General features: G+C 44.4%; 2 protein-coding genes across 2 annotated transcripts; both read left to right on the top strand.

The window, feature by feature from the left end:
- Nucleotides 1-11725: 11725 nt before the first annotated feature.
- Nucleotides 11726-32056, top strand: LOC147897520 (uncharacterized). The gene is made up of 3 exons (XM_087380650.1): nt 11726-11817; nt 13071-13379; nt 31148-32056. Exons 2-3 carry the CDS (start codon nt 13083-13085, stop codon nt 31904-31906), a joined length of 1056 nt encoding a protein of 351 aa, XP_087236776.1. The 5' UTR covers nt 11726-11817; nt 13071-13082; the 3' UTR covers nt 31907-32056.
- A 32457-nt stretch (nt 32057-64513) lies between these two features.
- LOC147897521 (cytochrome P450 72A14-like) lies at nt 64514-66970 on the top strand. Its single transcript, XM_087380624.1, has 5 exons — nt 64514-64999; nt 65114-65340; nt 65446-65699; nt 65801-66191; nt 66413-66970. The coding sequence occupies exons 1-5, from the start codon at nt 64678-64680 to the stop codon at nt 66848-66850; spliced, it is 1632 nt and encodes a 543-aa protein (XP_087236750.1). The 5' UTR covers nt 64514-64677; the 3' UTR covers nt 66851-66970.
- Nucleotides 66971-72089: the final 5119 nt, after the last annotated feature.

Below are 72089 nucleotides of genomic sequence, written 5' to 3' on the forward strand. Positions count from 1 at the left end.
TGTATGTTTACTCTTTACTTGAGACGCTAGTCTCCCTGACAGTGGTGCCAAATGTTGGCTCTTTCCCACGACTTCTATAGGAAGAGCAGGGTTTTCTCAGTATGTAGGGTTTCGAGGCTTTTTGTCACCTACAAATATATCAAGGTTGTAGTTTGTAGTATGCATGTAGCTTAGGACCTCGAGTCATATTCTGGTGAGAGACGTAGGTTTAAGTGTGGTAAGCAAACATAGCACATGCATGTGTAAAAGGAACGTGTATCATCATGGTTGAGGTAATGAAGGCTTTTGCTTTCATTGGGGGTTGCAGGGTTTAGGAGGAGTTTGAGGGTTAGAAGGAGGTTCCAGAGTTTAGAAGGCAGTTTCAAGGGTTAGAAGGAGATTCCAAGGTTTAGAGAGAGGTTCCAGAGTTAAGAAGAGGTTCCTGAGTTAGAAGGAGGTTCCAAGGTTTAGAAGAAGGTTCAAGGTTTAGAGAGAGGTTCCAGAGTTTAGAAGGAGGTTCCAAAGTTTAGAAGAGGCTCAAGGTTTAGAAGGAGGTTCCAGAGTTTAGAAGAGATTCCAAGGTTCAGGGTAGAGTACATGGTGGAGAACTCGTCTCTCTCGTAGATCATGGAGGTTAAGGGTTGAGGAACTAAGGGTTTAGGGGGAGCATAGGAGTGGGAGAGGAAGAAGGTGTAAGAGCATGGGGGAAAGAAGAGAAAGGCGGGAGGAGGAGGGAGGAGGAGAAGGGAGGAGGAGGGAGGAGGCAAAGGGAGGAGAAGGGAGGAGGAGGAGGGAGGAGGAGAAGGGAGGAAGGAGGAGGAGGACGAAGGAGGAGAGGGAGAGGTTGGGTTGCAAGGTTGGAGGAGAGGGGAGGAGGAGTTGCAAGGTTAGGACATGCTTTTGGATGTGGAGTGCAAGGAAGCATGGACACTTGAGAGAATTGCTTAGAATACCAAAGTAGAACTCAACACAATGCCCCAAAGAGTCTAGGCTTCATTCCATTATGGGGTATTTATACAAGTTGGAGAGCTTCTCTCTCTGCATGTAGGAATTGTAAGGCATTCTCTCTCTACATGTAGGACTTGCATATACAAGTTGCATGTAGGAGTTGCATGTAGAACTTGTATGTAGAACATGCATGTAGGAATCACATGTAGGACTTGCATGTAGGAGTTGCAAGTAGAACTCGCATGTAGGAGTTGCATGTAGGAGTTGCAAGTAGAAGTCGCATGTAGGAGTTGCATGTAGAACTCGCATGTAGGAGTTGCATGTAGAACTCGCATGTAGAACCTGCATGTTGGATTTCTAAGAGGGATTATTTCTAGCCTTATGCAAGTACAAGTGGAGCTTTGCTGCTACTCTACATACACATTTTGTTCTACCTAAGTCCATGTTGACACAGAGACAATAGCTCATCATGCAGTGCTTTCGATTGTAACTATGTTATTGATGATGCTGTGAAGATGATGGTTTGTATGTTTGTGGACAATGATACCAAAAAACCTCCTATTGGTATGCAATCTGCAACAACAACTGCTGGCAAGGATCTATCTGGTAAGAAGCATGGTGTAAGGTTGAACATCTCAAGTTTGTTAATAGACCTCTAATTCAACATACCTGTGTTTTGAGTACATCTGTGATATTATCTCACTTGTGTGTTAGCATATTTGTGAAAATATCTATTAGCATGTCAGTTAGTGAAAGTGTATTGTTAGTAGGTGTGCTATTAGCACACCTACCATTATAGCATTTTGTGCTATAATTAGCACATCTGTCTGTTAGCATACATTGAACCATATCCTTTAGCACATATTGTTAGCATACGTGGTACCGTATACATTAGCACATCAGTTTGTTAGCATACGCGGAACTAGATTGCTATTAGCACAACTTATGTTAGCACATTTGTCTGTTAGCATACGTGGAACCATATCTATTAGCACATATTGTTAGCATATGTGGTACCATATGTTGAGAGTTCACGCTCAACATCATGTGATCATGTGTGCATAGCACCATCACGTGATCATATGTGCATAGCACTAACCTTATAGAGTGCTATAGTTTGTATATATTCTATTTTTTCAACTAATTCTAGTGTACAGTTAGTCATTTGTGGTGTGCTCTCTAGCTGTGCCCTCTCTCCTCATCTCCACTCTTCTCCTCTCCCCTCTTCATATTTTGTCATGGTATCAGAGCTCCCTTGTCTTCCGTTGAGACATTGCGATTCTTGAGAGTGTGAGAGAGATTGTGAGATTGAGAGTTCTCTTGAGTGATTGTGAGATCCTTCCCTTCACTTCCGTTGAGAGAAAATTCCGTCCATTTGGTGAGATATTTCCGTTCATCTCCTTCAAGAGTTTGTGAGAGATTTGATTCTTCTTCTTAAGAGAAATAGAGAGAAAGTTTCCATCTACTATTCTTGAGGTGTGAGAAAGAGATAGATTTCTGTTTGAGAGAGAACGAGAGAGATTTATTTCCTTGAGAGTCTTTGAGAGAGAGATTTGTGAGAGTCTCTCGACTTGCGTCTACTCTAGCGCTTCCTCTCCAACAAGAGTGCTTCCTCTCCTTCGAATGTTGCTTCACGGGATGCTCTAGTCAACACGGCTCATCTTCTAAGGCACCTACGCGACCTACAGCAGCTCTTAGTTTTCGGTGTATCGTGGCTCCTTCAACCCATAGCTCCAACTCCAACCTTCGCTTCTCCAGCGTAGTCAACAACAAGGACAGCAGCGACCTCCTTCAGTGAATCTACTACTCATAGGCGACTCCGTGACCACAGTGCAACATCTACAGCCAGCTTCCCCAAAAGCTCTGCACTGTACCAACACAATGCTTCACCAACTAGCCCACGGGCTGCTCTACCAGCCAACGTCAATTATCCTCAACGAGTCGCAAGAACTTCTCTTGCGTTGGTAACTCCCTGCACCAGCGAGCAGTCGATGGACATCTCCAAGCTTCTAAACCTTCTCCAAACGGGCTCCCGGCTCCTGCCAGTCCACTGAAAACCGCCCGCCTAGCTTTAGCTCCAAATCGCAACTCGATCACCGGGCTTTACTTTGGTGACTCCCTCGCCTACCTCCTCGACAACGCCAGCCCCGTCAGTGCCCATTGTAGCAGGATTTCGATGGTGGACAAAATGGGATCTCTGAATCAATAAGAAATCTAAAGGTTGAATGGGACGCGCAGTGAGCTTGACGACAACACGGCCGGGAGTGGCGCTGGGCGGCGCAGCAACTCTAGCATCTCTATGGGTTCCGCTCCTCCAAATTGAGTCTGGCAAACCGCTCGATTCTCCATAATATCGTTGTGGGCAGCTTCGATTCAAGTCACGAAAGACTTCACCCAGTGACACTCTAGAAATCTTCGACTTCAACACGCCACCTCCAAACGGCATCGACGGAAATCCGCAGGGAGACGGAATCTCGAAGATTCCGTCAGAATCTTTCAAAGATTCCGGTGCCCAACAGTCAGACACGTGGCAGATAGAATAGAACCAGGGTCTGGTTGCGATGACCTTGGGTTAACTGGCTGACCCACAGTTGGACACGTGGCAACCTTATCCTACCCACGTGCCACGTCACCACATTATCTTGACACGTGGCAATCCTTGTCTAACACGTCAGCAGTCCCGTGAGACTGCCACATCATCAGGCCACGTCATCAAGCCACGTCATCAGGCCATGTCATCTGTGCCACGTCATCAATGCCACATCATCAGTGCCACGTCACCCTGCTGACATCATCTGTGCCACCTCAGCACTGCCACCTCAGCAGTCCAATCAGCACTGACCCCTGCAGGCACAGTCCCTTGCCAGGCACACTGTGCACACACTGCATGTGCACACTCCTGCCACCTCAGCACAGAGCTTCACTGGTACACCTCTTGCTAAGCACAGTGCCACATCATCACAGCATGTGACTCACAGTGACACATCATCATTGAGCACCATTTGCACTCCTTTTGCCCCTCCACCTAGATCAAGTCATATCTCTTGATCTAGGAAGAATTTGAGGGTGCTCCAAAAAGGAAAGTCGCTCGATTTTTTGTGCTCTACGTGCTCGTTACATCACGCGCACATTTTGGTGCAAGTTACACTCACATTTGAGCCTCGCCGACAAAACCACTTCCTTCACGCACATTTGCCTCTACATCGACGCATCTGACCCAGCACTTAAAAAGAACAAAGGAAAAGGAATTATTTGCTGCTCTTTCATCGATCGACGGTTGGTTTAGATCTAGATCAGAGTAGACTAGATCACCATAGAGGGGACGCTTTGAATTCCCCAAGTTGCCAATCTAAGCCATGCCCGAAATTCCCGACTAGTACCTACTCGGAGTCAGTCCATACGCTCACATCCGATTTCACATCATTACATTACCTGAAACCTTACGTTCATTAGTTCAGTGAGCAGACTTCAGAGTTCAGAGGCATTGCAGATTGATTCAGTGGGCAGATAGCACTTGATTTCACACACACATGCCACCATTGTAAAGCCTATTTGGCTATCTCATGGCATCGTGCACATCATTTTTCAGCCTTGTAAAGCCTCTTGGCTATTCCCGGCATCATTGCCACAAGCCTTGTAACACAGATCAGATCTTATATACTGCAGTTCTATCTTCACCGACGGTACAGAGATTTCACTTGGCATCTTCAGTGTATTTGCAGTTGATTCATACAGAGTTTTTCAGGACACTTTTGAGTACACTGTTTGCACCATGTCGACTAGCAACCTCAATCTGGAGGCATCTGCTAAGTTAGACAACTCCAATTACGGTACATGGAAATACCGAATGGAGACCATTCTTATGCTTCAGGACAAATGGGAGTATGTCGATGGATCCATACCTAGACCATTGGCCGATACAGCCACCAGTAGCTCTACTCCATCTGTTGTCACAGCACCAGCAACGGGATCTACATCGGGATCTACATCTACACAAACAGTTTCCGCACCAGTAGCAGATCCTGCCATTGCCCGAGCTCAAGCAGAATGGGATAAGAAAGACAAGTATGCCTATCACCTGATCAAGCAGAATGTGCAAGATGTCATGCTAGGACAGCTCAACACAGTCAAGACATCAAAAGAAGCATGGGATATGTTCGCAGCTCTCTACGAGTCCAAGAACACATCCAGGATTCTCACCCTGAGAAACCAGATCAACCAGAGTTTCCGCAACAGCAGTGAAACCGGTCATGCTTATGTACTCCGCATCAAAGACTACAACAATCAACTTGCAGCAGCAGGAGAGACTATGAATCCCGCAGAAATGGTTCAAGTAATCCTGAATGGACTAGGAGAAGGATATGAGAATCTAGTCCAGAGTATTGCCATCCAACGGCAAATTCCAACACTAGAAGAACTTCAATCAGTTCTACTTGGTGAAGAACTTAGGACTCAGGCCATTCAAGCACGTAAAGGTCATTCTAATGATCAGGCATTCACAGCTTCAGACAGAAGCAGAGGCAAAGGCAGAAACAGAGGTAGATCATATCAGAAAAGTGGTCATCATCAACAAAATCAAAGTCAGAATCAGCATCAGCATCAGCAGCATCCTCAGCAACATCAAAATCAACAAAGAGGAAATCATTCCAACCGAGGAAGATTCCAAGGACGAGGGAATGCATCCACCAATGTGTCAAACATTCAATGCAACTATTGTCACAAGTTTGGACACTATGAAAGAGATTGCCGCAAGAAGCAGTATGACCAAGGCGGTCAATCCAGCAGTAATCGAGGGAATTCCCGAGGAAGAGGAAATCATCGTGGTGGACATTCTAGTCACAGTCATTTTGCAAATGAACATGGCAATATGTTTCTTGCAAGTGAGGAATTGCATCAGATTGATACAATGCACCTAGACACTGATTTCAATCCCAAAGAGGATTTCAGTTATCAAGTCGACCAAGTGGAACAGGATCCTTGGTACATCGACAGCGGTGCATCATCTCATATGACAAATCATCAAGAATGGTTCACAGAAATGAAGCCATCAGAAGGACAAAAGAATGTCATCTACACAGCAGACAATACACCGAATCCGGTTCAAGGGACAGGTGTTATCCCTATGAACAATTTCACTGGTACAAAAGGATTAGTCAAAGATGTGCTCTATGTTCCGAAGCTCAGCAAGAACCTTTTGTTAGTAGGTCAAATGATGGAACACAACTACAAAGTCATCTTCGACGGTGATGAATGCACTATCAGAGACAAATCCAAAAGAGGTCAGCTAGTAGCAAAAGGTGTCAAGGAAGGACGCTTATACAGGATGCTAGCTACAGTACCAGATAAGCATGCCATGTCAGCTCAAATGCAACAGATGCCACTATCTGCAAAATGGCACAAGAGATATGGTCATGTCAACTTCAAGTACTTGTTAGATCTCAGGAATCAAAATATGGCAATTGGGATTCCGAAGCTACAATTTCTTGGAAAAGTTTGTGAAGCATGCTGCTTCGGCAAACAAAAGCGAACCAACTTTGTCAGAAGTACCTCTCGTGCACGAGGTATCCTTGATTTGATTCATACAGATGTATGGGGTTATGCCCAGACCCGCAACATCAATGGTTCACTTTATTACTTGACCTTCATCGACGACTACAGCAGATATTGTTGGGTCTACTTTCTGAAAGAGAAATCTAAAGTGTTTGCCAGATTTCAAGAATTCAAAGCCATGGTAGAAAACCAAACAGGCAGAAAGATCAAGGTCATGAGATCAGACAGAGGAGGTGAATACATGTCTTCAGCATTCATGAACTTTTGCAAAACTCACGGTATTCGAAGACAATTCACATGTGCAGATGCTCCTCAGCAAAATGCAAGAGCTGAAAGGAAGAATGGGACTTTAGCAGACAGTGCTAGAGCAATGCTTAGTGAAAAGCATCTTCCGAATCAGTATTGGGCAGAAGCAATAGCTACAGCTAACTACTTGCTTAATCGGCTTCCTACCGAACCGATACAAGGTATGACTCCTTATGAAGCATTCACTGGACACAAGCCACGCATTGGGCATCTCCGCATATTTGGTTGCATAGCATATGCCCACATACACGATGATCATCGCAGGAAATTGGATGCGAAGTCACGCAAATGCATCATGGTTGGCTACAGTGAAGAAAGCAAAGCATACAAATTGTATGATCCCATCAACCGCAAAGTCATTATCTCCAGAGATGTAATCTTCGATGAGGAATCAGAATGGAAAACCTCACCTACACAGGAGATAGAAGCATCGACTTCACAGTCATCTACAGAACAGGTTGATGAAGAAGAGCAAGAATTGCCAGCAACACCCCAAGCAGTGCCACAGCAGCTCAGACGGTCTACTAGGGAAAGCAGACCACCAGCCAGATTGACATATGCTCAAAAAGGCAAAGCAATTCAGGTAGAAACCACCAACTATGCTCTTATGACTACCATCATGGCTACAGAAGAGCCTGTGTACTTCGAAGACGCAGTAGACAAGCCAGAATGGCAAACTGCTATGAATGAAGAAATGGATGCTTTGTATAAAAATAACACTTGGGAATTATGTGACCTTCCACCAGGAAAGAAGGCCATAGCCAACAAATGGGTATACAAAGTGAAGTACAATCCAGATGGCAGTATTCAGAGATACAAAGCCAGATTAGTTGCAAAAGGATTTGCACAACAATATGGCCAAGATTATGATGAGACTTATGCTCCAGTAGCAAAGATGGATTCCATACGGTTCTTGATATCACTAGCGACACTCAGTAAATGGAATGTGTATCAGCTCGATGTCAAGAATGCATTTCTCAATGGTTATCTAGACGAAGAAGTCTACATGCAACAACCAGCCGGTTATGTTGAACCAGGAAAGGAGAACAAGGTTTGCCATCTCAAGAAAAGTCTCTATGGCTTAAAGCAAGCACCCAGAAGTTGGTACAGCAGAATTGACAAGTATTTTGCTAATCTGGGATACATGAAGTCCAATGCAGATCATACTCTCTACTACAAAGTTCAAGGGGAAGATATTACTATTGCACTTTTGTACGTAGATGATCTGATTGTGACAGGAAGCAAGGGTAGCTTCATCAGACAACTAAAACAAGACTTATCTGTAGAGTTCGACATGAAAGATCTTGGACTTATGCACTATTGTCTTGGAATTGAGTTCTGGAGAGATTCAGATAGCACATTCATGAGTCAGCTCAAATATGTTGACAGTCTCCTGAAGAAGTTTCATATGGCAGATTGCAAGATTGCAGCCACTCCCATGGAACAGAGTTTGAAACTTACTAAAGATTCAGAAAAGCCTACAGTCAATGACAGATACTACAGGCAACTCATTGGATCTCTTATATATCTGACAATTACACGGCCAGATATTTGTTATGCAGTAAGCTCACTAGCACAGTTTATGGCAAATCCAAAACAGTCTCACTGGAATGCAGCCAAAAGAGTCTTGAGATACATCAGAGGTACAAGACAGTTTGGGATAGTTGGCATTTAGAAATGGTCCAATTTGGAATTTAGTGGATCAAATATTTACCTTGTGCTAGGACATTAAAGAATTGAAAGGTCAAACGAAGGCTGTCTAGCGAGATGACCCAAATGTGTCCTACAAAGGGAAAGAGAAGAAGGTTGATGTATCTCTGAAGTCGGTTCTAGATGATATGAAAATCACTCATTGGAAGTCAATGCAAGGGATTGGTGATGAGAAGGTGATTACTTTTGTTTTATCCCGTGTTATTGGCAAGGAGCTGTCACTTGATGAAATGGTGAATGAGTTTGACGAGTGAGTATTTTCTAAAGTTTACATGAAATTTTGTTGTTGAAGTATTTCTCTAAGATATTGATTTATTAATGATGTTAACACATGTGTCTTGGCAAATACAGGCACAAAACTTATATGAAAATGTAGGAACAGATGATGTTCCGCTTAAATTGTTCGTCATGGGAGGAGGTTAGGTAGAATTACCCGACCTCAAGCAGTCATGGCTCGTTGAAGCAATTCTTCATTTCCTTCAAGAATATTGTGAGTTTAATTGAATGTCTTGTACTTTCATTGTTGATAGTTATAGATCTTCCTTCCCCATGTACCTTACTCTAGCTTCTGGTTGCTACTACATAGTAATACGAGTGTAAACGTTTAATCTTGGTTTATTCATGTTTTTTTGCTTAAAAAACAAGGGCTAGAGCAAATACAGCAGAGTTTCCATGTCTTGCCAATTTTATTTCCCATATTGAATATGTAAAGTTTGAAAAGGAGAGTAGAGCCTGCCAATAACTATTTTTGCCAACTTTCGACATGAAAACAATTACTCTACCAGGGCATCCTCTTGAGCCTCTCCAGTATGGCATCTTTAATATTGATGTTGTGGACATGATTGACAAGATCCCAAAGCTGAATTATGCATTCTATATAGCTGACATTCCATTCGGTTATAAACTAAAGGGATCAACCTTTGACCAAAGCGGGCCTTTAACTATGAGCGATTGACACAAATGCTCCAAAAATTTAAACAAGTAACAACAACGAGCCCACTTTGGATTCCATTCTATGAAACAATCATCTACAGCCGCAAAGGTCCTCAAGCAAGAAACACATGCACTTGAATCAATGTGATGGTAAGCATCCTTATCCCTATGATAGTTTTCTATGATGTTTTCTAAAATTCAGCATTTATTATATATGTGTTGCAAAAGATTTATCTTTATGGCTGGTTTCTATAGGTATAAAACAAATCTCACCCATGTACCAGGAGAAAGGATGGTGAGCTGTTTTGAGATGATGACAATTGGGTATTTCTCTGCCTCTGAGAAGAGAAAGGTTGGGATGCATTGTAGAAAAAAGAATGTTCAAAATGTATTTAAGCATCCTGTGGTGCCAAGAAAGTTGTGTTTCTTAGATGCATCCCATCATATGGTGAATCCATGTGTCATTTTTTGCTTGGGTGTAGCCATTTTTGGTGAGGTTCAAGGACTTTTCTGTGTATGGGTATCTTGCATGACCCATAACTTATGCATTGCTCAACCGAATTTAGGAACTTTGTCTTCAAGTTATAGTACACATTCCAAACTTGAACATGAGAGCAAAAAATTATGGAATAAGGATTTGGAACGAGACCCTTAAAGCATTACAAGTGCTATGTTGCATGTGAAGCATGCATCCTGAAGACTATAGGATATAGCAATTTATTCCAAAACATCAAAATTTTGTTCTATACATACATGCAACCAAGTAATCATTCTAAAGTACACTATGTGAGAGCTTCTCCTCAACCTAAGGACACACCTAAATGAGATCATTATGCATGGGTTAATGGGCCTCCAATGTTGTGTTAAAGTGATGCATACCCATTTGAGGGCATGCTCCATAACTTTTTTTTAATTTGTTAAAAACCAAAATGGATTGAAAATTTGGAATCCAAAGTATTGGGACTAGTGCATGGTGGTCTTAAAACATTGATAGTTGTTGGTATTGGTATCTAGCTTCACCCTAAAATGGAAGAAGTTGGAAAAGTGCAATTTGTGCATGTGCAAAGATATTTTAATAAATCCAACACTATTTACAATTTTAAATTGTTTCTTTTTCCATGCACTTTGCTATATGGCTCATAAGCATGCCAAAGGTCATTGCATTTAATAATACACAGCATCAAACCCGATAGCGTGCCCTTTGGCCTATTTGTGTTTTAAAGCATGTTAAGCCACATTGCACTTGTTTGGGATATCCAAGTTTGTTGACGTGTATCGCTAAAGGGGAAAAAACTGATGGCTAAAATTTTGCTACTCCCACGAATTTTAAATTTTCACACCTCCCACCCATCAAATCTTGGAAGATTAAGAAAAGCTTCATTTGGGGAAGATGATGACATGGCACTCAAAGAGGGCTCAAGGAGGGTGGACGTGGCTTTGATACCACATGATGGAACAGCAGCAAGGGATCAACAAATGAAGTAAAGGGAGTAGTTTATTCAAGAGAGGAGAGGCCCTTATAAGGGCAACTAATACAATGCATGTGCCCCAAAGGAGAGCATCTCCAGATCCACAAATCACTCCAGTGATCTCTCAATCAAGCCCATGAATCTCTCAATCACACCTAATAGAACCTTCTACCACCTAACTTGGTCACACTAACCACCATGTGGTGACACACAAACTCACACAAACCTTGTACCCCTTGGTACACCCCATTACATCAATTTGTCCTTCAATTAGTTGGTGCAATGAGGACCAAGCTCGATAATAAAATACTAGGTGCACTGCTGCATGATTGTACTGGATGGCAAGTGGGGTTCTCGGCAAGTGGTGAAGGATGTTCAAAATGAAGAAATAGTCTTAGATTATAGGATACATGGTAGAAGTGAATATCATTGCTGGCGTGTTAGCCTAGACGTCAAGGCAAGACTCTTGAATCTAATGAAAGTGGTACTAAGTTCAATTCTTGAAGGCATGTGTGGCAATTCAAATTTTGGTCGACGGCGTGTAGCCATGTATGATGTGGGTAAGCACACACGAACCCCTTCTGTGCTTGGGTACATGTGGCGATTCGAATGTTGGCGGGCAACGCACAGCCTCGTGGTCGGTGCACACGATCACCCTTCTCTGCTCTCTTGTGCATGTGCAAAGGTAAATAGCCACATGGCAGCCACGCATTCTCCGCCCACTAACGAAGCAACTTGCAATTTCTTGTGAACGTGACACGTAGAAAGCGTTGGGAGATCAGAGAAGATGACACGCAGTCCGCCACGCGTACTCTCGTCGTGGAAGTGAACTCGACACTGCGAATATTTACCTTAAGTAGCGCAGCTGTTGACAAAGATATTCATCAAGGAACGTCTGCCGGAACGCTCGTCTATCGAGCAGGTACGTAAGATAGCTCCGTCTATATCTATCTATACTAATCTAATTAAGGCTGTTCTCAAGCAGGTACGTAAGATAGCTCCGTCTATACTTCTATACTTCTATACTTTATCTAATTGGGGTAGTTCTCACAAGCTCTTGCACGTGTCACGTTCAGAAAATGAGCTAGTGGAAGAGAAAGGAATGATTTTGGGAGAGAGAGACAGAAATAGAGAGAGAGAGAGAGAGAGAGAGAATTGTCTTGGGTGGCTCCCGGCTCTTTCAACCCATTAACAGCGATACCCTTGAATTCGGCATCTTAGCTAGGAAGAACGTCTTCCCACGGTGAGTTTCTTTTTTGCAAAGCATTAAGTTCAGATACAATGCCGCCTCGTGAGAGTGTCAGGCTGCTTTGCAATAGACCCAACCGGCCCTATAATTAGCAATACGGCTGGGAATCTCTGTCGATTGGGTTCAACTTTGCAGCTTGGGAAGGACAGCAACCTTGCCTTTTACTATCGGCTCATATGAATATAAGTTGACATGTTTGTAAAATTGTGTAGCTATACATGTCAAGGTTTAATGTTTGAACGCTTGTCATTGGTATGACTTGCGAAGCTGTTCTGCGTTGAGTAGATTCTCCTGACTTGCAGCCCGCTCTAAAGAAATGGCTTGAAGAAAATTTACCCACGTTTGGGGCGACTAGTGTACATACATACACATATACGCCTCCATCTATCTATTTCTCAGTGTGTGTGTGTGTGTCCGCACGTACATACACGTGCACTATGATTATCGCCATGTTTTTCAATATACTAACTAGATCTATGATCCTTAAGAAGGGTGCACAGTTTATATAAACTCTTGCCCGCTCTACATAGATGGATGAATGCTTGCTTGGTCCACCCACTCCTGTTCCAGTAAGTGAAGGTTCTAGTGTTCCGTTTATGATCATAAAGTAACCCTACTGCTCTTAGCCAAGGATGATAGAAGATGATTATTTAAGTGTAGTTCCTGCGTGTGAAGCAGAGACCTACAAAGGCCTTGATGTTAGCATTCTCCTAAGACTAAGCTACAGCTTGCAAGTAATAGAAAGTTGGATAGACATAGAGTACAGAATATTTAGGTGTAAAATATGTATCTAGACATAGATTGTTATAAAAGTTATGTTGTTGTCTCACCATAGTAGGCTCATTACCTTTTGTCTGTGTCATCAAATTTTTTAATGTTTTGATGTTTCAGAAGTAGGTTGATGGTCATTTCCCTGATCGTTGCAGGGTGGAAGATACATGGCCTCAAGTTTTGATCATGCAGGAGGACCAGAAGCTGCGGAGAAGGATGCTTCATCATGTATGGGAAGCATCTATAGAAAAAATGATTTAGAGGCTGTCGAAAATGCTTTGGTCTGCATCCTTCAAGAGGAGAATCCACTGTCTCCTTCTCAACATGAATGCAGAAAAGCAGAGCTGTTGAAAAGGTTACAAAATGGTGTCCAGATGGAGTGCTCTAAAGCTTCCAGGATGAGCTCTGCTGAAGGTGGATTAGACAGCGAAGACATAAGCCTCCTGTCAAGATTGCTGAATCAGGTAATTTTGCTCACATATATTTTTGAGCGAGGTAAACTTTCATGGCTGATCTCTGTGGCCTGCTGACTGAAACTTAGTATGAAGACTGGATGCTCATGTGTGTGTGTGTGTGGGTGTGCGGATATGTATGGGAGAGTTTGTTTACAATTTGGTCTACACCTATTGTCAGGCGCTGATGATGCTGGTGGGGATGTCATAGTAGGTAGTCCCTGCTATATATGGTGGAGTTTATAGTTATCAACCTTGTGGGTGATGATCACGACATGAAAACAGCACGATTTGTTTTGTATGTAGAAGAGTTTGGGATATTCATATATTTATCTAGATACAGGCATATCTTCAAGGTTTAGCCCATATTTGAGCTCAGGAAGTTAAGCCTTGGATCGATAACCTATGTATTTCCCCCTGTGCAATCTTAAAATTCAGATCCAGTTGAGTGATACATCATCAACCTGACAAAAGCAGTTCAGTTGCAGGCTTCGTGGATGAATCCATGCCATCTCTTATATGGTTCATATGTCAAGCTTTGAAAATCTTTCAATATTGGAAGATCCTGCATACCTCACCACATGCATAGGAGATGACCTGCTGAGAATAAGAAGCATTTTCTGTTCAGTGGTTGCCTATCTCCATAGCAGCGCCCCCCCTTTTGGAGGCCTAGTGGTGGTCATCTTATTTGGATTCTCACTCTCCCATGTGTTCCTCGATCTACCATAGTAGAAGATTCTTTTTTACCAACATAGTTACAACAATTTATATATGTACAGCCACCATTAAAATCTGATATTCTCATCGTAGAAGGTTTTTTAGGGGTACTCTAACTTCGTTAGCATCCTGCATCAGTAAAGTTCTAGTTTGTAGTCTCCCTTTGTCCCGAAGAGAAACACCATCTCAAATCAGCTTGGAGCTAAGAGGGATCTGTATCTAGCTTGGTTCTTCCTCTGGGTCTTCTTCAACAAGACAAGCTCACCATTAGTGTCAGCATGAGTTATTTTTTCATTTAGAAGAGGTTACCATTTTCAAATAAAAAAATATCTTTATTCTCATGCCAAATGTAAGGAAGGGAAATGGGTAGGCTTAGATAAGGGAAGAGGATATAGGAATATGGGAGATGGAAGGTGCAAGGAGAAATAGGAAAGAGAGAAGGGCGAAGAGATGTGTAAACAGGAAACCCCTCCACTATTGTCTTTTAGCCCTCTCTAGGCCCAAATAACCACAGCCAAATTAGTCCTAACCAGCACTAACTTGCCCCAATTTTGGCCTTTATTATAACCTTTCCCACTCTATATAAGCGTCCCCTCCAAATTGGAATTGATGGTTTGGAGACCAGGGCTCCTCTACTACGAAGGAGCAGACTCCATGGTGTCATATAATTCTTTGCCTTTCTTGGGTCATGTAAGTGCTGATCCATCCTGGTGCAGCTCTGGCAAAGCACTATCAATGTCCCAATGGCCTCCTACACATCTGTGCACGCATACGTGGGGCATATGACCTTCTAGACCTCCTTCCACATGAGCTCATTTAGGCTCTACTTGAGTTGTTTTAAAGTCTGCTCAGTGCATCCTATCTGGCTGAATCAAAGACTTGATGGTTCAATAGAGACCTTGCAAGGGTTTTATGAAGCACGCTGCCAATTCATATTCTCTATGTCAAAAACCACTCTTACGTCTACTTGCTCTACATCATATTGCAAGTGTTTTAGAAAGCACTCTGATTCATATTCTCTATGTCAGCAGAAGCCGCTTTTGCCTCTACTTGAGAGGGAGCTGGAGTGTCAGAGGAAAGGCTCTCACAACAGCATCCATACTGAGGTGGGATGTTCTAAATTGCTGTCCTGATGGATGACCTGTGTACCATGCATGTGACCCAAGGGTCTCCTGTGGGTAGTATCTTGATGGAATTCTCTGGCTGAAGGTGCCTAGGAACAAGCTCATAGAGGGTTGCTCACTGACAAGTTTTCCAAATATGGAAGGCTCTGGCTGGTTTTGAAGCGAGTTTCCTGCATGCTAACTATGGCATATCTTGTGTGCATCTGCAATCATAAACCCATACAGGCATGTAAACACTCTATGCCCTACCAGCATGGGTGCAGCCCTTTTGGAGAACTAGCTGCTTGCCTTTTCCCTTCATGAGCCTCAACCATCTTGAGTCCTTTGTTGCATGCTTGCCACATCACCATCTGTGTTTTTATCTCAGCGTCCTACAGTGACCTTCAATGTGCATCTATTCCTTCATTATGCTTTTTTTTCTTTTGCTGTGCATAAATGTACCCATGGATACACTAACTCTTGATACCAAATGCCTGTGCAAGGGGCATAATATAAAAGTCTTCGTTGTCCACGAAAGACTGAATATGCAAGCGCAGCTTCCTTATGATAGGCGTGACAGGAGTGGTGAACTTCGGGTTAGCCATACCGGCTTCACAGCTCGGTCCCATCTCCTCCGCTCGAATGTCCAATCTCATTACCATCTCAGGAGAAATAAAGTTGGCCTTTGCACCTAGATCAAAGAAAATAAGGGCTGTTTGATCCCGAACCTTTTCCCAAGCTCTGCATAGCTCAATTTCCTCACCTTGGGGCTGTTCTCACTGATCACATCAGGCATCGAACCAGCCATGGTCTTCTGTTTCTTCCCCTTCTGATCACCTTTGCCTACATCAGCCTTCTCCTCATTCCACTTTGGGCAATCCTGAGACACATGACTTGGTTCTTTGCATTTAAAGCATTTCTTTTCCTCATAGAGAGTTTTCCGCTCCTCTGGACTCAAATACGCAGCTGGTATTGTCGCCTCCCTGCAACAAATGCAGCCTTCTAACAATTAGCCTTCTTCTCTATTTTGGAAAATCGGAACCAAGATCTCTTGTCTATGTCATCCTTCTTAGATTCCTGCTTTTGTCCACCTTTGAATCCATAAGTCTTCCCCTGCATCAAAGCATATGCCGTGCTAGCATTCTCGATAAGCTGAGACATATTGGAGACTTTAGTCTTCGTGTAGGAGTCTCTCAACTCCTTAGGCAGCCCGTAGCAATATTTCTCAACCTGCTCAACAAAAGGAACAATCCGATAGGAGCTAACAGGCAACAAGGTCACCCAAAACTTGTTGTTATACTCCTCTAAATTACGGCAATTATTGGAATTCAGCTCATGCCAAGCAGTCATGATATCCACCTCAAAAGTCGTGGTAAGCCACGCAGCTGAAAACACATGTTTTAAACCTATCCACATGTTTGGTGCGGTGTTTTGCATGAGCATAGTGGTCCACCATTGAAGTGCATTCCCCTTTAGGAAACTTGCAGCCCGGCGTATTTTGGATGACTCTGTGAAATTCCCTCCTGTGTAGGCTCCATCAAACTGCTGCAAAAAGGTCAATGCCTTAAGTATATCCGGCACCCCACTAAATGTCTCAAATTTTACTACTTCACCAGCCTCTTTAAAGTCCATCTTTCCTTGAGGTGCCAAATTATCGTATACAGGTGCCTAGGCAAAAGCAACAGCAGCACTCACTCTATCTCCCACGCTACTGGCATTGGGAAGAGCTGTATTGTTCATACCAGCACCCATATCTTACATATTTTCCATACCGAGGTTACCTACTGCTGCATTAGGCATACCTATTTGCATCCCTGGGGCTGCTCCAACATTTGCATACATCATATTCTGTCCCATGGGCTGTAAACTAGGCTGAAACCCAACTGTTTGACTAGTAGATATACCCGAAGATTGGGCTTGTGGGCTGACTGTCATGTGCACGGATTGGTATCTGACGTGTACTAGGTACACAGAACTAGCTCAGGTTAGCCTGGGGAGGCTTAGAGCTAGGCAGGCTTGATTCTCGGGTTGAGTGGCAAGGGTACGAACTATTTATAGGTCTTCGCTATTTTTGGCGCCGGGGCCCGAGTCTATAAAAGAGGCCCAGGGGGTTCAGTTCTCAGTGTGCAGTTGGGAGCAAGTCTCGTTCCCAGGTGCTAGGTCTGATCCTGGATTGTGTCGCGGACGCGCGCCTGCATCTTAGCGTAGCCCAAGGCCCAGTGGCAGATCCAGGGCTTCACAGCGCCACCTGGTGGTATGGGACACCAGGCTGGTTGGGATCTGATTGGGAGTTCGTGCCAGTAGCTCAGCTCCTGGCTCGGGGGGACATCTTCTGATTCGGGATCACATCCCGTAGATGTCACAGTTGGGTGGTGAGCAGCCTGCTCAGTTCTGATGTTGTGTGTGGTTATTTTGCAGATCAGGGGTTTCAGGAGTGCTGGGATGTGTCAGTTGGTATCAGAGCCAACTCCAGAGGTAGGAACTTCTGATGCGAGAAATTTGACGGATTTCTCTTCCAGGTATGCCCTAAAATTCGAGATTTCCTGCTGCGTTTTTTGCTGTCTACCTGGGGTAGAAGGGGTGAAGAAATATCTGGAAAAGGAAGAAGAAGAGGAGTGAAATAGAATCTTCTGAAGGCTACGGAGAGAAGTTTTGAGGGAGGAGAAGGAGAGCAGAAAAGAAGGAGAGAAGTGCAGGAAATAGACAGCAAGAGAGTAGGGGATGCGGAGCTTAGGAAGGGGCGCTGTAGGCGAGGCAGTGTGGCGGGACAGCCTGTGTAAAAGGCTGTCCACAGCCAGCGCAGCGGGCTGTCCACAGCCTGCGCAACAGGCTGCGAACAGCCTGCGCCTAGGGCTGCGAGCAGCCTGCGCTGAAACAGGGTGCTTTTTTCGAAAAAGCACCCCTCCAAAGTTGGAGGGGCTCAGGTGCTTTTTCCGAAAAAAGCACCCCTCCAAAGCTAGAGGGGCTTAGCCTTCTTTGGAAGCCTAGCTTCCAAATCAGGCAGCCCTGCACCCTATATAGGTGGGGGGCTGGGTGCTAGACAACCCACCAGCAGCCCAAGATTCGAGACGTTACCTCGAGATCTGTGCCAGCCAGCCTCGCCCTTTAGCAGCGCCCTGTTCGAACAGTTTCCCTGCATCCGCCCTGCTTGCGATAGTCCTGCGCAACTCCCAAAGCTTCCGTACCAGTCCGTACAGTTACAGCGACAGCCGTACAGCCTGTACGGACTGTTTCGCCTGCTCCTGTACCTGCTGCTGCCCCGTACAGCGACTGCGCCAGCTTCTGCAGCCACCGTACGGACTGCGTCAGCAGCCGTACAGGCCACGTCAGCAGTCCGTACAGCCTCTATTGTCGACTGCGCATCCGGTTGCAGATTCGGGGAGGCACCAGGGCTCGTGGTCTTCCAGATTCCAGCATCTTTTACTGTCAGATTTATCTGGGACGGTTTTCTTCTACTCCATCTCCCTCCGTGCTCCGTTTCAGTTATTTATCTCTCTCCGTTTGTAATCGAATCAGATTTCAGCCATGTCTGATGCTCCAAATCCCGAGTTCACTATGGGGGAGCAGGAATTAGACTACACTCCAGTGGGAGAGGATGATCAGGGTCTCTATGACGACCTGATCACTAAGAAAGCCTTCAGTGAGTTCAGGACTGCTCTGGATGGTAAATTTGAGCAGGTCAACGCTAATCAATCGGGGTTGACACAGCAACTCCAAGGGATACAAGCTACTTTGACTCTTCTGGCTAGCACGGTTCAGGCACTCACGCATGTGGATGCCATGGCCTCCGTGCTAGGCCGGAATATCACTCCGGATCCCTTTCCAGGTGACCAGAAATCAAGAACAAAGGAGGTGGTTGACACTTGGTTGCACAAGTGGCAAGTACACTTCCAATTTCACCCCTATCCAGATGAGAAAAAGATTCAGCTAGCAGCAGGGTTTATGTCAGGTAAAGCCTTGCTTTGGTGGAAAGAACTTCAGCCTAAGCCTGATACTTGGACAGAATTTGAGGGTATCTTCAGGAAGGAGTTCCTGAAGAAGGAAGATGACTACGATATCGTCGGCAAGCTCAAAGCCCTCGATATGTCAAAATTGAATTTAACTTTTGAAGTTTATCTTCAAAGATTTAGGGATCTGCAAACCAGGGCCACTAAAATGGATCCTGTAACCTTGTTAGGTTTTTTCGTGGATGGTTTGCCAGACTCCTATAAGTTACAGATTAAGAATAACAAGTGCACAACATTGCAGGAGGCCATGACATATGCGCGCATATATGATGATACCATGGCCGGTACCAAGGCAACCACAGTTACCGAGACCAGCGGAAAGAACAAACGCAAGTTCTTTCAGCATGCAACCGGTATTGGGGAGACGAAGTCTACGGACAACGCCTCCAGGAAAAGCTTAACTCCTACGAAGAATGGTAAGGCCCGTTTCCTTCGCACTCTCAGGCTCAAGAAAGAAGGCCGATGTTTTTATTGCGAGGAGCGGGGCCACACGAAGAATGAGTGTCCTAAGCGGAAGAACCAGAAATTGGTGCTAGGACCCAAGCTCCAGGCAGGTCCACGTACCGCAGCCAAGGGAGCCAACCAGGTTACGATGACATGTATTTCAGTAAATGTCATTACCTGCCCCCTTTCTTGTAATTGTACCTTTAATACTTCGTTGTTTGGTTCCCATGATCTTTTCCGAGTTTATGGAGAAGTTAGGGACCAGCAAGTTCACATTCTCTTTGATCCGGGCAGCTCTCACAATTTTGTTAATTACAAATTTGTGCAGAAGATGGGGCTGTCCACAGTACCTAGCGACCACACCTACGAGGTGCAGCTTCCAGCCGGGAAGCAGTTTTGGGATCGCAAGGTTGAAGCGCTTCTCATCCGGATTCAAGCCTACACAGGAGCTCTCACATGTTATGTTATGCATCTAGAGCATGTAGACTTGCTGATCGGGATAGAGTGGTTTAAAACCCACAATATCCAGATCGGATGGACGGAGCATACGCTTTCTTTTGTAGACAAAGGCACCCAATTTTGTATTCAGTGTGATAAGATTACCCCTTCTCAGGGGCCTATTGTATCTGCGATGCAGCTTCGGAATATATTGAACACTTCTCATTATGATGTCTATCAGTGTGTTTTGATTCCACTATCTTCATTTATTGTTTCGGTAATTAATAAAAATGAATTAAGTGTGTTTGAACACCGAGAATTGAGAATGTTGTTAGATAATTTTAAGGACGTATTCCCAGCTCAACTGCCGGAAGGTTTACCTCCAGAAAGGGCAGTAGATCATCGCATAGACTTAGTCCCAGGGGCTCAACCTATCAGTGTACCACCGTATAGGATGAGCCAGGTAGAGGAGGATGAGTTAGCTACCCAGCTTCAGGATTACCTGAATATGGGCTATATCCGCCCAAGTAAATCTCCTTGGGGTGCACCTGTCCTCTTAAGAAAGAAGAAGGATTCTTCCTGGAGGATGTGTATAGATTATAAACGATTAAATAAAGTTACAATTAAGAATCGCTATCCTTTACCTCGTTCTGATGATTTGATAGACCGTTTGGCCGGAGCGAAGTATTTCACTAAGATTGATTTGCGTACGGGTTATCACCAAATCCGTATCTATACTAAACACATAGATAGGACCGCATTCCGGACTAGGTATGGTCATTACGAGTTTCTCGTATTACCTTTTGGTTTGACCAATGCTCCTGCTACTTTTCAGCAGATGATGAACGATTTGTTCAGAGATTATCTGGGCAAATTTGTTGTAGTGTTCTTAGATGATATCTTGGTATATAGTAAAACGCTTGAGGATCATATAGGACACCTCCGGGTTGTCTTACTTGTTCTAAGACAGCATAAGCTTTATGCCAAGATGAGTAAATGTGACTTCTTTATGAAGGAGATCATTTACTTAGGACACAAGATTTCTTCTGAAGGTATTAGCATTGATCTGGATCGTATCCAGAAGGTTTTAGATTGGCCTATACCTCAGACTGTGAAACAACTTCGCTCTTTCCTAGGATTTACGGTATTTCTTCGGAAGTCAGTCCGTGATTATTCACAAATCATGGTACCCTTGACCAACATATTGAAAGGTCGTGGACGCAGGTCTACTCAGCCGATCCCTTGGAATGATGCAATGAACAAGGCTTTTGAAACCTTGAAGTTATCTATCAAGGAAGCACCCGTTCTTGCATTACCCGATCCTACCCGGCCTTATGTTTTAGAGGCTGATGCGAGTGATTATGCGATTGGGGCAGCTTTATTCCAAGAGGGCAGACCTGTAGCTTTTGAGAGTAAGAAGCTAGACGACACCCAGTATCGTTGGCCCACACTTGAGAAGGAACTTTATGCTGTAGTGTATGCTCTCAAGGTTTGGAGACACTACTTGTATGGTTCAAAGTTCCTTGTATTGACTGATCACCAGTCAATTAAGTATGTGTGTGATGGATCAGACTTGAGAGGAAGGAAAGCTAGATGGGCAGAGTTAATGCAGGATTTTGATTTCGAAATACGTTATCGTAAGGGTTCGTTGAATAGTGTGGCGGATGCCTTAAGTCGAGTTAAGTTTGTAAATGCTTTGTCATTTACGGAAATATCCTCAGACCTATTTCAATCCTTGAGAGGGCTATACGCAACTGATAGTCATTTCAGTTCTTATTGGCAGAGAGTCCAGGATGGGAATTCCATGGTTGACCAGGACTCAGGGATTGTGCCACCTAGGATACAGGCGGCGGGAGGTCAGTGGATGATTAGGAACGGCTTGCTGTTCCGGAATGAAAAGATTTGTGTGCCTGATGTTCTGGACCTAAAATCCAAGATTCTCTGGGAGTGTCATGATGCTCCTAGTGCGGGACATCCAGGTATACATAGGACTCTGTCTCTTGTGAAGCATACCTTTTATTGGCCTAAGATGCGTGCATTTGTAGAGAACTATGTGGTAGGTTGCCGAGTTTGTCAGGTTACTAAGGCTGAACGCCTTAGGAGCGCGGGCTTATTACAACCATTACAGATTCCAGGTAATAAATGGGAAAGTATTTCCATGGATTTTATTACTGGTTTACCTCGAACGCGCAAGGGTCATGACTCTATTTGGGTCATAGTTGACCGTTTGACAAAAATGGCTAGATTCTTACCTACAAGAACAACTATTTCAGCTGTTCAGTTGGCTCACGAGTTTGTGGACCACTTGTTCAAGCTGTATGGTTTGCCATCTGACATAGTCAGTGACAGGGACTCAAAGTTTACAAGTAACTTCTGGACACTTGTATTTGAGAAGTTGGAAACTACTCTAAGTATGAGTTCCTCAGATCATGCACAATCTGATGGCAGTACAGAAAAGGTCAACCAGTTGGTTGAAGACATGCTTCGGGCATATGTATCTAAGAGACAGTCTTCATGGGAAGATTATCTACCCATGATTGAATTTGCTTACAACAGTGCAAAGCATTCTAGTACAGGTTACAGTCCTTTTATGCTTATGTACGGGTTTCAACCTAAGTCACCAGTTATGGTTGGATTAAAAGGGATTCAAAATGATGCTGCTAAGAACTTCTTGCAAGCCATGCAGGAAATGTTGCAGTTTGCCAAGGAATCTATTAGAAGTGCCCAAGATAGGGACAGATTTTATGCTAATAGACATCGTTCACCTAGAGAATTCTCTGAAGGAACGATGGTATATTTGAGAATTCCTAAGGAATCCAAGAGCCTAAGTACTGGTTTGGTTCCGAAATTATCCCCCAGATACTGTGGCCCATTCAAGGTCATTAAAAGAATTGGACCAGTTGCATATCGACTAGAATTGCCTCCTGATGTTAAAGTACATCCAGTCTTTCATGTCAGTAGACTGAAAGAAGTATTGGGTGCAGATGATCAACTTGTTTCTCCTCATGAGATTATAGAAGTTACAGATTTGACTTTTATTCCTCACGAACCTGAATCTATTCTTGAATTTCGTGAAAGACAGATTCGAAATCATACTATCACGGAATACAAGATTAAGTGGAAGGATCGTGTTGAGGAGGATGCAACATGGGAGACATTACAAAACCTCCAAAGAACATTTCCCGATTTCTTAGCGAACTCAAGAGTGAGTTCTTAGAGGAGGGGGAGTATGTCATGTGCACGGATTGGTATCTGACGTGCACTAGGTACACAGAACTAGCTCAGGTTAGCCTGGGGAGGCTTAGAGCTAGGCAGGCTTGATTCTCGGGTTGAGTGGCAAGGGTACGAACTATTTATAGGTCTTCGCTATTTTTGGCGCCGGGGCCCGAGTCTATAAAAGAGGCCCAGGGGGTTCAGTTCTCAGTGTGCAGTTGGGAGCAAGTCTCGTTCCCAGGTGCTAGGTCTGATCCTGGATTGTGTCGCGGACGCGCGCCTGCATCTTAGCGTAGCCCAAGGCCCAGTGGCAGATCCAGGGCTTCACAGCGCCACCTGGTGGTATGGGACACCAGGCTGGTTGGGATCTGATTGGGAGTTCGTGCCAGTAGCTCAGCTCGTGGCTCGAGGGGACATCTTCTGATTCGGGATCACATCCCGTAGATGTCACGGTTGGGTGGTGAGCAGCCTGCTCAGTTCTGATGTTGTGTGTGGTTATTTTGCAGATCAGGGGTTTCAGGAGTGCTGGGATGTGTCACTGACCATGGCCTGAAACACTGAACCACCACCAAAATAACCTGGTTGCACCGGGTGTGCCATAACTCCTTCCTTTCCGGAAACCATGTCTGAAAATTATTACCTTGAGTTGGCCCCGGAATAGCATTAGGTTGTTGCAAACCATAGAGGTTTTGAGAGGGCTGATTCTGAAAGCTGACATGTGGTCTCTTGTTAGCTTCAACATCCCTATCCCCATCGTCAGGCTTTCTTTTCTTTGGCTGCACATGAGAATTCATCATCTTCTGGAAGTGGGGATCCTGTGTGAACTGCGTGAAAGCACTCATAAAACTTTGCATCTATGCCTTGAATAAATCCACATCCTCCTCATCAGTCCGATCAGTCGATGCTCATCAACATGCTGGGACTCCTCTCTTGCACCCTGATCATCATCATGAGACTGAGACATCCACTCTTCCTCTTCCTCTTCGTCTTCCTCTCTAGTAAGACTCAGAGATCTCTCCCTGTGAGACATATTTATTGAATAGTATGCTGTCTTCTTCGCCTAGTTTGATGGACTTGCACCAAGCCAACTATAGGCTCCCCTCTTGAAGAAGTTAGGTGGATCCCGACAATGGAACCATTGAAACCAGCCTCAACAACGTAAATGGTGGTAGGATCCACTTAATTACAACATACACAGTAATTTGACAAATAATTATGCACCATAGATTAAATCACAAGGGAGCTAGAGCGCTCCTACTTACCTGATGCACAGGGGGGGAGTTACTAGGCAATTAATTCCCAGGGCCAAAGTGTGCAACAAGGGGGCCAAAAGAGTGGTGTACTTAAAAATTGCTAATTTTAGCATAGGACTCCAAAAAGAGCACAGAGCCCTGTTTTTGGGAGCAGAAGGCCAAAATCAGTTCTAGAGAAGTCAGATCATCAGTTGCGAGCTGCCAGAGTTTGCCAAGTGCTACCAGAGCCAAATTGCCATCTACCAGGAGGATCCAGAGCATGCCACGGAAAATTGCCATCATCCAAGGCTAGTTCCACTGCATCTAGGGCCTACCGGAAGAAATCGCACCTGATCCAGGAGCCTGTTGCAGATTGCGATTTCTATCAGGGTGTCTTCTTCAGATTGAGATTTGATCTCTAGGTCTTCCAGGCTGTGCCAGATGGCTGCGACCTGTTCCAGGGCTGTTCCAGGTGATTCTAGGCTGTCCAGGCTGTTGTAGAAGATTGCGATTTGCTTTTTTAGGCTTTCCAAGCTCTGCAAGAGATTTCGACCTGATTTCTGGAGCTTCTTGGGTATTGTTGCTGATTTTGGTAACTTTCCAGGCATGGGTGTTCTCTTCTAAGCTGCTTTTGGGGCTGTGCTAGAGCAGAATCATCTTTTCTCTGTAGGATATAGGGTTTTCCAGCCCCGGTGACCTATCTTCTGTGGATACTGGGTAGAAGAAGGCTCGCTTTTTACCTGCTTTTTCAGTTCCCTAATTGGTTGTTGGCTAGTTATTGCGTTTGGGTTTCTTTCCTCGCGAAGAAAGGTTGATTTATGATGTGGGGCAGTGGCCAGAGAGGCTGTAGATTGAGGCAACCTATTTGGAAGTGCTTTGTCGATTGATTGCACCAAAGTTTGGCTGTTGAGGGCTTGTCTTGCAGTAGTTCAGCCGTGTCTAGCTGGTTGGGCACTTGGTTGTGCAATTGCAGGTGTGGCACAGACAGTGGATGCTTTTGGGGTCTTTGTTGCATGCTTTGGTTGGCTGAGGACAGAGGGTTCTCTAGTAATTGGATGCCATTTCACCGTTTGAAGTTGAGCAAGGAATTATAGGGTGGGCTGGACGGGGAGTCTACGAGCATTGGTTTGCCTGTGGTGCAGCTTCCCAGAGACCTTTGTAATCAGCCGCTTGGCTTCAAATCGAATAAAGTTAAATAATACTGCAAGGGGCGCCAACGTTTGGGGCCAATCGGTGTCCTTGTATCTGGAGTAGGAGCGCTCTAGCTCCCTTGTGATTTAATCTGTGGTGCATAATTATTTATCAAATTACTGTGTATGTTGTAATTAAGTGGATCCTACCACCCTTTACGTTGTTGAGGCTGGTTTCACGATGTCCCACACAAACACACATGATAAACAATTAAATGAAGATGAGAAAAGAGATTGAGAGAGGAATGGCACAAAATGGAGAAGGTATGGGGGAGAACTAGCTGGCTGTCCAAAAGAACCAGCCCGGGCTTCCAAAAGTCCCACTCTCTCCAATCAGCCACAAGGGCCTGCAACGTCCACAAAGGACAAGCCCCATAATGGCTGAGGGAAGGAGAGGTGAGCTGAAAGAGTGAAAAGAGGACTCAGGAGCAAAAAATGGCACGTAGGACGAGCCGGTTGTTTTGCATGCTATGCAATGATGTATTTGTGCCTTGAGTGCTTTGCTCTTGGCTATTTCTTTCATATTCAAGAGAAGCCTTTTTCGAAAGGGGGGAAAAGAGGGAACCCCCCCCCCCCCTTAAAAAAAAAGAAAAAAAAGAAGAAGAAAAAAGGCTTGGAAGTGGTGCTTTTTGGTCATGTGTTTTTGCTAGAAACATCTCATTGCATTTCAACCTGGCGAAACACATTTTCACCCTGACTGTCATAACAGCCATCTCCCTTTTCCTGTTAATGACGTTCTTCATTTTTCTCTTCATTTTCATGTTCCGTTTTGTACTCATTGGCTATGAGCTTTGAGCTTTGAGCATTTGAAGCTTTTGATGAATTTATCATCCATCGGAGTCACTAGTAGAGCAGAGCATCTGAATAGGCATGTGACCTACATCTGCCATGGCTGTGAAATGTATTATCACGAGTTGTTACAACATATGTCTCCTGGTGTCCATCGGCATCACCCGCCTCCTCTTATGACATGGTATCAAGAGGGTTACTAAGTTGCTTCTATTCTCACATCTTCCCAATTTGCTTAAGGTGCTTCTTCATGATCCAGATATAAACACACTGCCCTTCCTTGTAACAGAGAATACTAAAGTGTATACAATGAATGAGACCCCCTTTTAAAGCCTAACTCCGCCCCATTTAGCTAGCTGATTACTAAACATAGAACTCCCTACTCTTACAATCCCCTCCTACTTACAGAAACTTTGCCCTCAAAATGAATACCAATGATACAACAGACTGAAAAGAAGAGTGCATGGTACTCGCAGCTCAGCCTAATAGATCTGGAAACTGTTGCAAAATGATCTCAGGATGCCATGTGGAGTCCTCCGCTGGTAAGCCTTTCCACGTGATGTACTACTCCAGCAACACCTTGTTCCTAAGGATTTTGTCTCTATAGCCCAATATCCTTCTGGCACGTACTCTATTTACCCCGACTCATCCATAGGAGGCAATTTGTTACAACTGGAATTTCTGCTCCCACATACCTCTTAAGCAGGGATACATGGAATACATCATGAATCTTGGTGGTAGGAGGCAGTTCCAGCTTATAGGCTAGATCACCAACCATTCTAATAATTCTGTAGAGGTCATAAAATCTGTGGGCCAGGTTGGTGTTGGTGTTTCCCTTCAGTAAGGCATATCTATGTGTATGCAGTCTGAGGTACACCCGCTCTCCCTTCTTAAATTCAACGTGCCTCCTTTTCAAATTAGCATATTCCTTCATTCTAGATTGTACCTGGCATAGATTATCTTTGGCTAGCTGTAGAATGGCTTGCATTCTGTTCACTTCATCCTGTGCATGCTGATCAAGAAGGATTGGTCTCTAATTGTAGTAGGAATTGGACATGGCATCCATAGAGTGCCTCAAATGGAGACATGCCAATAGAGGTGTGCTTTGTAAAGTTGTAACAAAATTCTTCCGGACACAAGCATCTATCCCAAGACTTTCGTGTCTCGAAGCAAAAGTGCCTCAAGTACTCCTCCACCCCACTTGTTAACCTTCTCTGTTTGCCATCTGATTGGGGATGGTATGCTGTGTTGGGTGCCAAATTTCGTCTCTGTTTGTGAGAAGATCCCCTTCCAAAAACCACTCATAAACTCTGCATCCCTGGGCTGTCTTGATCATCCTGTCCACAACCACAAAATTACGGTTCCATCCCTCCGCTGTAGTGGGCAGACCAGTAATAAAGGCCATGCTGATGTGTCTCCACTTACCTTCAGGAATAGGTATGGGATGTAAGAGACTTGCAGGAAGAGTGTTCTCAGTTCTGTTTTGCTGGCAATGCTCACAGCTCTTGACATAATTCATTACATCCTTACACAACTACTTCCAACAGAAGCTTTGCTTCACCTTTTCATAGGTCTTTTCCAGCCCAATGCGACCTGCCATACAAGAGCTATGCATCTCAGCCAAAATCAGATTCTTAAAGTAAAAAACTCTATCTAAATACCATAGGAGTCCATTCTTCAGGGCAACTGTGAATAGTCCATGTAATGTGGGACTTGAGGGCCATGAAAATGGCAGCAGATTCAGGATGCTCCAAATACTCCTCCTGAATATCATGAATCCAATCTTATAGATAGTGGAGACTGCATGGCATTGACATGACCATAGCCTAGATAGAGCGTCAGCTACCACATTCTCTTTCCCTTTTTATATTCAGTGTCAAAGTCATTCCCTTGCACAAAGTCCAACGTCTAAGAGTGAGGGAAAATACCTCAATGACCTATGGTCTGTCCTTACCTTAAAGTGACCAGTAGTGATGCCATTTCTTGATAGCATGTATGACAGCATGCATCTCCTTATCATGGGTTTGGAAGTTGCATTCCTTATCACTTAGTTTCCTGCTTTAAGCAATTACTCCATGGCCTTGCTTGAGAACAGCTCCAATGCATTTCCCACTTGCATGTGCCTCAATCAGAATGGTAAAATCTGGACGTGTCAAGATTGGGGCTGTCGTGAGGGCTTGCTTGAGGTCATTGAAGGCTAATTGAGCAGGCTAATTGAGCAGTAGGATCCCATGTAAAAATTCCTTTCTTGAGCAAATCAGTAAGTGCTGCTGAATGCTTGATGAATCTTTGTAGAATGATGTCAAGCCAAGGAAACCTCTTAACTGAGTGAGTGTAGAAGGGATGGGCCATTGTCACTTGTACCTTGGATGGGTCCACTGAAATACCTTCAGGAGAGATGACATGGCCTAGATACTCCACCTTTTGCACCATAGAAGAGCACTGGGAGGGCTTGGCATAAAGTTGATTCATTCTAAGTACCTCCAATTACCTTAGCAACATGCTGTAGATGTTCTTCTTTACTCCTGCAATATATAAGGATGTCATCAAAGAATTCCAATACAAACTTAGAGAGGTAGGGCTTTAGAATTAAGTTCATCAAGTATTGGAAAGAAGCTAGCTGGAGCATTTGTGAGCCCATAATGCATCACTTTGAACTCCTCTTTCTGCACCGAAAGCTGTTTTGCCTCCTTAATCCTTATTTGATGGTACCCAGAATTAGGTCGATTTGGAGTAGTTTTTGGAACCCTTAAGCTCATGCAATAAGTCATCCACCCTTGGAATAGGAAACGTGTTTTTGATAGTCATTTGATTGAGCGCTCTATAGTCAATACATAGTCTACAAGTACCATCTTTCTTCTTCACCCATAAGACGGTGTTCTGATATCTTTCAGGACCTCCATCCACCCATAATAAGGTGTCTTCTGCCACTTGTGTCACTAGGTAACCGCCTCGCCTGTGAGGTGCATTGATGCGAGACTACACCTCTCATTGTCGTTCGTAGGCACACTGAAATATAGCTTTTGAACTGATTGAGCAACAAAATCAGCACTTAAGGTTTGGTCTTACCCCCTCCATCTCCCTTTGGGCGGAGCAAAGAAATGAGAAGCTGCCGGTTCTGTTTCTTCCTTCTCCTCCCAAGGGGTGCGCTAACTCCCTAGCTTCTTGAGCCTCAGCCTCTCTGAGCTCCTTGGCTTCTTGGGTCTTGCGTTGTTTGAGCTCCTCTGTATGCTGTTTTAGCTGCTTGGCTTTCTAAGCCTTACGCGCTCTGCGTTCCTTGGTTTACTGGGTCTTTCGATCTCAGAGTTCCTTGGCCTCCAAAGCCTCACGATCGCATTCTTTTGCCTTCTGAGCTGCTCTCAGGCGCACTCTGGCAGCCTGCTCACAATCATCCCGCATCTCCTAGAGCGGAACCATGCGGGTAAAGAGACTCTCTGACTGTTGTTGCTGCATCTGCATCATGGTCTGCATCATAGCAGAAACTGACATTGGGGCCTCTGCAGCCAGGGCAGGGATTCTATGGTGGCAAGGCTTGGGAAGCGTCCCTCCCTCTGGGGTTGGACTCATTACTAGAACTCATGGTGTCTTTTCCAGATCTCGTCTGGACCATAAAACAGTGGCTGCCTAAACTGAACCTCCCTATCTCAGGAAATAAAATCTAAAGCTCTGATACCAAAGTAGTAGGGGCAAAGCCTAACTCAGTCTCTCTCTGCTCGCAAAAATTGAACTGTCCTAGCTCTTTACCCTTACGGGAGTTTTGTCATTCTCCTTTTTTGCCTTGGATGTGTACTTTGGCAGTCTTATGCAGCCATGATGGTCATGATTTGCACAAGCGTGGAAGGATTTTCTTCACTCTTGGTTGCTGTGGCAGAGGGGCTGGGTGTGCATTTTCTTTCTTAATTGAAGCAAGCTTTTCTACAGGGAGAGAGCGTTAATTTAAATGTCACTGACGTTTGATGGATTTTACAGCTCGTCAGTCTTGTCTTTGGTTTCTTTTTTCTATGTCTGTTTAGTCTTTTATCCCAATGAATGGGAGGTGATTTATAAATGAGAATGTTGACCTTATCTGTATTTGCCTCCCTGCATGTTTGTTGTCCTTAGATCCTTTAGATTTGCATGTATGCATGCATGCACACACACTCACATAACATGTGTGTATAGTAGGTGAAACGTTCCGATGGTTGTCAAGGGATTGTGCCCAGAAAACCTGTACTCGTTAGGGATTCATTTGAATATGTGTTGGTCTTGCTTGCAATGGCAAGGTGTTTTTTTTTTTGTGAAAGCCCATATACTCCTTTGAGAAGTTCACATAGCTCTCTCGGACAAAGTAGAATTAACTGGGAAGGTGGGAAGGGGACCAGAGCTTGTATAGATTTGTATACATCAGCGTGAAGTACATGGAGCAAAGGGAGATGACAATGCTAAAAAACTAGAGGTAAACCTGCATTCGAGATGTTGGACTCAATTGCATATGCGGAACTGAACTTTTGTGTATTTTTGAACGACTTTATAGTTGGTATTTTATATTCTAATAGCTGGACGTGTTACTATTTGGTATGTTGAAGAAATCCAATGTAATTTCTGAATAAATTATACCTTTGCATTATATGGCACATCATGTTTACCTCTATGTTCATGTCTCAACAGATACGACACCTCAAAACAGATGAGAGTGGGAGTGAATTTTCATCTGGATACTTTTCCCTTGTAGAGGCTGGAGATTTTCAAAAGCCCCAACTATGCTCAAAGGGCCAAGTGGAAAAAGCATCAGATGTCTCTCAAAAGATGGTGGAGACCTTGGTTGAGGCTGCAAGCGCTGCAGCTCAAGCCGCTAAGGCTGCAGCAGCATCAACAGCCAAAAATCTAGAAGTCATGGAATCACTGCTTACAAACTATAACAAGCCAGGCAATCAGCATGGCAATGTTAACGAAAGCTGCAACATTGAAACATCTGAGAGAGAATGTTCTGAAGCATCACCTGTAGAGGATCGGGCAAAGGATTTGGTGAAAAGGGTAGAAAAACAGAACAGAATCACACATTGGATTCTCGGATTCATGGTCGTAACAACAGCCATTTGGAGATTCAAGATGCTATCTATGATTTTTGGTGTTAGAAAAACACTAACCAATCCCTTCCATGCTATCGGAGACATGTTTTCAGATGGATTCAAGGGAACAGATAAAGAGGAACCGAACACGGCTAAAGCTTTTCAAGAGGCACGTACAGTACTACCCTCCTTATTGCAAGGGGGAGAGAAAAAGAGCACCAGAAACTCAGAACATGCATTTGAAGATTTCAACATAGGTGAAGCCTTGACAATTTCGCTGGACAACATATTGTCTGTTGGGAAGTCGAAAAATGACCAGTCTGATGAAAATTCAAGTAGCAGTTCTGCTGAGCCATGAGAAGGAGGCTTCCTTGTGTGATTCAAAACTGTCAACAGGGCACAGTTTCTGGGATTAAGTTCCCATGACACCCCTCTTATAACTTCGTCCTTTTGGAATTAGAATATGCGCGAATGATTGGATGGATTGATTGTTTTTCTCAGTGAGAGTTTTACATGGTGTGTTGATACAGTCTAACTTGTCATGAGTGTTGCTCACATCCAGTATGTAATCATTCTTTAAAAACAAGATCGTTATTTATCCCCTCTATGTTTTCTTCTTCCTACATTTAATAGCTGTGCATTGAAGCTTTCATGTGTTTTTAATTCAATTTAAGTGGAATGCATACTCCGCTTTCCATCTTGTAGATTATTTTCCCAAGGAAAACGTATCTTCTGTTGTATGTTTAGAAGCATCTTCATTGTTTACAACTTTCCTCCCTACTTTAATGGTAGACTACCTTAGCAATGAGAAAGATCATATGCTATATGCACAAATACTGATGGATGCAACCAGGGTTATTCATACTAAATGCATAGCGTTTTCCCTCTTGACCTCTCAACTTGTTTTCCAAAAGCATTTTTAAAGTGATTTGTGTACGCAAGCTACATAATACTGTTTCCCTTCACCTTAAAGAAATGGACAATTTTCTTAGATCATGTTTGTATATCATGCTTGATTGCATAGATTTTACAAGGGTCATTCATAATAAAGGCATAACATTTTCCTTCTTGGTCTTTCAATCAGTTTCAAAATCTATTTTTAGCTGTTTTTATAGCATACCCTTCACCCTAAAAACCATGTCTGTATTGCTTGCTTGGTTGCATGGATTACATTGTAGCAATTAGATCTTGAATGGTCTGAGCCATAAATGCCTGTAGATTGATCTCTGTATATGCTTCAATTGAGAGATGCGAATTCCATTCAAAAATTTCATTGAGGATGAACATGCAGTTGTAGCCCACTCTCCATCCATAAGTGTGCGCATCCTTTTGCAACACCACCAAGCGTTTTTTGAAATCTATTTTGTCTACTAAGTTACCTTGGTACTGCTTGATTTTCCCAATAGAAGATACCAGCTTATGTGCCAACTTACGGATTTATATGGCACTTCTATCTCTATTGTAGTCCCAAACACAGTGTTAGAAAACCTAGACCCTTGGCTAGTTTCTCCATGAGGCAAAAATAGAACTCGATAGGGTCTGTGCAATGGAATGATCTACTCCTAAGGTTAGATTGCTAGGAGACTATACATTATATGTTGATTCTTTGAGCATTCTGCCAGGGAATTGCAGTGAAACAGGAGAGAGACGGACACAAGAGTTGTGTTGGGAGGAAGAGAAAGAGGAGAGAGACGGACACAAGAGTTTCTCCCAAAATCTACCCTCTCTTGAATTGACAATTTGTGTAATTGCTGACCTGTTGCATCCCTATTTAAGGCTCTCTACAAGCGCCTATTGTAGACAAAATATATATTTCAAAGTCTTTGATTGCAAGGAAGGAAGCAGGAACCTTGTAACCTATGGACCCGTCCACCAAGAAGAACCCTCCTATTCATACAATGCATGATTGATGGCAATGGACATGTGGATTGATAAGTTATTGCAATCGATTGAACCATGCTCATACAATATGTATGAAAACAAGCTAGGTGCATGCATAGTGAGGTGGTAGAGCCCAAGCAAAACAACTAGCACATTTAGGAAGTAGTACCATAATCACAATTCACGACTCCATACAAGATTTTCAAACGTAGACCAAGGACCTATTATAAAATCCAAGAGGAAGGAGAGTGTGCTCGAGAGAAGAGAGGATTAGACTCAAAACACTTAAAATATGGGAGAGGGGAAGGCAAGCCTATCCAACTACACCATTTGGGTTTGATCCTTATCACACGCTTGAAATGTGAGTGGGTATAGAATCCTAAGGCCATCAACGCCATGGTGAGGGAGAGGCTCCCTCCCCTACTTATCCCTTTCTCCTCTCCATCTAGGATTTTCCTATAGAACCTAGAGGTTTGTTCATCTCTCCCATTGACCATGGTGGACAAGGAGGTTTCGGGGGAGAATGAGAGTGAGTTTATGGGGCATCCATCGTCGAGTATATCAGTGTTGCTTGCCATTAGTAGCAAGTTGATTTCTCCCTTTGGCATGCTTTGTTCTAATTGTTGGATAGGCATGTTTGACTTTCTTTTGTCTATCTCTTGTTTGTGTCAAGCAGTTCGCAGGTTTGAGCATGATGTGTGGTATACGTTACTCGGTGTGTTTTGGTGCATGTTATAAGACTAGCCCTTGAATGTGGGGGTTTTGCTTATCTTGGTGAAGAAATCCATTTCCTCTTTGAAAAGGGCTTCCTATGTGATGCCATCAATGCTAGTTTCTTGGCAAAGCTCCTTAAATCTATTAGCTTCAGTGACTATTTTCAAGAGTTGACTTTTTGTTGCATTCTTAGTTGACTTTTTGTTGCATTCTTACTATGGAATAACAATAGCCTTGTAGGAGAAACTTTGAGAAATGTGTCAAGGAAAACTACATGTGCTAAAAGCAAGAACCTTCACTATTGAACAATAGAGAAACACTCTTCAATTGGTAGATTTTGAAAATAAGGCATCATGCTAAGGGAAAGAATGTCGCACACATTGAACACCCATACTATTTCCACTCAGCAAACAACCCATAGCCTTGATAGCAATGAACACTACAATGTATATATTTTGAGAAAATTTCCTCTTGAGAATTGCAACAAAATTGATGGTATATATTTCTCTTGGCAACTCCTCCAATGTTTAGGCTCTAGATGAATTACTTCTCCAAATTTCAATTAGAATCTTCAAACCCATACAAGGCACTCGACAAGAAAAGATCCCACTACCAAAGGAACACATACTCATATTTCTTTTTCTTGAATATTCCTCTACCATCATCAGTGAATTTCATGATTCTCATCTCTCCAACAGCAATCCCAAAACTTTTCTTTTTGCTATATCCTTTTTTGCATATGACTTTTTTGCAAAACATATGGTACTCTAGAATCCAAAAATATGTGCTTTGTATTCTTGATGACATCTTTTGGATAAGCTTTATATCTATCCCTTATGCTAAAAGCTTTGTTTTAAATGTATTATAGGGCATAACATCTCCAAGTGTTTATATATCTTCACAAATTTATGCTTTAGCTCAACATGTGGGCTAAGAATCCTTGATACAATAATTGCCACCTTATCTTTGATAAGTCCTTTAAAACTGCAAAGAGCATTTGGATCATTATCATAGACTTGTAGCAAATACAACTAATTCTTTTTGCACCATAAAATCACCTCCATCTCGGGAATAAAATCTGCCTCCATCTCCTTTGTGAGCTTCTCCAAAGCTATAACGATAATTATAAAACACATTATGCTCAAATCAATAATATACTTAGAAATTAAAGAATTTTAATAAATTTTTTTTTTCAATTTCATGGTGATAGAAATTTATGGAGGCCTTGTTTAGAGCTATTAAAAATTACAAGTTTCTCAAATGTCATTTACATAACAAATTTTTCTAAAATCTATACCATGCATTTGTATGGTAGAATTGCACATGGAGGCAATGTCTAGAGTGCAAAAAGATGTGATCACAAAAGCATGGCCAACAGTGATGAATGGATTTGTTGCTTTACCAAGTCAAACAAACATTTGAGATTGCATGATGGGAAGCATTGGCTTGTTTTCAGTCTCAAGTGTTTGGAGTTTCTACAATGGTTGCTAGATCATTGCTATGTTGGCATTTGATAAACTATAGGAAAAAAGGGCATGGTGCAAGACATGGTGGACACTTTAGAGCATCAAGTTAAAAGAAAACTATTTTCCTTCATGTTTTGGGGTGACATGGCATGCCATAAACACACAAAAAGTAGGGTCATCTGACCAGACAAGGTGAAATGGAAGTAGAGTTTAAACCACTAATGAGAGTGTGATGTTGTTTTAGAGAGGAATCCTAACTAGCAAGAACAATCATTGATGTCTCACATTATAAGGGTTGTGTTAATGCAATAGAAAATTTCATTTTTCCTATGAAATTTCATGAATATGTTTGCCACACCTACAGATCCTAGATGATGCAGTAGATATGCGCAATGCTAATCTCTTCTATCAAATATGGTCAAGCTTTAATTGTCAAAGGGCATGAGTTGTGCAATTACTTTCAGCCAATTATCCTTGATTTTGAAGCAAGAAATAAGAAAGATCTTGCAAAAATGCATGTAGGATCTCATATTCTACTCATAGTTCGAAAAAAAGAAACAAAGAAAGATATTATTTCACTACAACCAAAACTAAAGTGAGTGGGATTTGCTCCACTACAAGAACTAGGGGACTTACCCCGCTGCAAGAAGTATGGTGCTTGCCCAACAAGTTTTTTTGATACTTATTAAATAACTATTTGGTTAGATTCGATCCATGAAATAGTAGACGCACACATAGGTAATTTGTATTACTAATGCTATTCAAGGATCAATCTTTGATACAGAATGGTTTAATGTCAATAATATGTCTAAATTTGTTTTGTCAAATAATTAATATATGTCGAGTTATTTTTATGTGCAAAGAGTGCTAATTACTTTGTGTTTGGAGCTTGTATCTCTCTTCTAAAGGAATCTTTGATTCTATGCATGATAGGTTTGCAAATTGTCCTAAAGAATTGAAGGGATGCCTTATTAGGATTTTTGATTCTATATCAAATGGTTTGTGGAAACAAGAATCGCCCACATCCATTGACCACACATTCAAATTAATTTATAAAATTTAGTAAAATGTAAAAAGAAACTAAAAATACCTAGGGCAGATGTGAAATGTATTGTGGGAGATGTATTCTATGGTAATGTGGTTGGCTATATAAATAGCACAATGTATTGCAAAGAAAGAGCAAATGTTATGCATGCATACATTCCTATGTTACCGCCTTGGATCAAATGTCACAAATAGATTTTAGTGCCCATGGATACGATGTTGTATAAACCATAAAGGATATCTCCTCAGAAGATGAGCTACTTTGTGAGTATGTATCCTAATATGACATTATTGATGATTGTGGTGAATTTTGTTATCAATGAGATACGAGTGGTGTCCAAAATGAAGTTATAAAATTGGTTGAGTGTCAAATACTTTTTTATATGTCAATGTTTTTGTTTATACTTAGCATAGGGAAAGCTTTCATGTGGGAAGCAACTTGAAAAAAGGTGTTATGAATATCACATGTCTTTAATATTTACAAGCTTTATTGTGATGGAGTGTGTCCTGATGTACACAATTCAAAAGGCATTTTTAAACACCACATTTATTTGATGAATGTTAAAGCCCTGGGGTGCCAATTCCCTTTAGTAATAATACCTCTGAAAATTTTAAGTATGAGATGATTTAACAATATGCCACAAGTAAAAGTTAGTCAAATTAGCATGATTGTGTTCTACACTAATATATCTTTACATCTTGAAATTTGGGTAATACATGAAAAAGTTACATGATTTTGAAAGGAGCTAGGTTTTTATATTTTAGTGTATTCTTTGTTTTACCCCCCTCATCCAAAAAACACTATTTTTTGTTTTAACCCCCCTCATTCAAAAAACACTCCCCCTTGGCCTTGGGTCTCACATATTATGAAAAATATGTACAAATCTTAAAATCTTTCATATTTTGTAAACTATTAACCTTATGCTTTGTGGTAGGGAGGACTAGATATTTTTATATTTTCCTTGCATATTTAAAACTTTTGTAGGAAATCCATGCATATTATATATGGACCTTGTCCTCCCATAACCTAGGTTTTGGATGAGGGTAATAACATAATACATATTGAATTGGCACCCCAGGATCAAAACAATCCTATTGTATATGTTGATATTGCAAATCACTAAGATAGAGACATCTACATTTTTTACAGCCCTTAGAAAGTGAAAAGTGATATCTCTAAGTCTAATTTAGTCTAATGAATCCTCCTGATGGAACATCTGTTTGAATTTTATATGTGGTTTATCAACAAAATCAACAAAATCAACAAATGTGATTAAACATGTGGTTCATATTTAATTATCATTAACAAAACCAACAAATGTTTTGGTCATTGTGCCAAAAGTTTCATCATTCACAGAGTGGTCACTAAGTCTTTCTTGAATGTTCTAACATAATCTCCCAATGGCCAATGTAAGGAAGGGCACAACCAAGGCTCTAGGCATTGAATCAAATATTTCATAAAAAAAGTAGAGTTCATGATCTAGTCTCCCCCAACATTATCGGAACTTAGGTTCTCAATGGGTCCAATGTTTCAATCAAAAGCATCATATTTTACTTTAGAGGTGCCTATATTTGATTCCATGGGAATTGGGATTTTTCAAACTCTCTAGTATGGTGTTCTATGCAGTTGGTGTGATTAGCCAATTTATGCAATCACCCAGGAAACCACATTTAGATGCAATATTCAAAGGATCATGTGTTATGTGAAGCATACACTTGCAGCATGTGTTTACCAAGGAGACGATTGCATACATATTCATGAAGGAATTCCTTTATGAAAAGTTTTACTACATCCCCAGTTCATGGAGTACAAGCTCAAGAACGCATCCTCCTCATGACTTGATCTTGAGGGCAAGTGTTGAGATGTATGGAGACATACGTCTATCTACCCACTCATCATCATCTCACCAATAAGAGTACACTGGCCATATATGGCACCCTTAGTTTTTGTTGTATTTTGAGTTTCTTACTAAAATAACAAAAGGGATTCCTCCATATCCCTCCCTCTTATTGTGTGTATGCTACCTGATCCATTAACAATCCTAGAGTTCTGGAGTAGGGTTTCAAACAAACATTGAAAAAAGTAGGGCCTTTGTCCCTAAGGAACTATAAAATGAAACCCATTCCATCATGTCATAAGCATTGTCAAAGTCCAAATTCATAAAGCAGATGTCCTTCTCTTCCTCCATAGTAGCAGCAAGCTCTAAGCATTTAGATAGGAGCCATATGGTCACATGTGTGAGTCCATACAACAAACTATATTGGCTTACAACTTGCAGTAAGATATACTTATAGTAGCAAGCTTAGTGCCCAAAAAATAGGACAATTTCTTTTTATGATGCCACAAAATCACATGGCTATAGAGAAAAGCTACTAAGCCAGCCTTTAGACACTCTAGTGATTTTTCTTTAACACATCAGCTCTCCACATCAAATACATTAGTTCATTCATGAGAGTAGGACTTGTGGGGGTTAAAGGTCACTGTGCCTTTACCCCAGTTATGTACAATACTCAAACACATATATAAATGAATGAAAAAGAAGATTAGGGTGGTTCTGCACCCACCAAAACTTGTGTGGCTCTCTGTCTCTCTCTCTCTCTCTTTCGTTCTTGCTTCCGTTGAGAGCACTCTCAACTGGTATCAGAGCTCGGGTGATCTAGCTGAGCGTGCGTGAATGCTTGGAAGCTCAGCAGCTCTGTGGGAGGAAGGAGAAGCTTTGTGGGAAGCTTTGTGGGTGACTTTACTTGCATCCGAGTGTGCAGAGACCTTGGAGGAACCTTTGGAAAAGTCACTTTGGCTTTACGAAGTGGTTTTGAGAGCCTGTTAAGAGCTTTCAAAGAAAAAGTCGTTTTTTGAGCTTTTCCCTGTTCCGTTCGATGACAGAGACTCCGTATTGACTTGTGGAGGCAACTATTGCTTGCTTTTGGTATCCACATTACTTTAGGAGCTTGGAAACACCTTCATTCTTGAATCTGAGATCATTTCAGTGGATTTCTGACTCACTGTGTCAATTCCTGCGTTTTTTGCCCGAGTGTTGGAACTCAAGTTTGGAGCAACCATTTGCAGATCTGTCAGTTCCGGTGGACTCAGGAGGTCCTAAAACTTCTATGTTGCTCATCATTCGCACTCCGGTGGAGTTTACAGATAGCTCTGTTTCCAAAAACGTTTTTCAGTCCGTGTGTTGGACCCAGTGATTGAGGCCACGGTTTCCAAAACCGTCTGTCCCATTGCGTTCCGGATGCCCAAAAACCCCTACCTATTAGTTCTTGCGTGATTCGGTGGAGGATTTTTAGAGTTATAAATCTCTGTGTATTCGATTTCGTCTCTCTGTTATGCATTTTTCATACTAAGGTTTTGAAACCTTAGATTTATGCCACATGGCAGTGGATAAGTGTTGACTCCCATTTCTCACTCATCGGTTGGGATTTTGGAGTTCTGGCAGAAGAGAGATATTTGCAGATTTTCTTGCTGAGTCCGATTATGCAATGGCGCCCATGTTTTGAAGCATCTCAGGTTCTATTTTCAGTAGCGCTCATTACCGTGGGACTATGATTTCTTGAGCATACCTTATGCAGATCACTCTGGTTGCAGTTTGAGCAGTGTGCGCTCATTCGTGGTATGCATTGGGTTGCAGTGGATGATTTATAGGCCATTTGGATGCATTGCGGTCCTTGTTGGATGCGCTGATAGGCCCAAATTGCCTTGTGGGATGCTATTTTTTATGGACGCTTTGCACATGGATGCTATTTTAAGCTGAGGGACAGCTTTGAAACATTGCAGGTGATGCACTGATAGTGCTATGCTCTCTTGGATGAGACATTATTGATGCATATGCCAGTGGACAGTGTTTATGCTTGAGTCATTTGGCACTTATTGGCATTTTCTTTTGGGCCAGATTTGCTCATATGGATGCATAGTATATGCACATGAGTCAGATGCATCTTTTGATGCTTTGAGCTTTGAATTTTGGTGATATTTCACTCTATTGTGGCATACACATTTGGGTGCACCTGGTATTTGGTGTGATTCTCTCTTGCAGGCACTAGCATTTGGGATTTTGCTTTATTTGCATCATGGCATCCTCTTCCATGCCTGAAAAGGAGTTTTTCAGCATTAAAAAGTTTGATGGGACAAACTTTTCTTTGTGGAAAGAACAGATAAGGGATGTGCTTATTCAAAAGAAGCAGATTAAACCCTTGGCATGGATTGAAGCTAAGCCTGCAAATATGTCTGAGGATGATTGGAATGAGTTGGATGCATTGGCAAAGTCTACTATTAGACTTCATCTTGCAGAGTCAGTTTATTTCACAGTAGTAAATGAGCAGACTACGGAAGATTTGTGGAAGAAACTGTGTGCCACTTATGAAAAGGAAACTGCCTCTAATAAAGTTTACCTCATGAAGAGGTTGTTTGAGCTGCAGATGAAGGAAGGGGTCTCCATTGCTTCTCACTTGAATGAATTCAATATTATTTTCAGCCAGCTTCAGGCTCAGAAAATGAATTTTGATGCGGAGACTAAGGCAATATTTCTCTTATGTTCATTGCCATCCTCATGGGATACCTTCCGTACAGCTGTCAGTAACTCTGCACCTGGTGGAGTACTGAAATTTGATGATGTTGTGGGTAGCTTGTTGGCCGAGGAGATTAGACGGAAGTCTATGGATGGCAACAAGCAGGATGCAGCCTTAAATGTGCAAAGGGGTAGATCACAGTTCAGGGGGAAGTCCCAAGAAAGAGGGAAGTCTCGTAGCAAATCCAGGGCACGGAACATTGAGTGTTACCATTGTGGCAAGAAGGGCCATATGAAAAAGGATTGCTACAAGTTGAAAAGAGAGCAAAAGGATAAGAAAAAGAATGCAAATTGGGGTGCAAATCAAAAGGAAGAGAGTCCAAGGGAGGACAAAGGAAAAGTGAAGATCAAGGAGATCAATGCAGTCACACATGATAGTGACAATGATGTTCTCTTCATGTCTAGTTTATCTGCAGAGTTGCTTACCACTTCAGATGATGCATATTCCCAGGATTGGATTTTGGATTCTGGTGCTTCATTCCATGTTACTCCCCATAGGGAATGGTTCTCCACTTATGATAGTGGAAAGACAGGTTGTGTGCATCTTGGAAATGACTATGCATGTGACATAGTGGGAGCAGGTGACATAAAGTTTTCTTTTGCAAATGGGTCTGCATTTGTTTTGAAACATGTGAGACATGTGCCTAAGTTGACCAAGAGTCTTATTTCAGTGGGTCAGCTAGATGATGCTGGTTTTCACACCACTTTTGGCTTTCAGAGTTGGAAAATTCAAAAGGGCTCTATGCTTTTGGCCAGGGGTGCCAAGTGTGGGACTTTGTATCCCTTACATGTATCAGGGGTATTTGATCATGTTGTTGCAATAACCGAGCAGCCAAGCACTTCTTTGTGGCATTGCAGGTTGGGGCACATGAGCCAGAATGGAATGAAACTCTTATGCCGTTTGGGTTATGTACCGCATTTGAGTTTCTCTGATTTTGAATTTTGTGAGCATTGTCTCTATGGGAAGCAGACTAAATCAGCCCATAAAAGAAGGGGAAAGAAAGAGTTTGAAATGCTTGATTTGGTGCATTCAGACGTATGTGGTCCCATGCCTACACGGTCATTAGGCGGGGCTGAATACTATGTGACATTCATTGATGATGCAACTAGGAAAGTGTGGGCTTATGCTATAGCTCGGAAGAGTGATGTGTTCCAGGTATTTCAGAAATGGCTGGCCTTGGTTGAGAATCAGTCAGGTAGAACGCTTAAATGCCTACGGACTGACAATGGTGGAGAGTATCTCTCTCATGACTTTCAGCATTTCTGTGATACACGTGGGATTAAGAGGGAGCTCACATCCCCTCGTACTCCAGAGCAAAATCCAGTTGCAGAAAAGATGAATCGTACCATTCAAGAAAGGTTGCAATGCATGCTTTCCAATGCAAGTCTTTCTGGTGGTTTTTGGGCTGAGGCAATGAAGACTGCAGTGCATGTGATCAATAGATCACCTAGTAAGAGTTTGGATGGTGGTATTCCTAAAGAGGCATGGAGTGGCAAGAAGCCCTCTTACTCTCATTTGCGTATATTTGGGTGTGAGGCATATGCACATGTGCCAAAAGAGCTTCGAAAGAAGCTAGATCCTAAGTCTAGGAAATGCATCTTTCTAGGTTATGGTGAAAGTGGAGAGATGGGCTATCGTCTCTGGGATCCAGAAGCAAAGAAGATCATACGCAGCCATGATGTGGTCTTCAATGAGAAGAAGATGCATAAGGCACCCATGAGGGATGTGGAAATGAGGAGAATCACTTTCCAGGATGTGAATCCACCTGCATATGTTGATAGACAGCAAGCTGTCCATGCACCAAATGTGCAAGAAATGGTGCCACCAAGTACTCCCACAGGTATACAATCAAGGGTAGATGATGGATCATCTATTGGTGGAAATGATGAGCCAAATGTGGCTGATATGCAAGTGGGACAGCAAGCTGAAATGCCCTTGAGAAGATCATCTAGAGTGTCTAGACCGCCTGATAGGTTTGTTCCAGGGGTAGACTATGTGATGCTTACTGATTGCGGGGAGCCTTCTTGCTACAGAGAGGCTATGATGCGTGAGGATCAACGCAAGTGGGAGTATGCTATGCAATCAGAGATGAGTTCACTTATGAAGAATAAGACTTGGGACTTGGTTTCTTTGCCACATGGAAAGAAAGCATTGCCATGTAAATGGGTCTACAAAATGAAGGTCACAGGTGATGATGTGCCTAGGTACAAGGCCCGTTTGGTTGCTAAAGGGTTCAAGCAAGAGAAGGGTGTGGACTTTGATGAGATATTCTCTCCGGTTGTGAAGATGACCACACTTAGATGCATGCTTGGACTAGTGGCAGTAGAGGATATGGAGCTTATGCAAATGGATGTCAAGACAGCTTTCTTGCATGGGGATTTGCATGAGGACATCTACATGGTGCAGCCGGAAGGCTTTGAAGAAAAGGGCAAAGAGCATTTAGTTTGCAAGCTGAAAAAGAGTCTCTATGGTCTTAAGCAAGCACCTAGAGAATGGTATCAGAAGTTTGATGCTTTCATTCGGTCCCAGGGTTTTAGAAGGAGTGAAATTGATCACTGCCTCTACACTAAAAGGGCTAAGGATAGTAGCCTGATAATCCTGGCACTATATGTGGATGATATGCTATTGGCTAGCAAGAATACTTATGAGCTAGATGCATTAAAGGCCAAGTTGCATGAGGCCTTTGATATGAAGGATTTGGGATTTGCAGGTCATATTCTTGTTATGCGCATCACGCGTGATCGGAGTAGGAAACTCCTTTGGCTTTCACAAAAAGAGTATGTTACAAAAGTATTACAACGTTTCAATATGGAGGGGGGGAAGGCAGTGAGTACTCCATTGCCTCCATATGTGAAACTGAGTCGTACAGATAGTCCCAAATCAGATGAGGAAAGGGCCATGATGGCCAAGGTTCCTTATGCATCAGCAGTTGGGAGTCTTATGTATGCTATGATAGCTACTAGACCAGACATTGCATTTGCAGTGGGAGTTGTTAGCCGGTATATGGCTAATCCAGGAAAGAGGCATTGGGAGGCAGTTAAGTGCATCATGAGGTACATGAAGGGTACTAAGGAGATGTGCATTTGCTTTGGTAAAGGAGACATGCGTGTACTTGGGTACACAGATTCAGACTATGCAGGGCATGTGGATAGTAGGAGATCCACTTCTGGTTATGTGTTCACCTTTGCAGGTGGTGCAGTGTCGTGGATGTCTCGTGCACAGAAGTGCATGGCTTTGTCTACCACAGAGGCTGAGTATGTTGCAGCCACAGAGGGTTGCAAGGAGGCTATATGGCTTGATCGGCTAGTGGGAGATTTGGGGATTCATACAGGTGTACCGACATTGCATAGTGATTCTATGAGTGCTATTCAGCTAGCACGGAATCCGGTCTTTCATGCAAAGACCAAACACATTGAGGTCAGGTACCATTTCATCAGGGAGGTACTTGAGGACAAGCGCATAGAGCTTGTCAAGGTTCATACAGATGATAACCCTGCAGATATGCTGACGAAGAGTCTACCTAGTCAGCGGTTTGAGTATTGTCGTGTATTGATGGGCATTGGATAGTATGCTCACTGGTAGTTCTCCCTTAAAGGCACATTGTCCTTTAAGTGGGAGGTTGTGGGGGTTAAAGGTCACTGTGCCTTTACCCCAGTTATGTACAATACTCAAACACATATATAAATGAATGAAAAAGAAGATTAGGGTGGTTCTGCACCCACCAAAACTTGTGTGGCTCTCTGTCTCTCTCTCTCCTTCTTTCGTTCTTGCTTCCGTTGAGAGCACTCTCAGGACTTGGTTATATAAACCGAAGGTTAGGGCTGAAGGGTTTAGTGGGGTGTGTAGTATCATCACCATTTTATACATGCCCCAAGTTTTCTAAAATTTGTGTATCTCTAAATCTCTCACCATGACTGGTCATGTGCTCAGAGATACGGGAGTCCAGATGCCAAACATCCCTACAATCTCATGTCATAGAGTTAAGATGCATCACACAAAGTTTCTCATTTTTGTCATAATCTTGTTAACTTTAGCATCATCAAGTCAAAGGTCAGCTTGCAACTAATGCTAATGTGACCCAAGGTAATGCCAAAGGACCTACACATTGTAAGAGGACTTCTCTTAAGGACCGTTTACTTTGGTATGTGGTGAACCTATTTCTCGTAAGAGAGGAGCCTTGTACTTTCTACTTTAAAAATCTCTTACCTTACCTTCAAGCCTTTTTTCTCTAGAAAGCATAGGTGCAGTATTGCTAGGCATGTGAGGCCCAAGAATTTTGAATATGTTGCATCCTATGAGTGCAGTAAATTATGGTAATGAGGGATTAGAGGTGATTAGGCTTCATGATTACTTTTGTGGGAATTACTGCCCGATGGTGGTGGCTGTCATTAGCCATGTATGTCGTGGCTATGATTCCACTGTGCCAGTACCACCACTGTGCTTTAGCATGCATGATCACTATGAGTGTAGTAAAAATTACCAGTCACCGAGCTCACATACTCACAGTAGAGATCTAGAGTGCATGGTAATGAGTGATTAGACATGGTAATGAGAATTATTACCCGATGGTGGTGGCTCTCATTAGCCACGTCTATCATGGCTAAGATTCCACCAGCCTTGTAATTAATTACCAGGCACTGGAGTGGCACCACATGGTGTCTTCTTCATGATTACCAGCTCGTCTGGGGGAATCCACCGTGGTGGCCTGCAATTAATATGGATGGAACCCCGGGCTCCAGCCACTGCGATGGCTTGAAATTTATAATATATATAAGATTTGTGGCATTTGGCATTTTACTACGTTGCTCTGATGTGCCCATGCTCTACTACTTTGCTCCACACCCCTCCTCTAGCTCTTTTTCGCCCCTACTCTACTTTGCTCCATGCTCCCTCCTCCGACTCTCGTCACTACATCTGCTCCCCTGCTCATCTTCACCCACTCATCTTCAGCATGCCTAGTACCACCCCCCCTCGATGCTATGTGATCCCAATAATATTTGCCTTCGCATATAAGATGATTGCATTGCACTCACATGGAGTAGAAATGCTAGCACTAGTGGAGACCCTTCGTTCCAAGAGGCGATTACCCACACATCTGAATGTCATCACCTTAGATAACATGCTCATAGAGGGTCTCGCTGTGGTGTATGGGTTCCCCCTAGATGTCAACAAAGGCCTCAATATTTTCAGAGTAGAGTACTCTCGACTTGTTGGGGGGGCCATAATCTAAGTCCTGGCAATGTGCATGGTCTTCAGACTCTCCATTGTATCCTCCTTTGGCTCCCTAAAAAATTTTAATGCAACAAGCTAGACTGGCAAAAAATTGAGCTGTACAAATTTCCTCTTACTCAGACAAGGTCTCAGCAATGGCTGGATGCAATCTTTTGGGCTCTCAACAATCTTTTGGCTCACTCGATGTAATGTTTTGGTCTCTAAGGCATTTATGTAATCTCTTTTTGTTCAATTTGAGGCTCTCAATATGCACTGTTGTTAACTTTTATATTTGTATTTGAATGGTTATGGCCACTACCTATAATCTTTTGTTTAAGGCTCTTAGCAATTGTCAAGTTTTTATAAATGTAAGATCATCTGTTCAATTTTTGCTCGGTATAAGTTGATAATTTTTATATAACCTGTTATTAGATGTAAATGTACATTGTAATCTCTTTTGCTCAATTTTCACTCGATAAATTGTACTTTTGCAATCATTTATATTTACTGCAACAAGGACTAAAATACCAAGAAAGAAGGACTATAATTTCCTTCGTTTATGACCAAAATAGCGCTAAAATAACGCCAACGACCCCACCATTGTGATTGCATGGAGATACATTTAGAAAAATACAATATTTGCCTAGGGGTCGCCTGCTTTATTGTTATTGTTGTGGCCAAAAATTATTATGAGGGTTAAAGAAATTATCTGCATCTGCTGCCTCCAAGTCAATGGCACCATCATCACGAGGCGATTTGCCATGTTGGGACTTGGAGGAGTCAAGGGGATTGGCTAAATTTCAAGGGGGGAATTCAAGGTGGAGGGTGGTGTTATGGATAAATTTGTCTAAGGAAAAAGGCATTAATATTGTGTGTGTTTGTATGTGTGGCAATAGTATAATAAAATATGGTGTGCATAGGGCCCAGGGTTGAGGTGGCAGGGCACGACCATGTGCCACCCTTCCACGTAAGAGGACCCATAAGGTGTGATCCATGGTAGTAATATTATAAAATGTAAGGTGGCATGGCTCCTCCATGTGCCACCCCTCCACCTAGGCTGCATTTAGTGAGATATGGCTCAAAGTCCATGGGAGAAGTAATATAAAATAGGTGGAGAGGGATATTATATTGGGTTATTCCCTCCATATAGGATAGGCCCATGTGGGGGAGGTATAGATAGTCCAAGGATGCAAGTTAAATAATGGGGAAAGTAGGATGAGGTGGCAAGATTCCTTGTGCCAACCCTACACTTGTCCTCCTAGATGTTTGAACGTATTATAAAATTGGGAAGAGACAAAGGGAGTATCATAGACTTGAATTATGGGAGTTGATATATGTGGAAAAATGTGGCCAAGTGTTATTGCACACAATTGAGAGTGCGTAACTGCCTAGCCCACATGGGAGACTCTTCCACACACACCATGCATGTGGGAGGATGCATTTATTGGGAGAGACCCTCTCTCTTGGCTATAAAAGGAGGGGGCTATTCCTTGATGAGACACGCTCATTCTTGTAAAGCCACCTAGCTAGTACTTTGATTTCTCCCTTCCCTTCCTTTCAAAATAAAGCATGGTCCTCTTCCCTTGATGTCTTCATCTTTACATTCCTCCTCCCATCATGTACATGCTTCTCTTCCCCCTCTCCCTTTCCCCTTGTGTCATAGTCTCCCTCTTCATTCCCTCCCCTTCTAATTCCTTTTCCCCTCCCATGATAACGTTTCGCCCGCACGTTCTCCTTTCCTCTATGGCCCTCGAGCGTCGCCATGCTTAGCCTCTAGCCTCTAGTCCTGATTTCTTTTCCTGCTAATAGTGGTCAGAGATGTTGGCCGGAGTATAGATGCATGCAAGATTGTTGAGTGGTGGAGCGGGTACCCCTTTGCAAGTTTGGGTCTTGATGTAGGTGTGTTAGGGGGGTTAGAGATGCGTTAGTGTATTAGGTACCGTTGTGTTAAGAATGTGCCTAGGATTGTCCCTCTTGAGTGCAAGAATGTGTCAGTGCAAATGAAGCATCAATCGGAGGTCACGGTGGAATTTTATAAGCGAATTAGTGCGAAAAGGTGCCCACACGGGGAGCAAATGAACGAGTGCTAGGGATGCCTAAATGGAGTGCAATGCATAGGAAAAATTCCCTATAGTGTGGTGTTTCTGTGTGTGAAACAACAGTTCAAACAATTCAGCCGCCAAATGAGCGAGTTATGGAGGGTCAAATGTGGGTCGAAATTAGGTCTTTTTTTTGGGGGGATGGGATTCTTTGGCCAAAAGTGTGGTGTGAATGGCCTTAATATGTAAGGTAATTAGACTAGGGTTGGTTAGTCTAAGTGGTGAATTACTCTAACTATCTAGTTACTCTAACTGTCAATTACTTTAACTATCAGTTCCACTAACTATTAGTTACTCTAACCTAACGTAGGCTAACCTAAGCTAAACTCACCCAGTTAACCTAACCTAATTGATTTTAACTAACCTATAGTTAAAACAACCTAATGGTAGTAAAACTAACCTAGCTTACCTTAACTAGTCTAACTAGGGTTAGTTGGGGGTAAGGTTAGGGTTTTGGACTCTCTCTTTTATGTTTTTTTCAAAGAGAGGGGGCGAGAGGGGTCGCTCGTTGGCGGTGGTGGTATGGCGCTCAGTCGGGTGGCAGTGGAGGATAGTGGAATGAGGGAGGAAGGGGGATGTGAAGGGGAAGGGGTTGAGAGGGTGGAGGGGAGGGGGTTGTGAGGGTGGAGAGGCATAGGCATAGTGGTTGGAGGTGGGTTGTGGGCGACGGAGCCCTGAAGGAGGAGGGCCACGGGCAGATGCATGGGCAGGGTCACCAAGAGCAGGGGTGGCAAGGCGGGGGTTGGAGGCTGAGAATGGAGGGGTCATCACGGTGGGCCGATGTACGTCTTCGATTGGTGGGCGGTTCCACCGCCACCGAAGGCAGCTCTATCCCGTCGGGACTTAAGAGGAGCCTAAGGGGGTGGGGGGAAGAGGGGGAGGTTGGAGATGGGGTAGGGGGGGGAGGAGGAGGGTGGGGTGGAAGGGGGAGGATGAGGTGGAGGGGGGGTTGGGGGGTAGAGGGGGGGGAGTGTGTGGAGGGGAGGAGGAGGGGGGGGGCGGGGGTTGGGGTGGGGTGGGGGTGGGTGGGGGTGGGGGGGTTTGGGTGGGGTGGGGTGGGGTGGGAGGGTAGGGGAAGGGGGGGGGATGGTGGTGGTGGTGGAAACTTGACAGACGAAAAACTTGATGGAAATTCAAAGGGAGGAGGGGAGGGGGTTTAGGGTTATGGGTTATGGGGTTTAGGGTTTAGGGTTTAGGGGGGGTGGGAGGGGGGGTGGTGGGGGGGTGTTGGTGGAAATTTGATGGATGGAAAACTTGATGGAATTTCAAAGGGAGGAGGGGACGATCACCTACAATGCTCTCCCAATTCTTTCTCAAGGTAATAGGATTGTTGAGGGTGAATGGACGGTGCATGGATGGCTAGGTTATTTCTACGAGAAGGGCTCGAAACAACTCCACAATGAGGACAGGAGTAGGGTGGTGGTTGATGGAGAAGGAGGAGGGTCTTGCATAGGGCTCAGAATGGGGAAGAGGATGGAGGCTAGATGTGGAAGAACAAGAATGAGGGGGTGAGTGGGTTTTTATAGGAAGTAATACTGAACCCGCACATTGATGTAGCATGTTAAAGACATGCAAAGGCAAATATACATGTTGGTGTATGAAATTACTTTATCTGCACCATGGTGTGTTTCAATATATTGAGCTGATGCAATTGTTTTATCTATGTTGGCCAAGCTGGGAAATAGCTACTACTATAATCAAAATTGTCTATTGTAGTCAAAATTCAACCCAAATTGTTAGCAAGCCCACTTCATTCGAATCATTAAAGTTCAAACTGAATTGTTAGCAAGCCCACTTCTTATTCGAATGCTGGGTGTGGACAAAAAGCATGACAATCAGGTAGATCAATGACTCATCTTTATCTTGATCATCATCAATCCTCTAGCAACATATATAAAAAACCTTATCACTTGCATATAATCAAACCGCCTCAACCCAAGCTTTTGACTCTACTAATCATACCCATTTTCAAACTTCCGCAACATGGAGATTTACCAAGAAGCACTTCAAATCATTGCACCTTAGGGACAACTCAACATCTCTTCCATCTCTGTGATTTTGGAGAGAGAAATGCGTGTGTGCATGCGCATGCGTGCACACACGCATTCCTATTTGAAAGGTAGAGGAGAGTAGGATCAGATCCTTAAAATGTTCACGATGAATTATAGTGGATTAGCTCTTTGAAATGTTTTTTTCTTTTATGTATATGCATTGTGATAATGTTGTAGCTATTAGCTTCACGAATAATAAGTAATTGCCTTTGCATATCTTTAACATGATGCAACAATGCGTGGATTCACTAATAGTTCCCATAAAAAACCACTCCACCCCCTCATTCTTGTTCTTCCACATCTAGCCTCCATCCTCTTCCCCATTCTGAGCCCTACACAAGACTCTCCTCCCTCTCCATCAACCACCACTCCCATCCTCATCGTCATGGAGTTGTTTTGAGCCCTTCTCGTAGTAATGACCTAGCCATCCACCCACTCAACAATCCTATTATCTCAAGAAAGAATTGGGAGAGTGTTGGAGGTGATCATCCCCTCCTCCCTTTGAATTTCCATCAAGTTTTCCATTTGTCAAGTTTCCGCCAACACCACCACCACCCCCAAAAGAAATTTGGCAAGCTTGGAGATGCCACATGTCATGAGTTCAAGGTTTTAGCTCATTCCAACAGTCCAAGAAATTTGAATCTTGGCCTTCCACCTTTGAGAGTATTGGTGCTCCTTCAAATCTTAGATGCAAATTGCTAGAAGGTGATGGAGAGAGAGTACTGATGCTAGTAGTTGATATGCTAATTAGCACATATACTAGTAATTGATATGCTAATTAGCAGATATGCTAATAGAATACCTGATATGCTAGTAACTGATATGCTAATTAGCACATATGCTAGTATGACTATTATGCTAATAATTGATATGCTAATTAGCACATATCCTAGAAACTAATATGCTAATTATCACATATGCTAGTAAAAATATAACTGATATGCTAATTAGCAGATATGCTAATAGAATACCTTATATGCTAACTAGTATTGCTATTAACAATATGCTAATAGCACAAATCTACTAATAATATACTTGATAATAATATATATGCTAATTAGTGCATATGCTATAATATTTGTGTTATTAACATACCTAATAGAAGCATGTTAATAATAGATATGTTAATAATAGATAATACTTTAAGTGCTAATAAAAAACCCTGGGGCACCAACTCCCTTTGGTAAGAATACCTATCAAAATGTTGAGTATGAGATGAATTTAACAATATGCCATGAGTAAAAATTAGTGGAATTAGCATGGTTGTGTGCTACATTAAAAGAGCTTCAAATATGTCTTTACAGCTTGAAATTTGGATAACACATGAAAAAGTTACATGATTTTGAAAGGAGGTTGGTTTTCATATTTTAGTGTATTTTTGGTTCACCTCCCCTCCTCCAAAAGAACCCCCCCCCCTTGGATCTCACATATTATGAAAAATATGTACAAATCTTAAAATCTTGCATATTTTTTTAGGTATATTACTTATCATTTGTGGGAGGGGGGACATGATATTTTCATATTTTCCCCTTGCATATTTATAATTAATAAAAGAAATCCATGCATATTTTATATGGACATTGACCCCCCATACCTTAAATTTTGGACGAGGGCAGTAACATAAGACATATGGAGTTGGCGCCCTAGGTAGAAAACCTGTTAATAATATATGTGCTAACAGATGTGCTAATGGATATGGTGAAAAAATATGAAGAGGGGAGAGGAGAAGAGTGGAGATGAGGAGAGAGGGCACAGCTAGAGAGCACACCACAAATGACTAACTGTACACTAGAATTAGTTGAAAAAATAGAATATATACAAACCCTTTTAGGGTTAGGGTTAGGGGATCTAACCCTTTCCTTTATAGCACTCTATAAGGTTAGTGCTATGCACATATGATCACGTGATGGTGCTATGCACACATGATCACATGATGTTGAGCGTGAACTCTCAACACCTTCCCTCAAGATCAACATCATGAAGTAGGCCTTCCCTCAAGATGATGATTCTGGGGAATCGAAGAAGGACTGAGCATTACATTCCATCACACCCCTTTAATGGGAATGTCCTTCCTCTGCATCAAACCAAGAGCTAGTCGGTGTTTCTCAAATAGCTATTTACCGAGTGGTTTGGTAAACATGTCTGCAACATTTTCTTTGCTATCACAATGCTGCAGTGTGATGTCACCAAGTAACACTCTTTCTCTGATGAAGTGCTCTCTGACATCAATGTGCTTTGTTCTGGAGTGATATACTGGATTTTTGGCCAATGCTTGAGCCGATTGATTATCACAGTATATTGTTGTTGGCTTTGCCTCATCAAAGTAATCTGTTTCTGACAATAGTCTTCTGAGCCATATAGCTTCACATGCACCTGTAGTGAGTGCTCAATTATCATATTTTCGTAAGGCATCAGATCCTTAATTTCATCAAATACCAATCCAGTTTCAAAGCAGTAAATTTTTCTCAATTCAATGGAAGTTTTACCATGCTTTGCAATGCACTCCACATACTCACTGTGAAAGAATCTGATGCATTAAATGAACATCATAGTTAATCTATAGTCATTGTCAATGTTATGGTCCCATGCCAAGAGCTTTTCCTCCATTGAGTTAAGACCTGCATATATCTTACGTTCACAGTTCTTAAAATATGGGGAGTTAGGAACCTCAAGTACTAGCTCTCTCTTGGCTTGTGCAGAATGACAACTGCAGAATGACAACTGGCAATGGAATAGTAGTCATATTGACCCACTTGACGAGCATCGAAGTCATATCTTGTTGGACATTGTGCAGGATAAGGCATTACAAGAAATGGAAGAACATTAGCAAATGGATTGATCTTCATCCTAGTCTTTAGGTTATGGACATGCAAAGGATGAGCTACACGGATTGCTAATACTCTTGTTCTACTTGTATATTTCTTGCACCATGTCTACCACTAGCAACCTCAATTTGAAGGCATCTACTAAGTTAGACAATTCAAATTACGGCACATGGAAATACCGAATGGAGACCATTCTTGTACTTCAAGACAAATGGGAGTATGTCGATGGGTCTGCTGCTACACCTAGACCTTGACAATGCGCAACAACTCCCACCATTGCCATAGCACAAGCATGATCTACACTTGCACCAACAATGTCCGCACCTGCAGTAAATCTTGCAATTGCTCAAGCACAGGAAGAATGGGACAACATTGGACAACTCAACACAGTTAAGACATCCAAAGAAGCATGGGATATGTTTGCAGCCCTTTACGAGTCTAAGAACACATCCAGGATTCTCACATTGAGCAACCAAATCAACTAGAGTTTCCGCAACAACAATGAAACTGGTCATGCTTACATACTCAGAATCAATGATTACATTAATCAAATTGTAGTAGCATAAGAGACTATGAATCTCACAGGATGGTTCAAGTCATCCTGAATATACGAGGAGAGGGATACAAGAATCTAGTCCAGAGGAGTGCTATTCAACATTGTGAAAGACACTATCTGAATCAAACAAAACGCTGTCTGTACCAAGTGCAATCTAAACTCTCGGTGAAGAAGAGCTGCAATCAATTCTTGTGGCAGATGATGTTAGGAATAGCCAAGAGGCTTTACAAGACTTAAATGTTGTGCACAATGCCAGAAAAATAGCCAATAATACTTTATAACTATGGCATCGTCGATCGACGCTCCTACTCCTGCGAGCTTCCCTTCCCCCCCGCCGTACCTCTACCTCCCCCTCCGCCCGTTACTCCTTCCGCTCACCCCCGCCCCCGCTACCCCCTCCGCTCACCCCCGCCCTGCTATCCCGCCCCGCTACCCCCTCCGTTCACCCTCGCTATCCCACCCCGCTACCCCGCTATCCCGCCCGCTATCCTGCCCCGCTACCCCCTCCGCTCACCCCCGCCCCGCTACCCCCTCCGCCCCAGCCCGCTACCCCCCCGCCCCGCTACACCCTACCGCCCTAGCCCGCTACCCGTCGCCCCGCTACCACCCTACCGCCCTAGACGCTACCGCCCCGCTACCGCCCCACCCCAGCCCGCCACCCCCTCGCTCCACTCCGCTCACCCCCGCCGCCAGCCCGTCCACTCACCCCTCGCCTCTCGCCTTTTTTCTTTTCTTTTTTTTTTTTTTTCTCGCCCTCACCCCCGCCCCCCCCGTTCACTCGCCCCACCCCGCCCCCTCCGCCTCTCCATTCCTCCCCACCCCCCGTTCGCTACCTCGTGTTCCACCTCCATTCCCGCCACACCCAGGCTCCACCCTCCCGCTTCTACCCCCCCGTTATTGGGTGACAGCCTCTTCCTCATCCGAAGCCTCGCAGTTTGTCTTGGCGGTATGGCGGCTCCCTGCCCGAAACCGGAGGCCCAGACAGTCCCTCCCTCTCCAGATGCCTACCGCGTCATCCTGACTGAGCAGCAGTCATCTCGGGTTCAGGAGGTGGCGAATGACTTTGCTCTTACATCAGTCTACGGCAGAGTCATTGGACATTCCCCCTCCAGATCAGCCATCAGGGACTGCTGGCTCCAGTCCACTCTCATGTTAGAGGACGACCATATTGTGGAGGTGGCCCTTATGGGAAGGGGCATCTTTTGGCTCAAACTCTCCAGTGCGAAAGCTGCGAGCAACCTGATTGCTGGCTCCCCCACGTTAGTGGACGGGAAGATTATCATGATAGTCCCGTGGTACCGTGGATTCAGCGCAGCAGATTTTGATGCCTGATTCCGTATACCTCGCCATCCAGTGACGCTGGTTTTTCCTGGTCTTGCTGCTGAGTTGCGGCCGATTGTTAGGGACCTTGGTTCCCACTTCGGCTGGGTTATGCACGATACCTTCGCCGATGCGGTGACTACGGCAGGAGCCCCCCGAGTCCGTGTGGCCGTGGCGGATCTTGCGACTCTCCCGACAGTGATCGAGATCGTGACAGGTGCCGGCAGCATCACCCAGAGCATGGTAGTCACCGGACAGCCAGGACAGTGTCTGAGGTGTCACGGCTTTGGACACCTGGCGGCTGCCTGCCCACGTTTCGCCAGCTCTTCTCGGCCCTCCCCGCCTCCCCCTGCTCCGCCCCCTCCTCCCCCCTCTGGACAGCCACGCCAGGAGGAGCAGAGGCAACCGGAGCCCGGACCAGAGCTAGCTGGCGGCTGGACTGAGGTTAGAAGAAAAAAGGGAAAGAACAAGAAGATTTCTGATAAAGGCAAGGAGGCAGAGGTTACCCCGCCTGTAGCTGCTCCCCCAGAGACCCGATAGGCAGCCGCCCCAGGGACTTGGGAGAGCATCTTCCTCGACGGTAGCCCGCCCTCCACAGCCTCAGGTCCCCCTCTCTCCCTCTCCCCAGCCTCCCCCCCACCAGCCGCAGCCCGTCCCCCAACGGCACCCCTTGCTTCCCGACCCGCAGCTTCAGCCCCCGCGTCCTCCTCAGTCTTCTTCCCCTCCTTCTCAGGCGCCCCAGTTCCAGTTGCAGCCCCATCCCTCCCCCCCCCGCCTCTTTCAGTTCTCCCGTAGAGCTAGCTGCTCCGTCGGTTCCCCAGCCGAGGGCAGTTCCCGCTCCCCCTCCTCCTTCTCCTCCGCCAGCCGCCCCTGAGGAGTCTGAGCTGCCTATTCCCCAGCCTCCTCCCCCTCCCCCTCCCCCTCCGCTGATAGGACACCCGGAGTCTCCACCATCACCGATGCAGGCTTCTCCGTCCGCTTGCCCCTCAGTGGCAGACTCTGATGGGCCTCAGCCTCAGGAGAGAGAGCTCCCCTGCGACTTTTACAGATCTGGCCCCTGGGACTACTTGGATGTGGCCGACCTCGGGACCTTCCCTGCTTGCCTCGACATCAGTATCTTCCTGCTCCGCAAAGGGGCGGATGGGAAGATAGCCGCCTTGGCCCCTAGGGATGGCCCTAGCTTTGCTTTCACGTTCCTCAGCGACGGCACCGAGACCTGGACAGACGACTCGGTTTGGGAGGCTCTCAGGGAGCAGACACATGCTCAGATTTGTTCCTGGATAGGCCCGTCCGGTGGGCAGCTTCTCGAGACTCAGTGGTCCGAGGGTGACGTGCGCCTGCGGTGGCGTTGCGCCGCCAAACGATTCAGACTGATTGTGATCCTCAGGCCCCCCTGTCTTGGCCCCTCCCCCAAGATGTCAGAGCCTGGATGCCTCCGAAACTTCATGCCTTCTACGGGATGTCCATCTCAGAGATCTCGAGCTGGCTCGAGAAAGCCTTCGTTCATGGTACCAAAGGCCTCTCGCCTTTGCTGAAGGTGTTGAAGGATGGGCAGGACGACCCCGCCTCCCCCTCCAAACCTTCCCATAAGCGCCAGCGCCTCTCCTCCGAAATGTCAGCTTCTTCTTCGACCTCGACCGCGAGCAGACAGTTGTTCGCTGCCTCCCAGTCCTCACCATGAGCCTACACCTCGTATCCTGGAATGTGAACGGGTTTCACTCTTCTGGCACCCGTGGTCCCAGGAAGCTCATTTTGAGACAGGAACTTCAGCTAGCAGTGGTAGGACGTGTGGATGTACTTCTGCTACAGGAACACAAGCTTTCGGCGGCTCACTCCCGTAGATGTGGGAAGATCCTCACTGGTCACTCTCACACTTATTGGGGGCCCTCGATCGGCGCACTGGGGAGGAGTGGTGGTGTCTGTACTTCCGTGGGAGAGCAGTTAGCCCAGGGAGTTTTCGATCATGGCACGTTGATTCCAGGTCGTGCCCTTTGGGTAGGCCTGGAATTAGAGGGCTCCAGAGCTGGAATCCTCAACATTTATGCCCCCACAGATCTCCGTTGTAGAGCCACCTTCTGGAGGACACTTACATGGATTCTCCCAGACGTGGATTCCTGGATTGTTGGAGGTGACTTCAACAATTTGGAGACCTTGGAGGACCAGCAGGGCAGAGGACCGGAATTTACAGGTATGGCTCAGGCAGAGCAGTCCGCTTGGGACTCTTTCATCTTTGCGACAGGAGGAAGGGACTGTTGGCGAGACCCGTCCTTCCGGCGTTGGCACGGGAGCTTGGACTTCTCGTGGGGTTTCCGCAAGGAAGGAGGCAGACTCCTGGAGAGGCTGGACAGATTCTATGTTAGTGATTGGGCCATCAGCAGATGCGGTCAGGTCGGTATAGTTCCAGGGACGACACTCTCTGACCATGCGCCGGTGCTCTTATCATTAGATTCGGCAGCTCAGACCCTTCCCCCCCGCTCATGCCGGATTCCCGATTCCATTTTCTCGAGGGAGGACGTGCGCAGCAGTATTTGTGATCTTTGGGACAGAGACTGGGGCGAGTGCGAGGACTTGGTTGATTCGGTGGTGCAGGCATTGCGGGAGTCCAGCCAGATCTACCAGCTCGTAGCCCTACAGGTTCGACAGGAGTGGTGGGGTAGAGAGAGAGCCCTTCGGAGAGACCTCGCCTCCATTTAGCGGCTCCAGCAGGCATCCCCGGGCTCGGAGGAGCTTCGGATCCAGGCCCTTCGAGCCAGAGCCCTTCTTGAGGAGACACTCCAGCGTCGCTCAGAGTTTTCCTATCACGCCTCTCTCTCCTTCTGGGCTCGGAAGGGTGACCGGATGTGCAGGGAGTTCTTCAGGACACATGGCCAGAGAGCTGCAAGTGATCAGCTTCGGAGTCTTAGGACAGCGTCGGGACACATTGTCACGGATCCGGGAGAGGTCTTGGGATGGGCCACCGACTTCTACAGGACCCTTTTTCAGTAGGAGCCACTTGCTCCTCGCACTCGTCGTGCCCGCGAGGAGGTGTGGAGACACACTCCTTCCTTGGTCCAGCCTAGCATGTAGGCGACGCTGTTGGCACCGTTTACCACGGATGAGATGCTGGAGGCCTTGATGGCCATCGATGGACAGAAATGCCCAGGTGAGGATGGGCTATCCCGGGCATTCTTCACCTCCTTCTAGGACCAGATCCATCAGCCCCTCTTAGCAGCTTTTCAGAGGATTTTTAGCAGCGGTTATATGCCAGAGAGCCTCTCCTCGGGATTGATTTGCCTCATCCCGAAGGGAGGAGATAGACAGGAGATCCGTCAGTGCCGCCCGATCACTCTCCTTACCACTGCCTACAAAATCCTAGCCAAGATGATCAGCGCCAGAGTTCGGCCTCTACTTCCAGACATCATTCACGACACTCAGACAGGCTTTGTTCAGGATCGCAGTATCCTGGACAATGTCTTCACCTTTTCAGAGGCGGCAGAGTGGGCTCAGCACAGCGGATCACACCTTGCCATCCTACTTCTCGACTTTGAGAAGGCCTACGATCGGGTGGACTGGTCCTTTCTGGAGGGGACTCTAGAGCGGCTAGGTTTCCCAGCAGGTTGGATTCAGGGCATTTCAGCTTTGTACAGGACAGCCTCTAGCAGAGTCATCATTGGAGGCAGGATGGGAGAGCGTTTTAGCTTGGAGAGATCAGTGCGTCAGGGCTGCCCCCTTGCCCCTTACCTGTTTCTCTTCTTCGCCGAGGCTATGACTTACTATCTCCGGGCGAGGTCCACAGGGATCAGGGTTGTTCGCCTCCCCCTCCGGGAGGACACGGAGCTCTTGGACTCGGAGTACGCGGATGACACAGCCCTGTATGTCCAGGACGATGAGTTGATGCTGGAGAGGGTGAGGTTGGCCCTGGAGGTCTTTTGTTCGGCTGCTGGTGCGAAAATCAATTGGAACAAATCAGTTGGTTTCCTCACAGACCCCGGGGCGCGTTCTCAGTGGGGGAGGTTTTTGGGTTTCAGGTGGATCCCACGGGGACAAACAGCTAGATACTTGGGTTTTCAGATCGGCTTGGACATCTTGCCAGCTCAGCAGTTTCTCCCGGTGCTAGATTCCATCCGACGGAAGCTGGCTTATTGGAGCACTGCTAAGCTCTCCCTTGCAGGTCGTGCCTTGGTAGTCAACCAAGTCCTCCTTGCCACGGCTTGGTATGTGGCTTCCTGTTGGTGTTTCTCGAGATCCAGTGTGGCACAGCTTAGGAGGCTGGTTCGGAACTTCCTTTGGTCCGAGGAGGATGGCCTCAGAGATACTAGAGCCAGGGTTGCTTGGCAGACAGTTATTCTTCCACAGGCTGAGGGAGGCCTTGGAGTCATCGATCCAGAGCTGCAGAGTCAGGCCTTACTAGGCAAGTTAGTCATCCGCGGTTTGACCCCGGGGGGGCAGATGTGGAAGATGCTACTTCAGCAGGGGGTCGGTTCTTGTGTCCCGCGACGAGGTGGAGAGTGGCTCCCGTCCCTCAGGTGGATCTTCACTTCCGCCCCACTTACTCAGCCCCGTTCCCCACTCGTTCGTAGCCTCCTCATGGTTTGGAGGCAGCTCCGCCTCAGTCTCATCCAGTCCCCTCCCCGCTGTCAGGAGGAGATTGATCGTCAGCCGCTTATCTGGAACGATCAGGTCAGAGATGCCGAGGGCCTTCAGTTGGGGGAGAGATCACACATCAGTTGGGATGGTTGGATGAGGGGGCCAGCCCGGTCCCTTCGAGTTTGGAGGGACACGTACAGATATTTGGAGACGGCTGATCTCGCAGACGCCGCTGGAGGTGTTCGTGGAGCCCATGCGAGATGCACGGAGATCGACGGCGCGATCCCAGCTAACTGGTTAGTTCCACCGGAGCCTCAGATCCTCATGCCTGGTGATGACTGTTGGCTGGGACAGTTCACCCCCCGTGGCATCCCACTGGTGGTCGTAGGACGTATGGTCGACTCCTCTATTTCTTTCTTCGCGGTTATGGGGGATGGACGACTCAGGAGAGAGGATGCACTCATCGACCCCCTACTCCCATGGCAGAGGGTTTGGATCGTAGGCCTTTTGGGGAAGGTCTGGCGTACCGACCCTAGCATCGAGCAAGATCAGCTGCAGCTTTGGCGACTCTGGCTCTGGGAGGGGCGGGCCTTGTCAGAGCTTGAGTGGGACCCAGGAGAGTGGAGCTGGCCAGAGGTTGTGACAGGACAGGGGCCGACCTCCTTCTTCGCCTATAGCACGACTTTGGGCAGGCGAGTTCTTGGGAGGATGCAGAGTCGCCCCCCCACCCAGCGGCCCAGTTGGTATGCACAGGGTATTTCCAGATTCTTTTTGCAGGCCTTCTAGAAGGCCTTGTGGGAGAGCTGGCGGCCGCGGAAGATCTCCTACTTCCTGTGGCTTCTCGCCCACAAAGGTCATCCAGTGGGGAGCTGGTTGAGACAGATAGGCCAGGACGGACGCTGTCAGATCTGCCATGTGGCTGAGGAGTCACCAAAGCACTGCCTGTGGAGCTGCACTCGCGCCCAAGAAGTGTGGAGGTGGACTTTCGGGATTCTCACTCGCGCAGCACCAGAGCTAGGCTTGATCACGTGGGGTGCGTTCTGTTGGTGCAGTACCGCACCTGGTCTACATCACTTATTCGAGGCATGCCAGCAGGACCCCACTTTCCTTATCACACAGGGTACATGGGGGCTGCTCGAGGGTATCCCGCAGCACCTAGCAGTGGCGGATACAGGAGTTCAGGAGAGGCAGCCAGTCTGGGAGATTATCAGCAGCATAGCAGGGTGGCACATTTGGACCTCGCGTTGCGCGCAGATCCTCAGTGGCACCTCCTTATCGACTGCCCAGGTGATGACTGATATTTGGTGCGAGATTATTCATACCCTCAGAGGCCAGTGGGACCAGATTCAGGGAGATTCCTGGTCCGGTCAAGAGAAGCGGAGACGCTTCCTTCGGGCTTGGAACACTCAGGGCCTCTTCTTCGAGCAGACCTCGCAGGCCTTCGGTGGTGCTATTCACCACCCCGATGGCTGTTCATTCACACTCGCCTCATCCCGATGTGAGAGAGTGACTTATTGTGTTACCTTTTAGGGCTCTGTCCGATTTGTGAACGCAGCCCGTCAGCTATAAGCTGACTTTTTGTATCTTGTTCTCGAAGTAATATAATTAGCACTGTTTTTTCAAAAAAAAAAAATATAATTGTGGCATCGGGGGGGGTATGTAAAAACCCCTTTATAGCATGTGCAATCAAGGGGTATTAAAAAAACATCCTACCTATGGATTTTAATAGCCTATATATATCCCTTATGTAAATTTTTAGATGATTAAAGTATCCCTTATGTATGAAAATTTTCACTTTTGAATTAAAAAATGTATATTTTCTATAACTCCATAAAAATATAAAACCCCTTCTATTGATTGGATGTGCTATTTTACATAGTTCTTAGTGACCCCCTTGGGGGTGGCATGTGAGTGTATAATCAAATCATGTGCAATTTGCCCATTGATGATCAATCATCCAATGCCTCTGAAAACTTTGAAGTTTGCGCCTGAAATCATCCAATGCCTCTGAAAACTGAACTGTGGAAGGTTGGGTTTGAAGATATGTGATGATGTGAAACTGCATGTGAGTGTAGGGACTGACTGTAAGAAGTGGATTTGATTTTGAGGCTAGAAAGTGTGTAATGCTTGCACCAAAATGTGTGTGTCATTGTTTCCTTTCTAGAGCACCCTCCAATTCTTCCTGGATCAAGAGATATTGCTTGATCAAGGTGGAGGGGCAAAAAGGGTGAAGCGGCTAGCTTTGAATGGTGGTGCTGCTGTTTGGTCATAGGCTGGGTGATGTTGGGCTATTGCTCATTGTGGATCGATGGCTGTAAAGAAGCGAGCATTGTTGAAGGCTTTGGAGGCTTGTAGAAGGCGTTTATTGTAGCCGGCTGGCGTTCATTGCCTCATGTTGAGGTTGACCGATGAGTTTCATCTGGTCGGTGGGAGAGATGGCACTGATGGTTGGTTGTTGCCCGTGCTTGATCATGGGCTTGTGTTGTGTTATGGGGATAGGGCTGGCTGATGCGACTTGGCCTTGATGTTGGAGGCTTGGAGGTGCTTAGGTTGTGTAGAGCTCTGTATGAGCTGTAGTCAAGGGAGCTAAGCGACGTAGATGGAGCTTGTGGCTCCTCTTTGGTTGTGCTTCGTTGCTTTGGCAAGCTATTGCGCTGCTGGTTGATCGGTCTGGTAGTCCTCTCTGTGGGTCGTTGGGCAGTTGTGAGAGCTAATTACTTGTTGCATGCGCATAGGAGTCACCAATCGATACGTCATTTGATGCTTCTAGCAGGCCTGTATCGAGGAGTCGTGAGCCTTTTGGAGTTGTGGGAGCTCGCTGATGGAGGTTCATTTGTCTTGGGTGATTTTGGAGTTGGTTGCCATGCTAATTGATGAGTCGAGGCCATGCTAGCTTACCATATGCTGCCGATGATGTTGTGTTTGGAGTTTCTACAGAGTTATCGTGTGGAGTTTCTGTAGATGTCGTAGAAGAAGTAGCTACCTCTATATAGCTAATAGATCTATCTTAGATCTAACTCTCTATGGCTTTCAATCAAGAATGAAGTTCTCTCTCTCTCTCAAAAATCTCTCAAAGGGAGAATTAGGGCTCTCTCTCTCCCTAGACTAATGAAGGCTCTCACAGGAGTATGATTCTCTCCCTATCTCTCTCAGACATTCTCAGGCTCTCTTCCTCACAAGAACTCACAAGAAGAGAACTAAGTCTCTCTCTCACAAGGAGATATCTCAAATCTCTCAAGCAAAAATGAACATGAATGGAAACTTTGTCATAAAACAAAAACCTCAAGAAGATGAAACCTCATAGAATAGAAATCTCAAGAAGATGAACGGCTCATAACGGGAATGAGCACTCATTCTCTCTCACAACAAAATGAATGGACGAAAATTTCAATGAACAAAAATTTCCTATCACCCAATGGAAACCTTCCATTATCGGAATGAAAGAACTCTCAATCTCTCCCACTCTCTCATGAGAATCGCAATGCCTTGGCAGAAGGCAAGGGAGCTCTGATACCATGAACAAATATGGAGAGAGGAGAGGAGAAGAGTGGAGATTAGGAGAGAGGGCATAGCTAGAGAGCACACCACAAATGACTAACTATTCACTAGATTTAGTTGAAAATGATGAATATATACAAACCCCGCTAGGGTTAGGGTTACGGTTTCTAACCTTTTCCTTTTTAGCATTCTATGTGTTAGTGCTATGCACATATGATAACACATGATGTTGAGATGGATTCTCAACATTGTTTGGGAGGTTTCAACCGCTTTTTTTGACATAAATAGGCTAATATTTTTTCTGGATGTCCCATGGGCTAATATTTAAAACACTTTCTTGGTCAAAGTTTCGCCCAATGATATACACTTTGATAGTTGTGTTCTTGAAAGATGCACCCAATGATCTACACCGCCATGTGCAATTATGTTCCTTGTTGCCTTGATTTTAATACCTTTGCCAAGCTATGGAAGCTCTCAACCTACCCTTCCCTTTCCCACTTTAGTTGTGTGATTGACTTGGTATGCGTAGTACACACATCTTTTGAGGATGTACCCACCTTTCAAGAAAGAAGATTCTTTAATTATATCAAAGCTCTCTCTCTCTCTCTCTCTCTCTCTCTCTCTCACCCACACACACACACACATGTGCGTGCGCACACACACATGCGTGAGTGAGTGAGTAATGAATACCTTGAGTTTAAGTGCCACTTTGCATAAAAATTTAAAGCTATTCCTTGACCTTCACCTAATTGGGATACTCTACCTTTATAGCGAAGAAATCAATTGAAAGAGAAAGGCCTTTTTAATTAGACATCTCCTTAGGTTAAACTATATATTTTTTTAATTTAATTATTTATTACGATTAGCTGCCCTTACAATAAGTCGATGGGAAGTATAGATGCACAAAGTAATGGAGAAATTAGGGGTGATCCCAATAGGTCTTAAATCGAAATTTTTTAAAATGCTCCCTAGCTAAAGTCATTAGAATTGGAACTATTCAAAAAGAGACACGATACACTTCTATATAGAGTGAGAAGTAGAACTAGAGCTTTGCCACGACTAAAGAGACAGAATTGCGTCTAGAAGAAGGAAGCTAGCAACTCTATAGACAATTAGAACTAGAGCTGTGCCACTACTAGACAAACACATACTCTTTGATATAGAGAGAGAATTGCGTCTAGAAGGACGAAGCTAAAGGGAAAGCTGTGAATTGAAAGAGGCACATGAACAGGAAGCTTCGTGGGAGAACACAAAGGCCAGAGGAGTAAGGACTCTCTTTAGAGCTGTACTTTCTCTTCTCCTTTGGCAAAGATCGAAGGCAACAACATGGACTCTCTCTTCTCCTTTGGCTCTGGCTCTAGCTACGGCTATGGCGTCCTCCTCCTCTTCTCTTTGCTGTGCGTCTCCCTCTCCTCCCTCTTTCTCTCCTTCCTCTACATCTACCTCTGGCGCCCTTCCTCCCTTCGTCGTTCCCTCCTCCAACAGCACTTCCCCGTCCTCCCCTACACTCCCATCCTCGGCTCCTACCGCCACCTCATACGCCTCGAAGCTCTCGCCCAGCTCTCTGACCTTCCCTCTGCCTCTCACCATTCCCTTCTCGTCCCCCGTATCCTCCCCTTCCACCTCAAGTTCTTCTCCCAATTCGCAGGTAATTTACTCCTCTCATCCACGCGTTTCGACGTGGTCTTTCCATCGCTTTTTGGCTCTATGCACGACTCCCGGGTTGACAAGCTCTAATGCCTCACTCCTTTACCTATGCCAGCTGACACTTTCGTCTTCTGGTTGGGGACTCAACCCATTCTCGCCGTTGGCAACCCTGATTACGTCAAAACTCTCCTATCTGCCGACGTGAAGCAATTCCAGAAACCTTATTCCACCTCCAAGTCCTTTCAAAGGTTGCTCGGCCATGGACTTGTTCTCGCGAATGGTGAAGATTGGCACAACCAACGCAACATCCTTCGTCCTGCGTTCTTTGCCGAAAATCTGAAGGTTAGCCTCTACATTGTCTACATACGTCAATGTTGAACAACCAAGGGCCTGTTACGAAACCGAGACCACTTTCTCTAGTTTCTAAGTGCGACGTGATACCCACAGGAAATGGTTGCGGACATGTCCACTAGTACACTTGAAATGGTTCGATCATGGGAGAAGCAGACCGGCAGTCATGGAGGGAACTCGGCTGAGGTTGAAGTTGCACATGACATCAAGAATGCCACGGCGGACATTCTTGCTCGCACATCCTTTGGCTCCAGCTATCAGGAAGGGAAAGCTGTGTTTGAAAAACAAGTGCTGCTTCTTCATCTCTTGTCACAACTTCATGTTTGGAATACGTTGATTCCAGGGTATTGGTAAGTCTTCCACGCCCACGACCAAGCATAAGCTTGAATCTCGTTAATCCAGCCCTTTTTCGTCATCAAAAGCTTTATACGGATGCCCGGTTTTGCGACAGGCTTCTCCCCATCGCAGGCAATCGCGAGTGCATGAAGCTGGAGAGAAGCATCAACGAAACTCTTCGTGACATAGTGGAGTCGCGCCGCAAGTCTGCTTTTCATGGCGGTGCGTTATCATATGGGAGCGATCTCCTGGGTATGATCTTAGCTGCAGAGGATCAAGAGCTGAAGCACAACAGCAGCAGCAAACACCTTACCACGCAGGAGGTCATAGACGAATGCAAGACTTTCTTTTTTGCTGGACACGAGACCACTGCGAATCTGCTGTCTTGGACTATGGTACTGCTAGCTCTCAATCAGGACTGGCAAGAGCAGGCCCGCGAAGAAGTGCTGAAAATTTGTGGAAAGGAAACAGAAGTCAAAGCAGACCAGCTCAACAAGTTGAAAACCGTGAGTCTCTCCCACCTTTTCCTCCATCGTTTATGGGAGACTAGATCATACACGTAAGTCCTTATCTTATTTCTGTCTGTGCCACATGCTGCCGCTGGCTCATCGTCATGGGTGACGGAGTCCCTTTATATTATTTCTATAGACTGTAGCTGTGCACGTCTTGAAGTAAACTCCGACCTCTAGCCTAACAAGATGTGCTCCCGGGCTTGATTGATCTAAAGATGGGGATGATTATAAACGAGTCGCTGCGGTTGTATCCACCGGTTCCATTCATTAGCGTTCGTGTTGGGGTTCCTAATCAAGGAAGTTTCAAGCTAGGAGATCGCATTCTGCCGTCGGGGACGGGATTCTCGATTCCATCTCTGTATATTCACAGGCGCAAAGATTTATGGGGCGATGATGCGGACGAATTCAGGCCAGAGAGGTTCAGTAATGGAATATCCAAGGCATGCAAGCACGCGTATGGGTTTCTGCCATTTGGGTCGGGGCCACGCATTTGCATTGGGCAGACGTTCGCTTTGATGGAAGCAAAGTTGATAATGGTGCTGATTCTGCAACGATTTAGGTTTGAGCTCTCCCCAAACTACAAGCATGCTCCAGAAAGCATCATCACCATGAGGCCAAAGCATGGAGTCCAACTCATTCTTCACTCACTCTAGAGTCTTTTGCCCACTAAGTTGTAAATTTCTCATGAACATATTAAAAGGGCGTCATTTGATTGAATCTTACAACCTTAGCACATGAATGGAGACAATTGATTTTGTTTAAAGAGAGGTGAACCTCTTACTCTTAAAAATAGAACTCCACAAGCTGATGCATAGAAATCAAATTAACTATGTCGGACATAGGTTAGAGGAGTAGGCATTAGAGAGACTTTGTTCAATTGTTTGTTTGTTTTTTTAAATCACAACTCACATAAGGAGAGGGGTGTGCCTAGTCCCATATCAGTAAAGTTAGAACATCTACATGGGGAATGGTAATCCTGCAGCCCTAGCTCGTTTGTTGCGAACTATGATAGTTGAAACATAGGAAGAAGACCATGATAGGATGTTGCCAAAACGTACATGGACTCACTCGATTTGTTGATTTGCTCCTTTCCTTTCTATGAGATAGAGCATTAGCTTCTCCTCCTCACCATCAACATGTTCATTTTCTCTCCTTTTGTAGTTGTGCATTGCTCATAGAATGCCCTAAAGGTGAGCTCTTTAACATATGAAAATCCGCTCTCCCAAAGGAATTGTTCTTCATATATAATAATTTTGTAAGGATCCTCTCAGAGTTTGATAAGAGATTTCTTGTCTTGGATTGCTTGGTTGTTTCTTGTTGCATTGTACTCCTTTTCTTGCTCTTTACTTCTGCTACCCTTCGGAATGAGTCCTTCATGAGGCATGGGTTAGTGATGGGAGCATTTCATGAAATCCAAAAGTCTTGATGCAAATCTCGAAGGCCCCAAATCTTGAGGTGGATATGGTCTTGCGTTTGTCTTGAAGGACCACTATCATGGAGTTACATCTAACAAAGTAATTCATGAAGGTATAACACTCCATTTAGAATATTTGGATGAAGCTTTGATCTCTAAAGAGCTCTATGAAGGGCATTGGAAATGATTCTAGGATGGTTGCCTTGTTGAACTCCCGATGGTCCACATAAACTACTATGGGACATTTCTTGAGTATAACAACCACTACAGAACACCATTTAGACATAGTTATTTAGGAAGATTAATTTGGCATTGGTAGAGCATCCCCTTAGTCATAATGCTCTAATTGTTCACTATCCTTAGGCAATGTTACCCCAAGCCTCCCAAAGGTTTCAAGGTTGATTATATTTATTGCTAACCTTGTATGTACAACACATCCTTGATAACCTAACCCTCAACAAGTATGTCTATAAGTGGGAATATTTTTTCCATGGACATTAATGAGATGGTGGGCAATAGGGATGCCAATCCTTCGCTTCACCCATTTGAATGAACTTCAAACTATGCAGCAAATGTTTGGGCATAACATCATGGCTTGTAGCACCATCATGAATGCCGAAACCTAAGCCAAGTCCATGTTCCAAAATTTTCTGAGAGTCATATTTGTATTTGGGAGCTCTTCATGTCATTAGGCCTTTCTTTGGACTTCATAAGGACTATTTACCCATGACTATTCTACCCTTTCTTTCAAGCCCACTATGAGTTTCAAGAGATCCATTTATGGTTTTCATCGGGTTGGAGATCTAGAGGCATGTTTTTAGGAACTAAGCCTGATAAATTTTCTCCTTGCTATGAACTATGAGGATCCAATATTAGATTTGAAGATGGGAGTGAAAATGTGTCCAAGTTTTGTAGTACAAGTCCCAATAGTAAAACTCCCAATCCATGACCTTGGGGGGCAATAGTTGAGACTGAAGTTTTACTACCAAGGTTCTAGATGTTGGTTTAGGGGCCAATCTATTAGAATCAAACCCATGAGTGTACTTTAGATCTAGGAGTTGGCAATGGCTGCCAATGGTGGAAAGCCCTGAGGTTGGATTGTGCATTTCTAGGGGGATCCTTTACCCAGACTATGAGGGACCCTTTACCCAAACTATGCAAAACCATGGATTGTGCATTTCTGGGGGACCCTATGCATCACCATTGGTGGAGAATGAAGTGGAACCCATGTCCCTTTCTCTATTCAACATGAGAGTGAGTTAGAGCATACGTCTCAAATTCTTGGTTGACTACCATCATGGACTCATAGGCCATGAACTAGATTGCCACGACTTGAAGTCAATAGAACATTCTCAACCTTCTCTGTTTTTGTCTACATTAGTTGAATGGCCTACATTTTTTTGTCTTATACATTAGTTGAATGGGATACATGGGAGAGGGTGCTAACATCCCAATATTTGAGTGGCCTAGCTTCATTATGGTTACTTCATATAGCTGCATTTTGTAGGTATAATGTTGATGAATGTCTACCATAATAGTCACAAATAAGTTTCTAGCATTCGAGCAATGGCTTGTTTTGTAACAATTAACCTCTATGTTCAGGATGTCTAGCCTTCGAACACTAGCATATTGTATGCCTCTTTTAGCACATTGACATCCATGGATCAAGACTTGAATATTTTGTCCACCATTTGGTGGAAATTACCAATGCGATAGGGATGTTAGGAAGGTGGAATTCTTAGGTTGATAGAAGTCAACAGAGTCAAAATAAGCACCAAAGGCTATTCTTCGAACCATATGGCTTGGTCATTTAACCCCATGGTGAGGTTGTAATGGTGGTGTTATTCAATCATGTAGGCTAGAGTGGCTTGTAGTCTAGAAGGGTTTCTCGATGGATAAACATTCGAATCAAAATCTTTAGTCCTTGCATGAAGAGCATAGAGACATACAGTTGTGACTATCATGTTGAAATGTACACATAGCTCACATAACACACATAGTGATGAGGGGAGAGAGAACATTTTCTATTGGCTATAAAAAAATTTACACAATTGTCTTGCTACGTAAAATAATGGCATGATACAATATAGATTAAACACTCATGTGGGTTGCCCAAAGTCCATAAACACCATTCACATTAGATCTTAAGTCCCCTCTAGATCACACTATATTTCTAAGCATCTGTCCCATGTATCCAATACATACACATGTGTCCCCCCATATGTACATGGATGATGGCCATCCCATGTATACAATACATACACGCGTGTCCACCAATCCATTGAAGATTGTATTGCAAGAATCTGTCCTGAAAGTGGGACCTTTGGCAACAAGGATCAGAAGATATTATTATATGGTGGGGTTGCCACTTGAGCAGATCTTTTTTTAAAAAAAGATGTCTAGCCCTCACAAAACTTGAAGGGGAAGTGGGAGATTTGGAAGCAATGTGTGCACACATTATTGAGGTTGATGCATCTCTGAAGGTGTGGATGGGACTACATATTCCTAAAGACAGGGCATCAATCGAGGCAACTCCAATAACAAGTGTTGAGCTTATGAAACAGATATACAATGAAGCAAAGAAACCTCATCCAACATTCCAAGCAGTTCAGATGATGGACATAGAAATTATGATACAAAAGACAAAGAGGAAGTAGACAATGATGATAAATGAAATATTTGATATTTATTTTTAGTACTATTAGGGATAAATTTGTCTAAGGGAAAAAGGCATAAATATGAGTGCGTGTTTGTATGTGTGGCAATAGTATAATAAAATATGGTGTGCATAGGGCCCAGGGTTGAGATGGTAGGGCATGACCATGTGCCACCCTTCCATGTAAGAGGACCCATAAGGTGTATTGTACATAATCGATGGTAGTGATTTTATAAAATGTAAGATGGCATGGCTCCTCCATGTGCCACCCCTCCACCTAGGCTGCATTTAGTGAGATATGGCTCAAAGTCCATGGGAGAAGTACTCAAAGTCCATGAGAGAAGGAATATAAAATAGGTGGAGATGGATATTATATTGGGTTATTCCCTCCATATAGGATAGGCCCATGTGAGGGAGGTATAGAAGGTCCAAGAGAGCAAGTTAAATAATGGGGAAAGTAGGATGAGGTGGTAAGATTCCTTGTCCTCCTAGACGTTTGAACGTATTATAAAATTGGGAAGAGACCAAGGGAGTATCATAGACTTGAGATATGGGGCTTGATTTATGTGGAAAAATGAGGCAAAGGGTTGTCGCACACAATTGAGAGTGCGTAATTGCCTAGCCCACATGGGAGACTTTTCCACACACACCATGCATGTGGGAGGATGCATTTATTGGGAGAGACCCCCTCTCCATGCTATAAAAGGAGGGGGCTATTCCTTGATGAGACACGCTCATTCTTGTAAAGCCACCTAGCTAGTACTTTGATTTCTCCCTTTCCTTCTTTTCAAAGTAAAGCATGGTCCTCTTCCCTTGATGTCTCCATCTTTACATTCCTCCTCCCATCATGTACACGCTTCTCTTCCCCTTCTCCCTTTTCCCTTGTGTCATAGTCTCCCTCTTCATTCCCTCCCCTTCTAATTCCTTTTCCCCTCCCATGATAACGTTTTGCCCTCACGTTCTCCTTTCCTCTATGGCCCTTGAGCGTCGCCATGCTTAACCTCTAGCCTCTGGTCCTGATTTCTTTTCCGGCTAATAGAAATGGTGTGGCTGCTGGGATCGAAATCTCCATGGCTAGTGGTGTAAAACCTGTTACTCCTAGACCATTCTAGAAGGACATATAAATGACCATGCCGAGGCGACAGGCATGAGAGCTAGAGGGCAGGCAGGATTTCGTGCAGAGACTGGGTGTGGCTCTTGGGTGTGGCTCTGTACCCTCTTCCGTGCGCAATTCTCTACTTTTGCACCTCCAAACTGTGTGCCTTCCCTATCTCTACGGTTGCAAAACCTCCCTGCTTCTGCGCTTCCTGTCGGCCTGCTTTTTGCTTGTGGTTCCTATGTGTATTCTGGCTAGCAAATCTTCTGCTTGTACCAGTCACATCTGCAGAACTGCAACATCTGTGCTCCTGCGTGCGCATTCGCGCGTCCACTGTGCACACCCACGTGCATCGCAGGCAGATCGCAATGGTTTTTTGGGGACAGTTTTTCTGAGTTTTTGCAAAACTGTAACAGATCCCGCACCCCCCTCTCTCTTCTCTTTCTTCTTCTCCTCTCCTCTCTTTTTATTAAACTGTAACAGATCCCGCACCCCCTCTCTCTTCTCTTTCTTCTTCTCCTCTCTTCTCTTTCTTCTTCTCCTCTCCTCTCTTTTTATTAAAGAGTAGGATTTGAGCCCAAGACCTCCCCCTTCACAAAAGGGAGACTTATCATTGGGCCAACAAGTTGGAAGTGATGAAAATGTAATAATTTTTGCTTATATATTGAAATCTCAGGAACTGTAACTCTCTAACCGTGGGGAGTTTACTCTTGCTGTAAAAAGAAA

The sequence above is a fragment of the Dipteris shenzhenensis genome, chromosome 10, assembly GCF_047967505.1.
Source record: "Dipteris shenzhenensis isolate YYH24624 ecotype China chromosome 10, Dip_SZ_1.0, whole genome shotgun sequence".
In the NCBI taxonomy this organism is placed as follows: Eukaryota; Viridiplantae; Streptophyta; class Polypodiopsida; order Gleicheniales; family Dipteridaceae; genus Dipteris; species Dipteris shenzhenensis.

Bases quoted from the DNA above. Each gene is read 5' to 3' on its own strand.
- LOC147897520 (XM_087380650.1), top strand. From the start codon at position 13,083: ATGGCCTCAAGTTTTGATCATGCAGGAGGACCAGAAGCTGCGGAGAAG. The intron at 13,380-31,147 runs GTAATTTTGCTC...ATGTCTCAACAG, and splicing joins TGTCAAGATTGCTGAATCAG to ATACGACACCTCAAAACAGA.
- LOC147897521 (XM_087380624.1), top strand. From the start codon at position 64,678: ATGGACTCTCTCTTCTCCTTTGGCTCTGGCTCTAGCTACGGCTATGGC. The intron at 65,700-65,800 runs GTAAGTCTTCCA...GTTTTGCGACAG, and splicing joins ACGTTGATTCCAGGGTATTG to GCTTCTCCCCATCGCAGGCA. The intron at 66,192-66,412 runs GTGAGTCTCTCC...ATTGATCTAAAG, and splicing joins AGCTCAACAAGTTGAAAACC to ATGGGGATGATTATAAACGA.